We start from the raw sequence: 72,089 nt of genomic DNA, 5'->3' as shown, positions 1-72,089 counted from the left end.
CATGTTAATTGATGTTAATTTAGGGTAAGTGTGATGTGATCACTCGTATGTGTGATTAAACGTGTATAAAATATCACGTGGAAAAGTAGGTATATGATCTATATGTGTGTGTTTCGGAGTATTATTAATGTGTGTCTGGCAAGAACAACCCCCTACCTCTTCGTTGGTGCCAGACGGCAACGCTTTGGTGGGTAGTGCCATGGGGGGAGGGCCTTTTTAGATTGTCCAATCCCCTCATGGCGGTTGTCACCAACTACAGCGGCCAATAGGGGGCTCTGGACGGGTGCGAGGGGCTGGTAACTTCTCCACCTTCAATTCATTACCCCAAAACAACGACTGAAATTTTTAATTAAAAAGCTTATGCCGGAGGCCCCGGGGGGACAGGCGTCTATGACGTCTCCTGACCAAACCCCATTTGGCAGAGCCAGGAGACTGAATCCTTACCCTCGGGCCTCCTCCAGAAACAACAAAAAACCACTACGTGTGGCCACGTGGAATGTTCAAACTCCCACTGCGGAGGAGAAGCTGCAACTCCTCTGTTGGGAGCTGGTCTGGTACCGCCTGGATCTCTGTGGTATTCTGGCGGTCCGGTGGGGCAGGAAACTGCCAACAAACAGGGATTGGCTCTTCTTCTGAACAAAATAATGAAGGGAGCGTGCCGGTGAGGTGTGCGAAGCTGTAAGCCCCAGGCTACATTGGGCTCGCCTTCCCATCAACCAGAAGTGAGGAGTGTTGGTCGTGGTTACTTATGCCCCCACCGAAGACGAACATCCGTGGAGGGATGCAGGCAAGGCCGATGAGTCAGATGCCTTCTATGACCTCCTGTAAAAGGTGCAAGCTAAAGTTGCCCCTTGGAAAAGAGTCATCTTGTTGGGTGACTTCAATGCCCGAGTTGGTCATGATGCTAGCACCTGGTCTGGAGTGATTAGAAGGCATGGGCCAGATCAGCTCGATAACAACGGCAGAAGGTGGCTAGATTTTTGTGCAGCCCAGGGGCTTGTAATTACCAACATGCTGTTCCGGCTTCGGCGTATCCACACAACATCATGGATGCATGCCAGGTCTAAGCAAGAACATCTGCTGGACTACATAGTCATGGAAAAGCGGATGTGGGCCCATGTCCTTGACACCAGGACTTACCGTGGAGCTGATCTGCCCACTAACCATCGGCTTGTCATCTGTAAGATGACAAGTCGATGGTCAGCCAGCCCTGTGAGTGGCTGGCTGAGGTGCCATCTGTTGAGAAATTACCAAAGGCGATCCGGAGTCTGAGACCAAGAAAGGCACGGGGCAGAGCTGATCTCCCAAGCGAAATGCTGAGGGAGGGTGGCGTTTGTGCACATGGCACATGCCATATTTTCTGTCCGTCTGCTACAGCAAAGACGTAGGGAATTCCAACAAGACCTACATCTCTGCATTATTGCCCTGGTCAAGGTCTATGATACCATCAGGCCTGGGCTCTGGGTTGTTCTTCATGATTTCAGAGTTCCTGACCCTCTGCTCACGATCATTAAGGACCTTCATGATGGTGAGCGGGCCCGGGTAAAACTACATGGCCGAGAGTCGGAGCCTTTCCCTGTACACCTTGGGGTGTGACAGGGATGTCCTCTGGCTCTTTCATTTTTTAGCATCTATTTCAACCACGTAGTTCGTGAAGCCTTCAACAACTGTACCGGAGGAACTTCCATCTGGTACAGATACAATGGGAGGCTGATCGATGCCCGGGTGTGGTCAAGGGATGGCTCCCTATTGGTCAACCATGTTAGGTATGCTGCTGAACTGGAGCGTGCCACTAAGCAGTGGGGCCTTACCATCAGCTCCACCAAAACGAAGCACCTGTCTGGGTATTTTGTAGCATCGGACACTCCTCCCCCACAACTCTCAATTGGTGATGAGGCAGTTGTGGAGAGAGTGGAGAGTTTCCCATGTCTGGGCAGTGTGCTCATGACCGGCTCTGGTTTGACAGCAGAGGTCTCATTTCGAATCAGTCGAGCGGCATTATCTTTTCATCAGTTACTGTACATAACGCTGTGCGGAAGCTACCTGGTCTGTCGTCAATCCCCCTAATGGAACATCTTCGCTGGTTAGAAACATGTAGGCTGGCCTGCCTACGACCCATCCCCGGTTTATCCAGGCTGGCTTGTGAGGAGCTCACAAATCCTTGAAAGATCTGGACAAAGTCCATTGGTGAGCTCCTCTGGCAGGCAAGGCTGCGTTGGCTAGGTCATGTAGCCCGCCTGCCCAGCCACTGCGTGCCTAAACAGCTTTTGCTTGGCCGGATTAAGGGGGCTAAATGGGCGTGGCACGGGCTAGAGAAGAGATGAAGTGATGTGGTATAGGAGGATGTGGAGCTGAGTGGACTTGCCGATGACTGGATCCATCGGTGTCAAGATCGGGCTCTTTGGAGGAGGCTCGTGAAGGATGCTACTGGGCAATTGGAGGCAGTCGCCATCCAACAACAACGGAGGGCAGAGGAGCGACGCTCGCAACAAGGAGCTGAGCGCCGGGTGGCTAAAGCACAGCAATTTGGCACAGTAGTGGGCACAGATGGTGCATCAGCCAGTCTTTTTTAGAATGAAACATCAGCCAGTCATCTCAGTCAGTCGACCCCTGGCACCTGGGTCTGCCCCGCAACCTCCTGCCAGCAGGTGTTCGACACTTCACGTGGCCTCAACGTGTACATAGCCTGGCAAAGGTGTCGTGGTGACGTCACCGCCACTTAGTGGCGAATGGCGGTGTGTTAGTTTGTATTACGATCAATAGGTGTGTGTAGTTACATGTATTATTATTGGCTCTTTCGTTGTCTTGGGGGTGTATTATGTGTGTCGTTATTTGTAATTGATGTGTGATTGTGAGGGTGGGGCTAGGCTTCATTGTCTAGGGGCGTATTGTGTGTGTGTGATTAACCTGTGTATCTATGTGTAATGCTTACCATCGTTGTTTAGGGGTGTATTCACAATTTTGATAATACAATACTTTTCATTTTAACTTTTACTGATTATGATTCTCGCTTAAACATTTACTGATCATGATTTTGTGTATTTATGTCTGGTCTCAGGACTGAGATCTCGCCACAGGATCTTATAATTAAGATAATTACGCATGAACTTAGGAAGGAAGCACTCACGATCTTCTGTGTAAGCAACTTTTATATCCAGGAACACTCTAATGTTAACACACTTATGTAGGTGGTGATACAATCTTGATTTGAAGCTTTTGTGACTGCGGGAATCTATACTCTTTGATTATTTCGGTAAAGTCACGTAGGTAGAAATAAAATAAAACAAATCATGATGTTTCGATCGCAACAGAAGCAATCTTCATGAGGTGGAACAACCACAGCAAGAAAAATGCTGAAGTAGGCGAGAGAGCTGCCGTGGCAAGAGGTTTTATCAGTAAGAAAGGCGGGAAGGGCAAGGGGAGATAGAGAGAGGGGGGAGGGGGTGTGGAGCAGGGGAAGGGGGGCTGTGTGAGCGCTAGGGGGAGAAGCAGTGACGCTGGGGGGGAAGTAGGCGGGGCTAGAAGTGGGAAGCTGAGTGTGGGACACGGGGGGAAAGTAACTCGGAAAAATTATGCTAGTGTAGAGTAGGAGTTAGTGACGTCATGTCACGCTCGCCCTCTGGCACGATGACGTCACGGATGGTGACGTCATGCACAGGGGGCGGGACGGTGACGTCATGTCCCCCTCGGTGATTTAAGCCGGAACCCGTCACGGGTTCAGGGTCGTCTGGAGAGTCCGGGAACGTCTACTGCACAGTCGGGACCCAGGGGGGGGGGGGGGGGGGGAATTGGCACCAGGCTAGGGTAGCCTGCGGGTGTGCTAGGGACCTCCCCAGTACCTTTCCCCTGGGGTGTGGAGTGTAGGCACTAAGTGTGCAGTACACGGAGTCGTGTGCGGAGAAGTCTTTAATAAAACAACTGGCGTAAGCCCTTAATAAAACTGGCGTGAGCCCCTACACGAAGATCTGCCTCGGAGTCATCATTTACGCCTCACCAACTGACGTCAGGAGTGGACTTTTTCAAGGCGATGCTCTTGAAAAAGCGGAACCCACTTGTTGCGTCTTCCAACGACGCAGAGGCGGCAACCCGGGACCGGACGATCCCGGGCTCCGTGGCCCCGGTTATTGCGGCCACGGCTGGTGTGTCTACAGCACCAGTGAAGGACATCGGGCGCGCTGGGGAGACGCCATTACAGGTCCTCTAACGACCACGTGGCAGGCCGCCGCCATCTTGACCATCGCGGTGGAGAAGCGGGCGGGACCGGCCATTTTGGAGGTGTCACGTGGTGCGCAGCCTGCTGCTGAAGCAGCTGTGGCACGGGAAGGAGCCGCGAGGAGAGGACGCCGTCGTCGCTTCGGAGGGCTGGTCGGCGTGCAAGATTCTTCCCAGCGCTCCACCCTGCCGTCCTCCGCTCGTCACAGCTTGTCAGGCGAGGTGTGACATGACACACACCGGCCCCTGTTGACACCTCATCCATCTTGCGTGCGCCTGGTTGTGAGTTAATGTTATTTTTTATTGTTTTCCCGCCGGGATGCCGGGTGTCCAATCGCTTTTAATAATTTGCGTCTGTCCGTGGCGTTCATGTCGGGTGTCCGCATATACCATTTTTGTTCATTACGGCGTCGGGATTGTTATGTTAAGGAGCCAGTTAATGATTAATTTGGCTAGGTGGGGGGTCTCGGGCTCCGTTAAGATCCAGTGGATTGCCGGGTTTATGATTTGTTGACACTTGTTGGTTGCCGTTGCGTAGTCGCGATTGTTTTGGGTATACAGTATGGAGCTTCGCTTGTGAGTGTTGTCAACGTGTGACTGTGGAAAACTCTTTTCATCATTGTTAATGTATAGCTGTGCTGTGATTGTTAACAGTTTATAGACTGTATGAAGCATTGCTCGAGATGGTTAGCTGTATGCAGACTGCATAGACTGCATATACTGTATTACCCCATTCGGCGATTATTAGGCATTTTGTGTATTAAAAAAAATTTTGCTCAAATTGGAATGCCTGAGTCCCATGGTAAATGTTGAGGGGGGTTTTGAAATGCAAGGTTCAAATTGTACGTGTTTGTGAGGGTGTGAGATTGCGATTGTGCGGGGGATGATTGCCTTGGTTTGTGGCTCTGCCGTCATTGGGATGGAGCATTTAAATTGAGATGGTGACATGCTGCCGGTGGTTGGAATTGTTGTGCTGGCTGTCAAATTTCTTGGGGCGCAGATCCTGACCAGGAAGGTCCAGGGGGTGTTGCGTGCCTAACATGTCAGTTGTGGTCCCGTCATGCTACGGCTGACGGCTTGACCTGGCGGCCCGGAGGTTGAGACCCTCCGTGGTGCATCTGGAGCTGGAGGCTCGCCCTTCCAGCCTGGAGATCGAGACACTCCGAGGCGCGTTGCAACAGAGGGCTGGTGATTCGTGGTGTTCGGGCGTTGTTGTCCAGTTGCGTTGAGACTGTATCCCTCCGTTGTTAGGGTGCATGTCGTGCAGTAAGTGAGCGCTAGACGATTCTTCCATCTTCGCTCTATCACAATCTGGTGGATGGAACGGGGGCTGGGGGTCGGGGAACCCTGCCACCCGTGTTGTGTGGGTGAAGGTGAACGTACAGTTGTACCCCGGAGATCAAACTTGATTCGTTCCAACACCGATTTGTTCCAACACCAATTAGTTCGGGTTCTGGTGCATTCCATCTCCGAGGTTCTACTGTATTTGGGTTCATCGCGGCGTTGGTTGTGCATCCAAGGCGTCTGAATTTGTGTTATTTTGTTCTTCTCCTCTCTCGCGCCGGCCGGAATCTTCTCATCTCAACTACACAGGGGGCCGGGTGTCTGTTGTGTCCGCTGAGCCGGGCCGCACGAGTTGTGATGGCGCGAGCGATGCCGTGCCTTTGTGTGCGCCTGCAGAAGCCCCGCCAGTAATTCCACCAGCGACGCCTCACCTGGCGGATTGGCCGGCAGACTGGACACCTGCCAGCACACCGCCGATTCTGACGCCGACGCAGCACGGAAGAGCCGGCCAGCGTCACGCACATGCTCGCGGGGCAAGCGGATACGGTGATGGACAGTGGGGCCGTTTCTTCGTCCCCTGCCTTCGTCGGACACGTTCCGGTGTCCCCTGTGGGGAGTTGTCTTCCCATTCGGGTTGCCGGGCTCTGCTCTCGTAATGGTTGCAGCCGGGTCGGCTGATTTTTTTCACGGGGCGGGGGGGTGATGTAGAGTAGGAGTTAGTGACGTCATGTCACGCTCGCCCTCTGGTACGATGATGTCACGGATGGTGACGTCATGCACAGGGTGCGGGACGGTGACATCATGTCCCCCTGGGGGATTTAAGCCGGAACCCGTCACGGGTTCAGGGTCGTCTGGAAAGTCCGGGAACGTGTACTGCACAGTCGGGACCTGGGGTAGGGGGAAATTGGCACCAGGCTAGGGTAGCCGTGGGTGTGCTAGGGACCTAACCAGGACCCTTCCCCTGGGAGAGCGATGGGACCCCGGGATAGGGGGAAATTGGCACCAGGCTAGGGTAGCCGCGGGTGTGCTAGGGACCTCCCCAGTACCTTTCCCCTGGGGTGTGGAGTGTCGGAGAGGTCTTTAATAAAACAACTGGCGTAAGCCCTTAATAAAACTGGCGTGAGCCCCTACACGAAGATCTGCCTCGGAGTCATCATTTACGCCTCAACACTAGTACCCGGCAGGTATGATGGAAACAACCACAACCAGTTAAAGCTTTATCTGGTTAATAGGATTCTTCCAATGATTGCTCAATTTGTATCCATCTTCTCGGTTCAAGTTATGTCTATGTGTATTTATCTGGATGGCTTCATGAACAAACCTCTGATAGTTGCCAGAAGGTTTGCAGATCACCTTAGTCTCGGAAAAAACAATATCATGTGAGCCCATAGCATTATAAAAATGGTCAGCCACGGCAGAGGTATTGGTTCTGCCGTGTTTCAGATCTGCCTTGTGTTCGCAAACATGGTCCGAGACATGTCGTTTCATTTCCCCAATGTATCTGCTACCGCAGGTACAACTCAGTTTGTAGACTCCAGGATATTGCATGTCAGGGATTACCTCCTTCACAAATGGGATTAGATCACGGATTTTGTATACTGTATTGAATCGGACATGGATCTTGTGTTTGTATCAGATTTTAGAAATATTTTTGGTAACACCTGTTATGTATGGTAAAGTGATGGTTTTGATTGGCTTCTAACGGGATTGATTCTCTATGATTGGAGAAACAGCTTTGCGAATAATGCCTGGTGTACGTGTTCCAGTTCAATGGCTAGGTGGTGTTGGTCGGAAATGCAGTGGACCCTATGGTGTAGTGTTTTGATGAGGGAATTCTTCTGTGCCGAGTGGTGGTGTGAATCAGGTTTCAGATAGGAATGTGTGGGTGGCTTTCCTGTGGACAGAGTGTCCCAACGAGCCATCAGGTCTCTTCTCAAACAAAACATCCAGGAATGGTAGCTTACCATCCTTCTCCACTTCCATGGTGAATTTTTTGTCCATGAAAACATTCGCTATCACTGGTGTTGAGGGGGAACCCATGGGGGTACCTTCATTTTGTTTGTAGAAAGTACCATTCCAGGTGAAGAAAGTGTTGGTAAGGCAGTGTCTAACCACAGTTGGTACATCAGGATTCAGTCCATCTTGGACCAAGTTTTCAATTAATGCTCAAGTGTCAGGTACAAGAGCCTTGGTGAACAGACTACATCAAAGCTTATTCTTAGCTCTTTCGGTAAAGTCACGTTGAAGGGAAACAATAAAATAATAAAAAATATATAAAATATATATAAAATAATAAAAATTCTCACGATGTTTCGACCATAACACAAACGGTCATCATCAGGTGTTATGGTCGAAACTTCGTGAGAATTTTTATTGTTTTATATATATTTTATTATTGTATTGTTTCCCTTCAATGTGACTTTACCGAAAGAGCTAAGAATATGAATTACTGCAGTCACGAAAGCTTTAAATAAAAAAAAATACATCAAAGCTGACAAGCAAATCATCTGGAAATAGTGAAATGCCCTTGATTAGAGAAACCAAGCGAGCTGAGTTACGTACTGCTGAGGTAATCTTGCCCGTGAATGGAAGCAAGGTCTCGTACAAGTAGGTGAGTTGATAGTGGAAACGATGGGCCGAAGTAGAGTACCTTCTTTATGGATTTTTGGAAGACCATAGAATCTGGGTGGTCTAGTAGGAGAACGTTTTAGGGAGAGCCGCTTGAATGGTTAGATTACATAAGTCGAATTGGTAATTATGTTGGTTTTGTAGCCAGGTGGTTGATAGGGTCTTTGTTGTTTTTGGTGTAACTGCCATCATTATGAAGGTCCTGGATTTTCTTCTTGTACGTGGTTTTATCCATGATGACAGTAGCATTGCACTAGTCGGCTGCGAGGATGACTATGTCCTCTCTCTTTTTCAATTTGGCGAGTTCAGAACGCTCGTCTTTGCTGATGTTATTAATGGGGTTCTTAGCATTTTTAAGGATGGTGGCATTTCATATCTTACCATGTCTGTTGTGATGTGTCCCAAGCCTTTGAGGGCTACATCTACGTTGTTCAATTATATCATCCACTGGGATGTGTTTGGGGGTGAGAGCAAAATTCAGCCCTCGAGCTTGTACCGATTTTTTGGCTATCGGAGATTGTGCTGTTACACTGACTGATAACAGTCTTGTTAACATCTAGCTTTTTAATGTGTGGATCTGGTTTATTTTTTGACAAGTTATTGAATATAGGAATAAGGTTAACCTTATATTTGGAAAACTGTTGCGGCAGAAGCAGTCATGTTATCTACAAGGTTCCAATCAGATGTGGACATTTTATCTGTCAATGTTAAGTGTGATTGTAAGAGACATTTGTCTAAATTATCAAGTTCAAGACTGAATAGTCGTATCCTCTCTGAGATTAGAGAAATGCTAGCTCTGAATAAGATCCGGTTAAAGTTAGGAGAAGTAACAGAAGGAGATGTGGGTGTAAATGTGGTCGGTATTACCTTGTTGTCGTGGCATTTCTTCAGAAAGGTGAGAGACTCGATCATGTGAGCCTTCTTGTCTCACAGTCTGTTAAAGGCTCTAACAGACGTGTGGAAAACCTCTCCGTAGAGGTGGTTCAATCTTGATTTGAAGCTTTTATGACTGCAGGAATCCATACTCTTTGGTTTTTCGGTAAAGTCACGTAGGTAGAAATAAAATAAAATAAATCACGACGTTTCGATCGCAACAGAAGCAATCTTCATGAGGTGGAACAACCACATCAAGAAAAATGCTAAAATAGGCGAGAGAGCTGCCGTGGCAAGAGGTTATATAGGTAAGAAAGGGGGGAAGGGCAAGGGGAGAGAGAGAGGGGGGGGGGGTGGAGCAGGGGAAGGGGGGCTGCATGAGCGCTAGGGGGAGAAGCAGTGAGGCTGGGGGGGGGAAGTAGGCGGGGCTAGAAGTGGGAAGCTGAGTGTGAGACACGTGGGGAAAGTAACTCAGAAAAATCTACTAGTACCCAGCAGGTTTGATGGAAACAACCACAACCAGTTAAGGCTTTAACTGGTTAATAACATCCTTCCAATGATTGCTCAATTTGTATCCATCTTCTCGGTTGAAGTTATGTCTATGTTTATATATCTGGATGGCTTCATGAACAAACCTTTGATAGTAGCCAGAAGGTTTGCAGAGTACCTTGGTCTCAGAAAAAAACAACATCATGAGAGCCCACAGCGTTATAACAATGGTCAGCCATGGCAGAGGTATTGGTTTTGCCTTGTTTCAGATCTGCCTTGTGTTCACGAACACTGTCCGAGATATGTAGTTTCGTTTCCCCAATGTAACAGCCACCACAGGTCCAACTCAGTTTGTAGACTCCAGGATATTGCATGTCAGGAATGACCTCCTTCACATATGGGATTAGATCACGGATTTTTAGTACGGTTTTGAATCTGACCTGGATCTTGTGTTTGTTTAAGTTTTTAGAAATCTTTTTGGTAACTCTTGCGATGTATGGTAGAGTTGATGGTTTTAAATGGCTTCTCAAGGGATTGTTTCTCCATGGTTGGAGAAACAGCTTTGCGAATAATGCGGTCCGAGTACCCATTCATTTTGAGGGCCTGGTGTACGTGTTCCAGTTCACTGGCTAGTTGGTGTTGGTCGGAAATGCAGTGGGCCCTATGGTGTAGTGTTTTGATGAGGGAATTCTTCTGTGCTTGATGGTGGTGAGAATCAGGTTTCAGATAGGATTCTGTGTGGGTGGTGATGTTGATGGTGTTAATGGTGGTGTTGGTGGTCGAGTTGGTGGTGGTGTTAGTGGTGTTGATAGTGGTGTTGGTGGTGTTGATGTTGCTCGTCGAGCTGGTGGTGATGTTACTGGTGTTCGTGGTGGTGTTGGTGTTGATGGTGATGTTGTTGGCGGTGGTGTTGGTGGTGGCATTGTTGGTGGTGGCGTTGTTGGTGCTGGTGTTGCTGGTGGTAGTGATGTTGGTGGTAGTGTTGGTAGCGGTGGTGTTGTGGGTGGTGTTATTGGTGGTGTTGGTGGTGGTTCCTACGATCCATCCTGGGTTTAACCTAGCTGGATTGTGTGAGGAGGTCACAGATCCTTGAAAGATCTGGACACATTTCCACCAGTAAGCTCCTCCGGCAGGCAAGGCTGTGTTGGCTGGGTCTTGTAGCCCGCATACCCAAGCAGTTTTTTTTTTGGGCCGCATAAAGAGGGCTAAACGGGTATGACATGGGCTGTAGAGTAGATGGACTCATGAAGTACGGGAGGTTGTGGAGCTGAGTGGACTTGCAGAAGACTGGTACCAGCGGTGTAAATATCGGTATCTGTAGAGGAAGCTCGTGAAGGATGCTACTGGGCAGTTGGAGGCAGTCGCCATCCAACAAAAACTGAGGGCAGAGGAGCGACATTCACAATGAGTGGAGCACCGGGTGGATAAAATTCAGCAAGTAGGCACCGTTAGGGGTGCAGCTGGTGTATCTACCAGTCATCTCAGTTGGCCAACCTTTGAAACCCTGGGTCTGTCCTGTGATGTCTTGTTAGCGAGCCTTCGACACTTCACGTGGTCACAAAGTGCACCTGGCCTAGCACAGGCGCCGTGGTAACATCCCCGCTAATTAGTGGCGAATGTCGGTTGTTGTTTTTTTGTTTAGTGTTTTGGGTAAGTGGTGATGATGTGAGTCTGTGTTGATGATGTAGGTTCATGGTGTGAATGTGAATCCGCGTTGTGACTTGACTCGTGTTGAGACGCGGTGCTGTCACGCCCCCTCGACTCTGTGTGATCCTCGCCTTCGTCTCCTGCTCCGCATGCAGAGACGCTTGAAGTTCTGTGCAACCTGCTCTGCAAGTTGCCACAATGGAGGTACGTGTGGCTCCTCCACTCGTGTGGTGAATTATGGATGGACGTGTGCTCTCCACTTTCCGTTTACCTACCTGTCATCTATCCATATACCTGAGTGTGCATTTGCTTGCCCGCCAGAGTGTGTGTGCATCTATCAGAGCATCTCCCCGAGATCCTGTCGGTGTACCTGCCTGTCTACACGTGAATGTTCTACAGTACTTTTATTTATCCACCACTGAATGAGGGCCTCCATCCCTGAGACCCTGCTACCCCGCACAATCCTGTGATGTAATAATCCACCAAGCACTGATTTCGTCGCTCCATTTTTCTGGCAGCTGTCCTCTCAGGCGTGTTCCGATACTTGGCTGCATCTCCGTTATTGTTCTTAACCATTGGCCATCGTTGTTCCTCCTGGCCGTGGCACGTCCTGGCCCAGCCCCACTCCTCTTAACAGTTTGAAGGATCCAATAACCTGCGTGTGTCCTCTAAATCCACACGTGTCTCATTGTAAACCAAGTGTGACATCTGATATTGGCCAAATATCCCAACGCTGAGAACTGACGAAATCTCGGAAGAACCATCCTGGAAGTCGAGCCCAGGATCTCAGAGATCCTGGCTCAGTGCCAGCCTCCTGCACTTTCCCCAACATATTGCTAAAGCCTATGTGGTGGACCTTTGTCTTTGTGTGTGTGTAGATTAGCCGAGCTGGAGAGGCGAGGAGTAAGGGCGAATCTTGCACCACGTGGAGTGCGCTGTCCTCAGAGGGCACCGCCTCCATCTGCATCAAATTGCAGCAAGGTAAGAACAGTCATGTGGGATATCACAGAGGGCCATGGTGAATGGTGGAACATCACGATGGCCATGTTACATGGGGAAGTCACAGTGGCCAAGTTGCATGGGGGACTTAATGTTAACCATGTTGCATGAGGGACTGCATCATGGTGGCCATGTTGTATGGGGATCATTATCTGTGCTCTTGCCTTAGGACATCATGCTTTCAGATGCACTTCAGATATTAGGATTATTGTCCTTTCCCCACATATCCATTTAGCACAATTGGCTATGTACGGTGCAAAAGAAGTTCAACATATATACAGACATAACTGGGATTGGCCAAAACATCCCAATCCTGAAATATTTTGCCTACAAATTGCTTCAATTTTGGATCAAACAGCTGTTATTCTCATGTCTGCACAAATCCTGGCTCTCTTTGGCCCTCAACCAACTGTGAGAAGCGGGAACTTGCAGCCATGCAGCAAGTGTGGTACTTTGCACTCTACTACAAATCCGAGGGTGTCAACAATGATAGATATGACGACTACGGACAAAATTCCACTCTGGTGAAGCTTGCCACAAAACACCGGCTGTGGGCGTGGTCACAGGGCCCATCGGTAGCAGGGCTTGTGGCCTCTTATTATTGCACCTGAAGTACCAACCAGGGCTATCACACACGCACACACCAACGCACTTCAGAATCCCCTGCAATACTGCACATGACGTGCTGAAAACGATTGGAGGTCAAGGCCAGGTGATCCAGTGCCTTTATCACAAAAGGAACACCCTTTGAGGCCGACGTTTGTGTTAAGTCCGTTTCCACGGGCGGCCGTGCAATGCAGTGGTGACACTCATGCCTCGCAGCGAGGAGGGGGGCCTGGGTTCGACTCCTGATTCAGGTGCCGTCTTGTATGGAGTTTGCATGTTCTACCTCTGTTCTGCATCAGTTCCTTCTGTGTTTTCATACTTTTTCCTCCCTAAAGCTTAAAATACACAAAGACAGTGTAAACTGGTATTGGGGCAAAACATCCCATTGCTGAAAGATTACCTGCACATTACGGTAGTTCCTCATTTAATGCTATAGATACATTACTGAAAAGTTCCGCGTTCAACAAAAAAGTATTGAGCGAAAATAATTTCCTCATAAATAATATAATAATAATGTTTGGCGAGATACAATGTACACATACAATTTAAGATGGCGAGACCAATAACTGAGGGTATGCCGTCACGTTACTTTATCATTGCGAGTAATGTATCATTGTAGCTCAAGAAAGTAGTTCGTTGTCGGCTCCTCAAAAATCGCGTTATAACGGGCAGGTTCCGCGCTTTAACAGCCGTGTTCCACATTATAACAAGTGCGTTTCGTTTTAAAACGAGAAGCGTTCTGTGTTGCAATGGGCGCGTTCGTGTTATTGCGGGCACATTCCGCGTTGTGCGAAAAGTGTGTCCTAATGGAAGAGCCATGTTAAAGCGAAAACAAATGTTAACATGTGATTGCATTTAGATTTCTCAAATGACCAATCCGATTTGAATATCTTCAAATCCTATTGGGTGCCCTACGTCGGCTCCTGCTTCTTCTGTGGTAGCTCCTCACCAATGAGAGTGAAGTGTACTACTGGAACTCACGGTGCTATTAGACCTGGTGAAATGATATTTAATTATTTCATTATGAACATGATTTATCTCTGGATATTCCTGAAACATGTGTAGGCTCCTCACTTTTTGCGATTTCCTTTGTGCAGCTCCAAGCAGGAAACATTCCCAAGATGGAGCTGCAGATAGCTCTGGAACTTCAGGGTGAGGGCAGTGATGAAGATTTCAACATCATAAAAGTCCTGAACAGATTTTATTTCAGAGAACACCGCTGTATCGTTCTGAAGCTGAAGTATGTACTGTGTGCTGCTGCCGCCGCCCCCCCCCACCCGCCTATAACGTGGTTAACTAACTTAACAAACTTTCATAATATTTTTAAAGTGACCTGGCCACAAATTAAAGCTTAACAAAGTAGCATGTTGATTTTAAATGTGGAGGGGAAAACCAGTGGACCCACAGAAAAATCCAAGTGACCACGGAGAGAACATGCCACTCGCACCAGCATTTCGGCGAGCGGCCCGATGGTGACGGCCGACACCAGCATAGCGGCTATGGGTGTGAAGCGAGGGCGATTCGGCTTGGGTCCCAGGAACGGGATCCGCTCCCCGCTGCCCTCCACGATGGCGCATCGCTGGCGGGGCTGCACGTTGAGCCCCAGCTTTTCCAGGAGGTCCGTACCTGCAATACACTCGTGGCATAACACACTCGAGACGTAGAATTCCTGGGTGCACACCTGGTGTCCGAGACGGACCTCGAGGGAGATCCTTCCCAGCAACCCCATCCCGGCTCCGCTCGCTGTGTGCAGCGTGCGATCCGGGGCCTGCAGGCGGCTCACGTCAACCCCGAGCACGCTGCAGTGTGCGGCGCTCACGAGTGAGGCTATGGCTCCCGTGTCCAGTAGGATTCGGGTGCGCTGCCCGTTCACCTGTCTTTCCACCAGCGATGTGGCCCCCGTGATTCCTGCCACCAGCTCCCGTAGCCAGTCGCCCGTCCTCACCGCATCCTTGGGTGTTGGGGTCGGAATCTGCGTGGGGGTCACTCGCTCACCATTAATATTATCGTCGTTTTGTTTCGGGACCTCATTGATTGCACCCCTAGGTGGTCCACTCTCTAGGGGGCGTTGGCGTTTAACCCTGGCGCGTTTCTAGCGCGGGCGATCTGAGGACAGTCTCTCACTAGATGTCCCCGGTGGTTGCACAGGTAACATGCCCGGGGGGCGGTTCCGTAGGAGGTCCCCTGTCCACCCCCTCTCCCCCTTCCCGTACGTAGCTGCCCAAGGTCGGCTGCTAACTGGGTCACCCGTCCGGCCAGTCCCCCCACTGTGGGGCATAGCTCACCCATTTCGGATTGAATGGTCTTTACATTTTTGTTTGCTTTGTCCCGTATATCTTTTATACCCGTCTGTATCCCCACTACCCAGCCCGGGGTTGTCTCGCGGGGCCCCGTAGACTCTCTTGCTCGACCCTTTATCGTGCGGGTGAGTCCCTCTTCCTCCTCCTCTTCCTCATCCTCTTGGCCCAGGCTCGCGATGGCTCGCTCTCGTCCCGGGCCCCGGAGCTGCGCGCGTTGGCTGGAAAGTCTTTCACACTTACGCGCGCGCTCAACAAGGGCGTTAAAGGAAAGGCGGGTGCAGCTTAGATCGGGGTGCCACCATGAGGTACGAGTCAAGTATCGTAGGATTTTCTCGGAGGCGAGGTCCTCAACTGCCTCCGCCGTGTACCCTGGGCGTGCAAGCTGCGTTAGCGTACGCACGTCCTCGACATAGTCACACAAATACTCGTTGGGTTGGCGGCGGCGTGCCTCTAAGGCGATCTTTGCCTCCTCCTCATTACTCACGCCGAACCCAAGTCAAGTTGGCGCATTAGCTCTGCTAGCTGGGTTTGTGTGCTCGCGGGTAGGGCTTTTATGAAGTCAGCCGCCCGTCCATCTAAGTGTATGGTTAGTTGCTCTAACGCCTGTGCGTCTATCCACCCATTATTTTTTTTAGCCCCTTAAACGTTGTGGGCAAATACATTCCATGACGGGGTCCCCTGGCCGGTAAATATATTCCTTATTTTTACGTGGGGTCACTGTGACACCGAAGCGCAGGGCCCCCCAAAGCATGGGGCCCGGTGTAGTCGCCCCCATACACCGTACCTGGGGAACGACTCTGCTCCTGTATGTGTGTTTAGTATCGATTTCTTTTTATTACTACGACTACGCTTATTTAGCCAGCACGAGCCTCACTCAGTCTCAAGACTCTTTTTCAGAGGGTCCTGCCAAGTTGTTTGCAGTACAGAACAAATTTACTGCTACTGCTGCTGTGTGATCCGAATTGAGTGATTTGAAGATTAAATTTCCAACACTGGCGGGCATGTCCATCCAACACTTGTTGCACAGCGTGTGTGTGAGGCTTCCATTGCCAAACCCAAAGGAATGGAAGTGAAATTTTAATGTGCAATTTTATTGATGGACTTTGTGTTGTCTTGGTGTGGTCTGGGGCAGTTTTTTATTCAGTTTTTTTTTTGCCTTGCCCAAGCTTGCTTTGAGTATTGAAAAACTGACAGGATTTGATTTATACAATTTGTATTTATATGCTTTATTTTTTTGTGTGACTTCCTTACACTTTGCACTCCTTTTGGTTTTGTTTTGTTGTTGTAATCTGCTCAACACCCACTCACCAATCACTCTCACGCCTGCCTACCCACCCACTGACTCTCCCACCCACCCACCCACCACTCACTCTCACACGCATATACCCACTCTCACACACACCACTCACACCGACCCACCCACCATTCACTCTCACGCCCACCCACCACTCTCACGAATCACTCACGCACACCCGCCCACTCACTCACTCACTCACACCCACTCACCACTAATTCACGACTCTCATGCCACCCACTAACCCTCACACTCACCCACACCCACCCACCACTCACTCTAACACTCTCCCACCCACCCACTCACTCTCACGCCCACCCACCACTCACTCTCACAACCCACCCACCACTCACTCTCACACCCACCCACTCTCACGCCCGCCTACTCGCTCACCACTCACTCACCACTCACACCCAGCCACCAAACACTCACCACTCACTCTCACACCCAGCCACCAAACACTCATCACTCATTCTCACACCCACCCACTCTCACGCCCGCTCACCCACCCGCCACTCATCCTCACACACACTCAACACTCATTCTCACACCCACCCGGTGTTTGCGGTCGCGTGCGTATTTACCGAGCGCGTTTTACGCAGGGGGTTTACGTGGCGGCGATCGCATTAAGGGTTCGGCGTGGTGCGTAATTCTGGCGTGTGTGCAAGTAAGGCTGCGCTGCGCACTAACTCATTACCTGCGCCAGCGCTCGCGCAGCAGCCGCGCTATTTTTAGCGCGTGCACGTGGTGGGCAGCAGGTCCGGTTGTGCGCGCGCCCGCAGCCCCCGCAGCGTGAGTGGTGGTTTACGTGGGGGGTGGGAGGCAGAATAACGTGAGGCGGTGGAGAGCCAGCAACGAGCCATGTCCCACAGAGAGGATGCTGGTGCGGGGAGGCCGATGACTCGATCGGCGGCAGCCCGGCATGAAGGAGAGGAGGTCCAAAGGGGAGAGGAGGAGGGGGGCATCAGCCCTCACACACCATCTAGCCATTTCTAGCGTATATACGGTGCTCAGCCGCCATCTTGTGTGGGGAAGGCGCCCAACCACCAGGCGGCCACCCACCATTATTTCACGTGGAAGGCGTACAACCGCCATCTTACGTAGGAAAGGCGCACAAACGCCCTCTTAGGTAAGGAAGATGGCAAACCGCCATTGTGCGTGGGGAAGGTGCCCAACCGCCATTTATGTTGGGAAGATGGCCAACCGCCATCTTAGGTAGGGACTTTGCCCAACCACCATCTTCTGTGGGGAAGCCGCACAACCGCCATTTTACGTGGGGAAGGCGCCCAACCGCCATTATGCCCACCCTAGCTGGGCATTATGAACCCACCCTTCCTGACCATTATAACCCACCTTACCTGGCCATTATAACCCCACTCTACCTGGCTATTATGAACCCACCCTGGCTGGGCATTATGACCCCACCCTACCTGGCCATTATAACCCCACCCTTCCTGATCATTAAAACCCACCTTACCTGGCCATTATAACCCCACCCTACCTGGACATTATGAACCCAGACCCCCACACGGCACTGACGATCGAAGGCACCAAACCCCACGAAAAAAATCGTCTGCAACGTTTTTCACATACTGGTGACTTCATATATAATTATAACAATCATATTTACAATAATATACAAAACTACACACGTACAATGCTATTTTAACACACACCACGTGTTAGGGTTGTAGCCTGAGATAAGGGGGGCCCTGGGTAAGCTACTGGTGAGTGTGTGGTGGGGTGAGCGTGTGGTGAGTGCAGTGAGTGGCTGTGTCCAGTCCATGTCTGGCGGCCACTCTTCAGTCGTCTTCCACAACTGGTCTCCACGATAGTGAGTGTGGTGAGTGGGTGTGTGTGTGTGGGGTGAGTGAGTGTGGGTGGCTGGGTGTGTGTGGGGTGACTGTGTGTGGGTGGGTGGGTGGTGCGGTGCTGCTGCTCGTGGTGGTGGTGGTTGGCACCGACTCCACCACCACCCCCCCGCTACTCTGCCGTGGGCTGCCCACCACACAGCAGCAGGCGGCGGAAGATCGAGGAGAGTGCCCTGCCCATATGGGCCAGACCCCTTTGCTTCTTTTTCTTCTTCTTCTCCTGCTGCTGTTGCACCTCCTCCTCCTCTTCCATCTGCTCATCCTCTTCTGTCTTCTCATCCACTTCCATCTGCTCCTCCTCTTCTGTCTTCTCCTCCACTTCCATCTTCTCCTCTTCCTCTGTCTCATCCTCCTCCTCCGTCTGATCCTCGTTCTCCTCCTCCACCTCCTCTGTCTCATCCTCATCCAGCGATGATGACAAGGATGATGATGATGGGGGCTTTTTCTCCGACTCAGCTCTGTGGAGAGAGAGGCAGCAGCACCACAGCAGCGCATCATCATAATCATCGTCATGCTGGTACTACAGCCAGAGGTCGCGATCGGTCTCCACGGCCAGAAGTGGACCTGGCCAGAAGTGGACCTGGCCATCACAAATGAAAGCAGCTCAACCAAGTGGCTGATGTCATCATCATCATCGTCACATGGGGATTCATAGCGGCAGCCCAAATACTAAATTCATATAGATGCATCGAGACCCATACTCATAGAGACCCATACAGACTCACAACGACCCATACTCAGAGACCCTGCACTGAGCATACAGAGGGAGTCTCACCGTAGATCCGCAGCTCCAAAGGCCTCGCTGGTGATGGTGGTGGCCTCGATGGTGGTGGGGGTGGCCTCGCTGGTGGTGGGGGTGGCCTCGCTGGTGGCGGTTGCGGCCTCGCTGGTGGCGGTTGTGGCCTCGCTGGTGGCGGTTGTGGCCTCGCTGGTGATGGGGGTGGCCTCGCTGGTGATGGGGGTGGCCTCGCTGGTGGTGGGGGTGGCCTCGATGGTGGTGGGGGTGGCCTCGACGGTGGTGGGGGTGGCCTCGACGGTGGTGGGGGTGGCCTCGACGGTGGTGGGGGTGGCCTCGACGGTGGTGGGGGTGGCCTCGACGGTGGTGGGGGTGGCCTCGACGGTGGTGGGGGTGGCCTCGACGGTGGTGGGGGTGGCCTCGATGGTGGTGGGGGTGGCCTCGATGGTGGTGGGGGTGGCCTCGATGGTGATGGGGGTGGCCTCGATGGTGGTGGGGGTGGCCTCGATGGTGGTGGGGGTGGCCTCGATGGTGGTGGGGGTGGCCTCGATGGTGGTGGGGGTGGCCTCGATGGTGGTGGGGGTGGCCTCGATGGTGGTGGGGGTGGCCTCGATGGTGGTGGGGGTGGCCTCGATGGTGGTGGGGGTGGCCTCGATGGTGGTGGGGGTGGCCTCGATGGTGGTGGGGGTGACCTCGATGGTGGTGGGGGTGGCCTCGATGGTGGTGGGGGTGGCCTCGATGGTGGTGGGGGTGGCCTCGATGGTGGTGGGGGTGGCCTCGATGGTGGTGGGGGTGGCCTCGATGGTGGTGGGGGTGGCCTCGATGGTGGTGGTGGCCTCGATGGTGGTGGGGGTGGCCTCGATGGTGGTGGGGGTGGCCTCCATGGTGGTGGGGGTGGCCTTCATGGTGGTGGGGGTGGCCTCCATGGTGGTGGAGGTGGCCTCGATGGTGGTGGCCTCGATGGTGGTGGGGGTGGCCTCCATGGTGGTGGGGGTGGCCTCCATGGTGGTTGGGGTGGCCTCCATGGTGGTGGGGGTGGCCTCCATGGTGGTTGGGGTGGCCTCAATGGTGGTTGGGGTGGCCTCAATGGTGGTGGGGGTGGCCTCCATGGTGGTGGGGGTGGCCTCCATGGTGGTTGGGGTGGCCTCCATGGTGGTGGGGGTGGCCTCCATGGTGGTGGGGGTGGCCTCCATGGTAGTGGGGGTGGCCTCAATGGTAGTGGGGGTGGCCTCAATGGTGGTGGGGGTGGCCTCCATGGTGGTTGGGGTGGCCTCCATGGTGGTGGGGGTGGCCTCCATGGTGGTGGGGGTGGCCTCCATGGTAGTGGGGGTGGCCTCCATGGTAGTGGGGGTGGCCTCCATGGTAGTGGGGGTGGCCTCAATGGTAGTGGGGGTGGCCTCAATGGTAGTGGGGGTGGCCTCCATGGTAGTGGGGGTGGCCTCCATGGTGGTTGGGGTGGCCTCCATGGTGGTTGGGGTGGCCTCGATGGTGGTGGGAGTGGCCTCGATGGTGGTGGGGGTGGCCTCGATGGTGGTGGGGGTGGCCTCGATGGTGGTGGTCTCGTTCTGGAGCCAGCCGTGACTCAGCGCCTGCTCCGGTGTCATGCGGAGTTCTGGATCCCACCTGGGGGGGCGGGGGGGATGGAGACAGGGGAGGTGAGGATTTGACGTTCCCATCTGTACGTGTGTGTGTACGTGTGTGTGTGTAATGGACAGCGGTGGTGTTATGAACCCGGCAGAAACCCGAGTTAGATTCCTGCACACGGCCAACACCAGTGACAGCAATTATATTATCTGAACTGGTCCTAGGCCTCCCCTAGGTCGACTCAGCCTCAAATGAGTACCTAGTGTAAACATCGCCACTGGGGAGACAAAGGTGGCCGGACGTGGTGGTGCTAGCCACCCACCTCCTCTGTGTGTGCCACAGTGCCGGAGGCCTTCATAGGCGGTGCTGCTACTCGCTACTACTAACAGCACTTGCCCCTACAGTCGGCTTGAGGCTACACGGGCGGTATGTGTCTGTGTTCTTACTGCAGGCAGCTGCTAATGAAGGCCACAAGCTGAGCTCCACATCTCCGCAGCACCAAATGCAGGGGGACACTTGCCGGGAGTCGTTCCCTGGCCGGGCAGTGAGGCTGTCCGGCCTCGTCTGTAGGACAGAGACAGAGAGAGATATACATACACACAGAGAGGGAGATAGAGACAGAGAGATACACAGAGAGACAAAGAAAGAGGAAGAGAGACAGAGAGAGAGACACATACACAGATAGAGACAGAGAGATGGAAAGAGAGACACACAGAGAGAGGCATGCACAGTGTCACCAACCACCCACCCACCTACCCACCCACTCACCACCACACCGCTACCCCTACAACACTACCACCTCACCACCACCTCACCACCACACCACCTCCACTACCACCTCCACTACCACCTCTACGCCACCACCAAAGCACGACCACCACCTCACCACCACACCACCACCACCTGACCACACCACCACTACCACCATACCACCACACCGCTACCCCTAGAACACCACACCACCACCATCGCCACCACCAACGCCTCACCACCACTACCTCACCACTACCTCACCACAACCACACCACAACCACACCACCACCTCACCACCACACCACCACCACCTCACCACCACACCGCTACCCCTACAACACCACCTCACCACCACCACCACACCACCACTATCCATTGCCATACCACCACCTCACCAACACCACCACACCACCTCCACTACCCCATCTACACCACCATACCACCACCACCTCACCACCACCACCACCACCACACCATCACCACCTCACCACCACACCGCTAGCCCTATACCACCACCACATGACCACTACTTCACCACCATTATTGCCACCTCTACACCACCACACCACCACTACCACCATACCACCACACTGCCAACACCACACCACCACTATCGCCACCACTAACACCTCACCACCACTACACCTCACCACCACCACACCACCACCTCACCACTATCCACTGCCACACAACCACCACACCACCACCTCACCACCACCTCACCACCACACCACCTCCACTACCACCTCTACACCACCACCACCACCTCACCACCACCACCTCACCACCACCACCTCACCACCACCACCACATCATCACCACCTCACCACCACACCGCTAGCGTTACACCACCACCACCTCACCACCACCACCTCACCACTACCTCACCAGCACTTCACCACCACCACACCACCATCACACCACCCTTCAACTCACCAAAGTATGCCGCTCTTTTGCGAGCTTTCTCCACCATTTCTTTTGGAGGCATGCCCAGGATCTGCGCAACCAATTCAAGACAGACACACAGAGGGACACACGCATGTTACACGAATGTTACACGCGTGTTACACACGGGGACCCATACAGAGACCCATAGAGATCCAGAGACTTATATAAAACCATAGGGACTCACAGAGACCCATATGGATCCACAGAGACCCATAGAGAGACCCATACGGACCGACAGAGACCCATACATAGACCCATAGAGGTCCAGAGACTCATATAAAACCATTGAGACTCAGAGGCCCACACTAAAACTGAATATTTCACCAGGGAAGGCCCCACTGAGCTACGTGGCTGTTTTTCATTGGCTGTACGACGAAAGACCTGAACGTGACATTATCGTCGTTGCTCAGCGCATCTAGCATCATGGGTGAGTAGGTGGGTGGGGGGAGGGTGAGTGGGTGGGTTAGTGGATAGGTAGGTGGGTGGGTGAGTGGGTAGGTAGGTGAGTGGGTGAATGGGTGGGTAGGTTGGTGGGTAAGTGGGTGGGTGAGTGGGTGAATGGGTGAGTGGATGGGTGAGTGGGTGAGTGGATGGGTGGATAGGTCGGTGGGTGTGTAGGTGGGTGGGTTACTGGGTGGGTAGATGGGTGAGTCAGTGAGTAGGTGGGTGGGTGAGGGGGTAGGTGGGTGGGTGAGGGGGTGGGCGAGTGGGTGGGTAGGTGGATAAGTGAGTGGGTGGGTAGGTGGGTAGGTGGGTGAGTGGGTGGTTACGTGGGTGTGTAGGTAGGTGGGTGGCTGGGTAAGTAGGTGGGTGAGTGGGCAGGTAAGTAGGTAGATGGGTGGGTGGGTAAATGTGTAGGTGAGTGAGAGGATGCGTAGGTAGGTGGGTGGGTAGGTGAGTGGGTGGGTGGTTGGGTGGCTGGTTGGGTGACTGGCTGACAGGGTTGGGTGACTGAGTGACTGGCTGGGTGACTGGCTGGCTGTGGGCCAGGTTGTTGCTCGAGGCCCCCCAGGGAGGCTCCCCAGTCACCTCGATGCAGCATGCCAGGTGGTCGTCACGGCTGAACGAGAGGAAGAGTTCCCTGTCGGTGGCCAGCTTGGCGACGGTGCAGCCCAGCGACCATGTGTCCACAGCGCAGGTCGCCGGGTAGCCGAGAAGCACCTCGGGGGCCACGTAGGCGAGGGTTCCTCCCACGTGCGAGGCTGTGCAGACGACAACAGCAGCGATGATGATGAAGATTGTAGACTAGGTACGTGTGTGTAGGTGGGTGGGTGGGTTGGGTGGCTGGGTTGGGTGGCTGGGTTGGGTGGCTGGGTTTGGTGGCTGGGGCGGTGGCTGGGTGGGTGGGGGGTGGATGGTTGGGCGGGTGAGTGGGTAGATGGCTGGCTGGGTGGATGGGTGAGTGGGTGGATGGCTGGGTGGGTAGATGGATAGATGGATGGGTGAGTGGGTGGGCAGGTGGGTGAGTGGGTGGGTGGGTGGATTCATGGGTGGGTGACTGGATGGGCAGGTCAGTGGGTGAGTGGGTAGGTGGCTGGATGGGTCGGTGGCTGGATGGGTCGGTGGGTGGGTGGGTGCATAGATGGATGGGTGGGTGGGTCAGTGGCTGGGCGGGTGGGTGGATGGCTGGGTGGGTGAGTGGGTGAGTGGGTGGGTGAGTGGGTGGGTGAGTGGGTGGATATCCGGCTGGGTGGGTGGATGGGTGGGTGGGTGGCTTGATGGCTGGGTGGGTAAATGGCTGGGTGGGTGGGTATATAGATGGATGGGTGGTTGAGTGGGTGTATGGGTGGATGGGTGTATGGGTGGATGGGTGTGTGGGTGGGTCGCTGGATGGGGGGGGACGGTGGGTGGGTGGGTGGGTGGGTGGATGGGCGGGTGGGTGAGTGGGTGGGTGGGTAATTGGGTGGATGGCTGGCTGGCTGGCTGGGTGAGAGGGTGGGTGGGTGAGTGGGTGGATGGCTGGCTGGCTGGATGGGTGAGTAGGTCGCTGGATGGCTGAGTGGGTGGGTGGATGGCCGGGTGGGTGGTTGGGTGAGTGGGTGGCTAGATGGCTGGGTGGAGGGGTGGATGGGTGGGTAGATGGATGGCTGGGTGGGTGGATGGCTGGGTGGGTGGATGTATGGATAGATGGATGGGTGGGTGGGTGAGTGGGTGGGTGGGTGAGTGGGCGGGTGGGTGAGTGGGTGGGTGGGTGAGTGGGTGGCTGGGTAGCTGAATCAGTGGGTGGGTGGGTGAGTGGGTGGATGGCTCTCTGGGTGGGTGCGTGGATCGCTCGGTGAGTGGGCAGGTGAGTTGGTGGCTGGATGGCTGGGTGGGTGGGTGTCTGGATGACTGGGTGGGTGGATGGGTGGGTGAATGGCTGTGTGGGTGGGTGCATGGATGGATAGATGGATGGATAGATGGATGGGTGGGTGGGTGGGAGAGTGGGTGGGTGGGTGGGTGGATGGGTCGGTGGGTTGATGGGTTGATGGGTTGATGGGTGGATGGGTGAATGGATGTGTGGGTGGGTGGGTGAGCGGGTGGGTGGGTGGGTGAGTGGGTGGGTGGATGGGCTAGTGGGTGGATGGGTGGGTGGGTGGGTGGATGGGTGGTGGGTGAGTGGGTGGCTGGATGGCTGGGTGGGTAGATGGATGGGTGGATGGCTGGGTGGGTGGGTAGGTGCATGGATGGATATATGGATGGGTGGGTGAGTGGGTGGGTGGATGGGTCAGTGGCTGGGTGGATGAATGGGTAGGTGGGTGGATGGGTGGGTGGATGGGTGGGTGGATGGATGGGTGGGTGGGTGGATGGGTCAGTGGGTGGGTGGATGGGTGGGTGGATTGATGGGGGGGTCGGTGGGTGGCTTGATGGGTGGGGGAATGGATGGGTTGATGGCGAATGGATGTGTAGGTCGGTGGATGGGTGGGTAGATGGGTGTGTGGGGGTGTCAGTGGGTGGATAGGTGGGTGTGTGTGGGTGTCTCCACTCACTTTTGCCATCCACAAAGAAGCTTGAGGCGAAGTTCCTGACCCTGACGATGCCATCCGCGATGTTCGCCAACAGAACGTTGCTCTGGACGGGGAGTGAGCCGCAGGGAGGGAATTCACACCCAGCATGGTCAAGGCGGTGAGCGTCGTTTACGACCGAGCGTCTGTGCAGGGGGACTGCCTCCGCTCACAGACGTTCAACTTACGAAGTTTCAGAGATATGTGCAAAAAAACCAGTGACATCTACATCTGCAGAACGTGAAGAACCTGTGGCATCTACATCAACAGAACATGAACAACCTGTGGCACCTACAGAACGGGAAGAACCAGTGGGATCTACAGAGCATGAAGAACCAGTGACATCTTCATCTACATAACGTGACGGAACAGTGGCATCTATATTTACAGAACGTGAGGAACCAGTGGCATCTACATCTACAGAACGTGAAGAACCAGTGGTATCTACATCTGCAGAACGTGAAGAGCCAGTGGCATCTACATCTGCAGAACGTGAAGAACCAGTGGCATCTACATCCGCAGAACATGAGGAACTATTTGCATCTACATCTACATCTGCAGAACATGAAGAACGAGTGGCATCTACATCTGCAGAACGTGAAGAACGAGTGACATCTGCATCTGCAGAACGTAAAAACCAGTGGCATCTACATCTACAGGACGTGAAATACCAGTGCCATCTACATCTACAGGACGTTAAGACATAGTGGCATCTACATTTGCAGAACGTGAAGAACCAGTGGTATCTACATCTGCAGAACATGAAGAACACCAGTGACATCTACATCTGCAGAACATGAATAATCAGTGGCATCTACATCTGCAGAGCGAGCACCAGCGCCCCAGCGTGTACAACAACCGCCATTCGCCACTAAGTGGCGGTGACGTCACCACGACGCTTGTGCCAGGCCATGTGCACCTTGAGGCTACGTGAAGTGTCGAACGCCCGCTGGCAGGAGGTCATGGGGCAGACCCAAGTGCCACGGGTCGACTGACTCAGATGACTGGCTGATGCACCACCTGTGCCCCCTACTGTGCCAACCTTCTGTGCTTTAGCCACCCGGTGCTCAGCTCGTTGTTGTGAGCGTCGCCCCTCCATCCTCCGTTGTTGTTGGAGGGCAACTGCCTCCAACTGCCCAGCAGCGTCCTTCACGAGCCTCCTCCACAGAGGCCGATCTTGACACCACTGGTACCAGTCATCGGCAAGTCCACTTAGCTCCACGTCCTTCTGTGCCACATCACTCCATCTCTTCTCTAGCCCGTGCCGTGCCCATTTAGCTCCCTCGATCCGGCCGAACAAAAGCTGTTTCGGCATGCGGTGGCTGGGCATGCAGGCTACATGACCCAGCCAACGCAGCCTTGCCTGCCGGAGGAGCTCACCGATGGAACCGTGCCCAGATCTTTCAAAGATTTGTGAGCTCCTCACACAATCCAGCAGGTTAAACCCAGGATGGATCGTAGGCAGGCTAGCCTATATGTTTCTAACCCGCAAAGATGTTCCATTAGGGGGGTCCACGTTTCGCAAGCATAGAGAAGGGAGGGAATAACCGTGGCCGAGAAGACCTGAAGCTTAGTGCGGAGCGACAGACCAGGTAGCTTCCACACAGCGTTACGCAACCGATGAAAAGATATTGCCACTCGACTGATTCGGAGTGAGACCTCTGCTGTTAAACTGGAGCCGGTCATAAGCACACTGCCCAGGTATGGGAAACTCTCCACTCTCTCCACAACTGCCCAATCACCGATTGAGAGTTGTGGGGGTGGAGTGTCCAATGGTACAAAATACCCAGGCAGGTGCTTAGTTTTGGTGGGGCTGATGGTAAGGCCCCATCTCTTAGTGGCACGCTCCAGTCTCAGCAGCAGCGTCTCCAACTCCTCCTCTGAATGAGCAGCTAATACCAAATCATCGGCATACATAATGTGGTTGAGCAATAGGGAGCCATCCCTTGACCGCACCCGGGCATCGATCAGCCCCTCATTATATCTGTACCAAATGGAGATTCCCCCGGTACAGCTATTGAAGGCTTAACGAACTACGTAGTCAAAATTGATGTTAAATAATGTGGGAGCCAGAGGACATCCCTGTCGCACCCCAAGGTGTACAGGTAATGGCTCTGACGCCCGGCCACGTAGTTTTACCCGGGCCGGCTCACCATCATGAAGGTCCTTAATGATCGTGAGCAGAGGGTCAGGGACTCCAAAAGCACGAAGAACAAGGTCAATAAAGCAGAGATGTAGGTCTTGTTGGAATTCCCTACACCTCTGCTGTAGCAGACGGACAGAAAATATGGCATCTGTGCAGGACCGCCCTTTCCTGAAACCACATTGGGGCTCCGCAAGCCTCTCCTCAGCGTGCCTGGCAAGGCGATGTTGAATAATCCTTGCCAGGACCTTTCCCGGCACACTGAGGAGTGAGATGCTCCTGTAGTTGTTACAGTTTTTGCGGTCCCTCTTCTGCCAATCCTGCAGAACCCATCCAGTGGTCCAGACTGTTGTTATGATGTCATATAGGGCAGTCTGTGCACAAACGCCACCCTCCCTCAGCATTTCGCTTGGGAGATCATCTCTACCCGGTGCCTTTCCTGGTCTCAGACTCAGGATCACCTTCAGTACTTCCTCAACAGATGGCACCTCAGCCAGCCACTCACAGGGGGTGACTTCTTCCAATATTTGAGGCACTGCAGCCTCAGCAGGATCATCCCCACTTCGTGCCACGATGTTTTCCTGGCTGATGGATTTCCCCTCCCCCAGGACCTCACAGAAATGCTCAGCAAATCTGCAAACCTGTTCCTGGGGGTCAGAGATTGGATCACCGTTTTTTCCCCTAATGATGGTAATAGGTGTGGCGCTGCAGGTTACTTTTTTGATGGAGTTAAATAGAGATTTGTGATCGCGGGCCACTGAGGCAGACTCCATCTCCTCAGCAACCTGCGACCACTACCCATCATTGCAGCGCCTCACGGCTCTCCGAACCTCCGAGCGAAGGCTGTGGTAAGCCTCCTCATTCTCTGACATGGGATTCTGTATCCGATGACAGTGGGCCTGTCGCTTTTTCTCAACCAACCTCAACACCTCCTCTGTCAGCCAGGGTCTCTGGGGAGGTCTGGACCACGTACCCAAAGCAGCCATTGCAGCTGCATGAGTCACAGTCCTAAACCTCGCCCATTTACCCTCGACATCAGGAGGAGTGGGGGACAATGCCAACCCCAGCCGCAAGCAATGATGAAATTCTCACTTGCAACTTTCATCAGATAACTGAGACCAGGCCACTTTAGGTTGGAATGGGGTCCTGGGTGTACACCCACCACCGGAGTGGAAGAATGGCAGGTGCATCTCACAGATGACTAGTCGATGGTCAGAGGGCAGATCAGCTCCACGGTAGGTCCTGGTGTCAAGGACATGGGCTCGCATCCGCTGGTCCGTCACTATGTAGTCCAGCAGATGTTCTTGCTTGGACCCGGCATGCATCCATGATGTTGTGTGGATGCGCCGATGCCGGAACAGCGTGTTTGTAATTACAAGCCCATGGGCTGCACAAAAATCTAGCAGCCTCCTACCGTTGTTATTGAGCTGATCTGGCCCATGCCCTCCAATCACTCCAGACCAGGTGCCAGCATCATGACCAACTCGGGTATTGAAGTCACCCAACAAGATGACTCTATCCTGAGGGGCCACTTTAGCCAGCACCTGTGGCACGAGGTCATAGAAGGCATCTGACTCATCGGCTTTGCTGCATCCCTCCACGGATGTTCGTCTTCGGAGGGGGCATAAATAACCACGAACACCACTCCTCTCCTCCGGTTGATGGGAAGGCGAGCCCAAAGTAGCCTGGGGCTTACAGCTTCCCACACCTCACCGCCACGCTCCCACGCCCCCTTCATTCTTTTGTTCAAAAGAAGAGCCACATCCTGTTGTTTGGCAGTCTGTTGCCCCGAGTAGAGGACTGTCCACCCCTCATGGTGGCAGGAGCCAGAACCGGTCCACCGGACCTCCTGAATGCCACAGAGATCCAGGCGGTACCGGTCCAGCTCCCGACAGAGGAGTGGCAGCCTCTCCTCCGCAGTGAGCGTTCGAACATTCCACGTGGCCACACGAAGTGGCTTTTCGTTGTTTCTGGAGGAGCCCCGAGTGTAAAGATTCAATCTCCTGGCTCCGCCAATTGGAGTTTGGCCAGGAGACGTCATAAATGCCTGTCCCCCCGGGGCCTCCGGCACAAGCTTATTAGTTACATATTTCAGTCGTGGTTTAGTGGTAAAATTTTGAAGGTGGAGGGGTTACCAGCCCCTCGCACCCATCCAGAGCCCCCCGTTTAGCCACTGTGGTGGTCACAGACGCCATGAGGGGAGTAGCCAATCGGAATTGGCCCTCCCCCCACAGCACTGTCCACGACAGAGTTGCCCATCCGGCACTGCGAGGAGTTAGCGGGTTGTTTTGCCGTGTACTCACCCACACACACAGACACACCCACACACAGACACCCACACACTCACACACAGACACCCACACACAGACACCCACACACATATACACCCACACACACAGACACCCACACACACAGACACCATTACACAGCATGCACTCCACTCACGGGCTTGATGTCACCGTGTACGATGCCCCGGGACTTGGTGTGGGCCAGGAAGTGGAGGATGGCCCTAGTGTACGACCTCACCGCATCCTCGTGACTTTGCCACAGCGTCATCTGTCTGAGCACGCAATGGAGTTTCGCCCTGCCACGTGGAGAGACAGCGACCATGTCAGTCACGTCAGCGACGACGTCAGCGACGACGTCAGTGACATCAGCGGTTAGCGTGCTGCGCTGTGAACCTGGCGAACTGGGCTCGGTTCCCGCTCATGGCCAACACCCAGTGACGATTATCTGAACCGGTCCTGGGTCTACCCTAGGTCGACTCAGCCTCAAATGAGTACCTGGTGCGATGTGTAAACATCGCCACTGGGGAGACAAAGGCGGCCGCGCGTGGTGTTGGCCACCCACCCCCTCGTGTGCCGTGCCGGCCTTTAAAGGTGCTCGCTAACAGCACTTGCCACTACAGTCTGTTAAGGCTATATGGGGGATCTTTGATCTTTGTGTGCGTATGTTGAAATTCATTCACACCGTACGTAGCCAAGCATGCTAATGTGTGGGTCTCTATGGGTGTCTGTGTGGGTGTCTCTGTGGGTCTCTATGGGTCTCTGTGGGTCTGGGGGTCTGTGGGTCTCTGTGTGTGAATGTATGCAGAACTTCTTTTGCACCATACATAGCCAACCGTACTAATGTATGGGTATGGGTGTCTCTATGGGTCTGTATGGGTGGTGGTGTTGTGGTGGTGGTGTTTGGTGGTGGTGGTGTTTGGTGGTGGTGGGTGCTGGTGGGTGATGGTGGATGGGTGGTGGGTGGGTGGTTATGGTGGGTGGTTGGGTGAGGGGTTGTGCTGGTGATGGTGGGTGGTTGAGTGGGTGGTGTGGTGGTGATGGTGGGTGGGTGGTAGAGGGTGAGTGGGTGAGTGGTGTGGTGGTGAGTGAGTGAGTGGGTAAGTGGTGGTGGTGAGTGAGTGAGTGAGTGGGTGAGTGGTGGTGGGTGAGTGGTGGTGGTGGTGGTGATGGTGAGTTAGTCGGTGGTGGTGGTGAGTGAGTGGGTGGTGGGTGAGTGAGTGAACGAGTGAGTGGGTGAGTGAATGTTGGTGGTGAGTTAATGAGTGAGTGAGTGGTGGTAGTGGTGCTGGTGGTGTGCGTACTTCAACAGCTCCATGACAAGGCATTTGTGGCCTCGAAAGTAGAAAGTCTCCAGGACCCTGACTACGTTGTAGTCCATGTTGCTACGGTCGCTCTGGAGCTCCATGGACATTAGCAGCTCCGTTCTCTGGTGCTTTTCTTCCCTGGAGCTGCGAGCGAGTGAGCAAGTTCACAGAACGAGAGAGAGAAAGAAAGAGAGACAGATAGAGAGAAAGAGACATAAAGAAACAGAGATCAAGACAGAGACAGACAGAGAGAGACAGACAGAGACAGAGAGTTTAGACTTTAATATACAGTGGGTCTGTGTGTGGAACACTGAGTAGTAGTAGTGGGTCTGTGTGTGGAACACTGAGTAGTAATAGTGGGTCTGTGTGTGGAACACTGAGTAGTAGTAGTGGGTCTGTGTGTGTAACACAGAGTAGTAGTAGTGGGTCTGTGTGTGTAACACTGAGTAGAAGTCGTATTGGATCTGTGTGTGTAACACTGTGTAGTAGTAGTGGGTCTGTGTGTGTAACACTGAATAGTAGTAGTGGGTCTGTGTGTGTAACACTGAGTAGAAGTCGTATTGGATCTGTGTGTGTAACACTGTGTAGTAGTAGTGGGTCTATGTGTGTAACACTGAGTAGTAGTAGTGGCTCTGTGTGTGTAACACTGAGTAGTAGTGGGTCTGTGTGTGTAACACTGAGTAGTAGTAATGGGTCTGTGTGTGTAACACTGAGTAGTAGTAGTGGGTCTGTGTGTGTAACACTGAGTAGTAGTAGTGGGTCTGTGTGTGTAACAGTGAGTAGTAGTAATGTGTCTGTGTGTGTAACACTGAGTAGTAGTAGTGGGTCTATGTGTGTAACACTGATTAGTAGTAGTGGGTCTGTGTGTGTAACACTGAGTAGTAGTAATGGGTAATGCATAGTTGGTCTGTCGCTATCAATATTATCCACAATAGAGGTGAGTTTGGGTTATATGACGTAAATATAAATGTTGTGTCATTAAATCCGCCACACTGACACACGCCCAATTGGTTGACGTGGTTTGTCACCTAAACACAAAACGCTTGGCCAGCTCGTTACTTGCTCAGCACTTAACCGGTTGTTGTGTTGGAAAGTGTCAAAGTCAATTGACAGTGTTGTGGTGGGGTTCGTCTCCAACACACAACCAGTGGTGGCGGTGGTGGTGAGGGTGGTGGGGAGGTGGTGGTGGGGTGGGAGTGTCGCTGTGGAGGTGGTGGTGAGGAGGTGGTGGTTGAGCGATGGAGATTCAAGTAAAGGATGTTCAGTCATTGTTTGTTGTTGTGGTTCACAGCCAGCAGCAGTCCCATAGTGTGTGTTTGTTTATTGTTCTTGTTATTGGTGGTGTTATTGTTGTTGTTGACTGCACTGCTGCGCCAGGGCCCACTCACGTGGAGGGCGAGGCGAGGATCTTGAGAGCCACCATCGTCCGAGTCTTGTGGTCCAGACACCTCACCACCACGCTCTGCCCACCCTGCCCAATCTTCCTGTCCAGCTGGAAGCGGTAGTAGAAGTGCTCGTTCTGGACCTGCAGGGGTCACGGGAGGTCAGGGTGGGGGTCACGAGGAGGTCACATGTAGCCAACAGTGCTAATCTGTGGGTCACTGTGGGTGTCTGTGGGTGTCTCTGTGCGTCTCTATGTGTCTGGGTGCCTCTGTATGTGTGTATGTTGAACTTCTTTCGCACTGTACGTAGCCAACCGTGCTAATCTGTGGTGCTTTATGGGTATCAGTGTCTCTGTGTGGGCCTTCATGATAGTGAACAGGCCCGGGTAAAACTACGTGGCCGGGAGTCAGAGCCATTCCCTGTACACCTTGGGGTGTGACAGGGATGTCCTCTGGCTCCCACATTATTTAACATCTATTTTGACCACATAGTTCGTGAAGCCTTCAATAGCTGTACCGGGGGAATCTCCATTTGGTACAGATATAATGGGAGGCTGATCGATGCCCGGGTGCGGTCAACGGATGGCTCCCTATTGCTCAACCACGTTATGTATGCCGATGATTTGGTAATAGCTGCTCATTCAGAGGAGGAGTTGGAGACGCTGCTGCTGAGACTGGAGTGTGCCACTAAGAGATGGGGCCTTACCATCAGCCCCACCAAAACTAAGCACCTGCCTGGGTATTTTGTACCATCGGATACTCCACCCCCACAACTCCCAATCGGTGATGGGGCAATTGTGGAGAGAGTGGAGAGTTTCCCATACCTGGGCAGTGTGCTTATGACCGGCTACAGTTTAACAGCAGAGGTCTCACTCAGAATCAGTCGGGCGGCAATATATTTTCATCGGTTGTGTAACGCTGTGTGGAAGCTACCTGGTCTGTCGCTCCGCACTAAGCTTCAGGTCTTCTCGGCCACGGTCATTCCCTCCCTTCTCTACACTTGCGAAACGTGGACCCCCCAAATGGAACATCTTCGCCGGTTAGAAACATTTAGGCTAGCCTGCCTACGATCCATCATGGGTTTAACCAGGCTGGATTGTGTGAGGAGCTCACAAATCATTGAAAGATCTGGGCAAGGTCCCATCGGTGAGCTCCTCCGGCAGGCAAGGCTGCGTTGGATGGGTCATGTAGCCCGCATGCCCAGCCAACGCATGCCGAAACAGATTTTATTCGGCCGGATCAAGGGGGCTAAACGGGCGCAGCACGGGCTAGAGAAGAGATGGAGTGATGTGGTACAGGAGGATGCGGTGTCAAGATCAGCCTCTGTGGAGGAGGCTCGTGAAGGACGCTACTGGGAAGTTGGAGGCAGCCGCCCTCCAACAACAACGGAGGGCGGAGGAGCGACGGTCACAACAATGAGCGGAGCGCCAGGTGGCTAAAGCACAGCAGGATGGCACAGTAGGGGGCACAGGTGGTGCATCAGCCAGTCATCTCAGACAGTCGTCCCGTGGAACCTGGGTCTACCCCGTGACCTCCTGGCAGCGGGCGTTCAACACTTCACGTGGCCTCAAGGTGCACCTGGCCTGGCACAAGCGTTGTGGTGACGTCACCGCCACTTAGTGGCGAATGGCGGTTGTTGTTGTTGTGTCTGTGTCTTTGTGTGTGTCTGTGAGTCTCACAAGGATGTAGTTGTTGTCGTCGTCGTCAAATTCTCCGTTCTTCACTCCCCCTCGTGAGCTTCCTTCCCCGTCCAGAGTGAAGAACCAAACTTCCTGCATGGTGGCCAGCTCCAGCTTCTGGCGCTCAGTCAAGTGAGGCTTGAAGAGACTCAGGATCGCTGCACACGTGACAACAATAACAACTTAAACTATAAACTAATTTTATTTACGCACACACCGGGTTAAGCCCCCCACCGAAGTGACTGGTATCATCATCCTAATCGTCGTCATCATCGTCATCATCATTATCATCATTGTCATCATCGTCGTCGTCATCATTATCATTGTCATCATCGTCGTCATCGTCATCATCGTCGTCATCATCGTCATCATCATCGTCGTCATCTTCATTATCATCATCGTCATCATCATCGTTGTCATCGTCGTCATCATCGTCATCATCATCGTCGTCATCGTCGTCATCATCATCATCGTCAACATCGTCATCAACGTCATCGTCGTCGTCATCATCACCATCATCATCATCGTCACCATCGTCGTCATCACCATGTGGGAGCAATTTGCTCTAAGTGCACGTTGATACAGACTTATAGAGACTCCTAGAGAACCACAGAGATCCTCAGAGACCCACAAAGAACCATACTCATATAGAACCATAGAGACCCAAGTTGACCCATAGAGCCCCACAGAGATGCACAGAGACCCTCATAGACCCACAGAGACCCATACTCATATAGAACCAGAGACCCACAGAGACCCACTCATATAGACCATAGAGCCCCACAGAGATGCATAGAGACCCTCATAGACCCATACTCATATAGAACCAGAGACCCACAGAGACCCATATTCATATAGAACCATGGAGACCCACAGAGACCCACACAGAACCATACTCATATAGAACCATAGAGACCCAAGGATACCCATAGAGCTCCACAGAGACGCAGAGACCCTCAGAGACCCACTGAGACCCATATTCATATAGAACCAGAGACCCACAGAGACCCATACTTATATAGAACCATAGAGCCCCACAGAGACGCACAGAGACACTCATAGACCCACAGAGACCCATACTCATATAGAACCATAGAGACCCACAGAGACTGCCACTCATATAGAACCAGAGACCCACAAAGACCTATACTCATATAGAACCATATAGACCCACAGAGACCGATACTCAGAGACCCACGGAGCGGTACAGGGTGCGTGTACGGATGATGAACTTCGTTCGCACTGCACGTAGCTAACCGTGCTAAGGTATGGGTCTCTGTGGGTGTCTATGGGTGTCTCTGTGGATCTATGGTTCTTTGTGGGGTGTATCTGTGTGTTTATGGGTCTCTATGGGTGTCTCTATGTGTCTTTGGAGTCTCTTTGGGTATCTCTGTGTGTCTATGGGTCTCTATGGGTGTCTCTATGTGTCTATGGGTATATCTGTGAGTCTCTATGTGTCTATAGGTGTCTCTGTGGGTCTAAGGGTCTCTATGGGTGTCTCTGTGGGTGGCTGGGTGTCTGTGGGTCTCTATGTGTGTCTCTGTGGGTCTCCGTGGTGGTCACTGCGTGGATTTGTTCCCCTTCACATTTTGAGGAATCACCATCGTCACGCTTTTATCAAAGTGTTTTTTCGCTGCTGCTGTGCATTTCCAGGCGATGACAATGATGATGATTTGATGATATCAGGCCACTTGGTTGAGCTGCTGCTATTTGAGCTGCTATCATTCTTAGACTTTGATGATTTTCCTGCTCATCTCTCTCTCTCTCTAACCTTTGGGTGATTTGCTGCGGATTAATCCGGTGCCGGAGGTGAACGCGCTCCACGTGGTGATAGACGGAGGCTGCCTCCCACTCGGTCCAGCTCGACTTGTCTACACACACACATAAACACACACACACGTACAAAGACAAAGATCCCCCGTATAGCTTGTAACAGACTGTTGGGGAAAGTGCTTATAGCGAGCCCCTATGAAGCCCAGCATGGCACACGAGGGGGTAGGTGGGCAGCACCATGCCCGGCCGCCTTTGTCTCCACAGTGGCGATGTCTACACACCACACCAGGTACTCATTTGAGGCTGAGTCGACCTACGGGAGGCCCAGGACCGGTTCAAATAATCGTCAGTGGTGTTGGCCATAAGCGGGAATCGAACCCGGGTTGCCAGGTTCGTGGCAGTGCGCAAACTGCTACACTACCGCTCCCCACATACACATAAATAAAAAATAAAGATCCCCCATATAGCCTTAACAGACTGTAGGGGGCAAGTGCTGTTAGCGAGCACCTATGAAGGCCGGAACGGTACACGAGGGGGTGGGTGGCCAGCACCACGCCCGACCGCCTTTTTCTCCCTAGTGGCGATGTTTACACACCGCACCAGGTACTCATTTGAGGCTGAGTCGACCTAGGGGAGGCCCGGGACCGGTTCAGATAATCGTCACTGGTGTTGGCCGTGAGCGGGAATCGAACCCGGGTCGCCAGGTTCATAGCGCAGCGCGCTAACCGCTACACTATCGCTACACACATACACACACACATAGACAAAGGTGCAGTAGACTCGTCAACACACACACACAAAGACAACGGTCCCCTTGAGGCTGTAACAAAACTGTGTTCAAAGGTGTGGGTGTTTGTAAGTGTGGGTGTTCATAAGTGTGGGTGGTGTTCGTAATTGTGGGTGTTGGTAGGTGGGTAGTGTTCGTAAGTGTGGATCTTTGTAAGTGTGGGTGGTGTTCGTAAGTGTGGGTGTTCGTAGGTGGGTAGTGTTCGCAAGTGTGGATCTTTGTAAGTGTGGGTGGTGTTCGTAAGTGTGGGTGTTCATAGGTGTGGGTGGTGTTCGTAAGTGAGGATGTTCGTCAGTGAGGGTGTTCGTCGGTGTGGTGTTCGTCAGTGAGGGTGTTGGTGTGGTGTTTGTAAGTGAGGGTGTTCATCAGTGTGGGTGGTGTTTTGTAAGTCCTGGTGTGGTTCATATGTCGAGCAAAAGGGGTCACGCATACCATGGCGCTAATTCTGAGAGTAGCGTTGTTGTACTCCGTAAATATCTCGGTTTCTCTGCGTGGAGAGTGGAGGGGGGGGACGGAGGAGAGAGTCAGTGGAGGGCGAGGTCACCGCGATCACAAGTGGACTCACATCGTCAACACGGACTCACACATTCATCACAAACTCACATCCTCACCACGAACCCGCATCCTCACTAAGGACTCACACCCTCACCAATAACCCACAATACAAACCCCATTCACCAAGAACCCACAACACGGACCCACACACTCACCACGAACCCACAACACGGACCCACACACTCACCACGAACCCACAACACGGACCCACACACTCACCCCGAACCCACAACATGGACTCACACACTCACCACGAACCCACAACACGGACCCACACACTCACCACGAACCCACAACACGGACCCACACACTCACCACGAATCCACAACACGGACCCACACACTCACCACGAACCCACAACACGGACCCACACACCACGAACCCACAACATGGACCCACACACTCACCACGAACCCAGAACACGGACCCACACACTCACCACGAACCCACAACACGGACCCACACACTCACCACGAACCCACAACACGGACCCACATACTCACCACGAACCCACAACACGGACCCACACTCTCACCACGAACCCACAACACGGACCCACACGCTCACCACGAACCCACAACACGGACCCACACACTTACCACGAACCCACAACACGGACCCACACACTCACCACGAACCCCCAACACGGACCCACACACTCTTACCACAACACGGACCCACACACTCACCACGAACCCACAACACGGACCCACACACTCACCACGAACCCACAACACGGACCCACACACTCACCACGAACCCACAACACGGACCCACACACTAGACCACGAACCCACAACACGGACCCACACACTCTTAGCACGAACCCACAACACGGACCCACACACTCACCACGAACCCACAACACGGACCCACACACTCACCACGAACCCACAACACGGACCCACACACTCACCCCGAACCCACAACATGGACTCACACACTCACCACGAACCCACAACACAGACCCACACACTCACCACGAACCCACAACACGGACCCACACACTCACCACGAACCCACAACACGGACCCACACACTCACCACGAACCCACAACACGGACCCACACACTCACCACGAACCCACAACATGGACCCACACACTCACCACGAACCCCCAACACGGACCCACACACTCAACACGAACCCACAACACGGACCCACACACTCACCACGAACCCACAACACGGACCCACATACTCACCACGAACCCACAACACGGACCCACACTCTCACCACGAACCCACAACATGGACCCACACGCTCACCACGAACCCACAACACGGACCCACACACTTACCACGAACCCACAACACGGACCCACACACTCACCACGAACCCCCAACACGGACCCACACACTCAACACGAACCCACAACACGGACCCACACACTCACCACGAACCCACAACACAGACCAACACACTCACCACGAACCCACAACACGGACCCACACACTCAACACGAACCCACAACACGGACCCACACTCTTCCCACGAACCCACAACACGGACCCACACACCACGAACCCACAACACGGACCAACATACTCACCACGAACCTGCAACATGGGCCCACACACTCACCACGAACCCACAACACGGACTCATACACTCACCACGAACCCACAACATGGACCCACACACTCACCACGAACCCACAATACAAACCCACACTCACCAGAACCCACAACACGGATCCACCCACTCATCAAGAACCCACAACACAGACCAATACATTCACCACGAACCCACAACACGGACCCACACACTCACCACGAACCCACAACACGGACCCACACACTCACCACGGACCCACACACTCACCACGAACCCACAACATGGATCCACACACTCACCACGAACCCACAACACGGACCCACACACTCTTACCACAACACGGACGCACACACTCACCACGAACCCACAACACGGACCCACACACTCACCACGAACCCACAACACGGACCCACCCACTCACCACGAACCCACAACACGGACCCATACACTCACCACGAACCCACAACACGGATCCACACACTCACCACGAACCCACAACACGGACCCACACACTCTTACCACAACACGGACCCACACACTCACCACGAACCCACAACACGGACCTACACACTCACCACGAACCCACAACACGGACCCACACACTCACCACGAACCCACAACACGGACCCACACACTAGACCACGAACCCACAACACGGACCCACACACTCTTACCACGAACCCACAACACGGACCCACACACTCACCACGAACCCACAACACGGACCCACACACTCACCACGAACCCACAACACGGACCCACACACTCACCCCGAACCCACAACATGGACTCACACACTCACCACGAACCCACAACACGGACCCACACACTCACCACGAACCAACAACACGGACCCACACACTCACCACGAACCCACAACACGGACCCACACACTCACCACGAACCCACAACACGGACCCACACTCTCACCACGAACCCACAACACGGACCCACACGCTCACCACGAACCCACAACACGGACCCACACACTTACCACGAACCCACAACACGGACCCACACACTCACCACGAACCCACAACACGGACCCACACACTCAACACGAACCCACAACACGGACCCACACACTCACCACGAACCCACAACACAGACCAACACACTCACCACGAACCCACAACACGGACCCACACACTCAACACGAACCCACAACACGGACCCACACTCTTCCCACTAACCCACAACACGGACCCACACACTCACCACGAACCCACAACACGGACCCACACACTCACCACGAACCTGCAACATGGGCCCACACACTCACCACGAACCCACAACACGGACTCATACACTCACCACGAACCCACAACGTGGACCCACACACTCACCACGAACCCACAATACAAACCCACACTCACCAGAACCCACAACACGGATCCACCCACTCATCAAGAACCCACAACACAGACGAATACATTCACCACGAACCCACAACACGGACCCACACACTCACCACGAACCCACAACACGGACCCACACACTCAACACGAACCCACAACACGGACCCACACTCTTCCCACGAACCCACAACACGGACCCACACACCACGAACCCACAACACGGACCAACATACTCACCACGAACCTGCAACATGGGCCCACACACTCACCACGAACCCACAACACGGACTCATACACTCACCACGAACCCACAACATGGACCCACACACTCACCACGAACCCACAATACAAACCCACACTCACCAGAACCCACAACACGGATCCACCCACTCATCAAGAACCCACAACACAGACCAATACATTCACCACGAACCCACAACACGGACCCACACACTCACCACGAACCCACAACACGGACCCACACACTCACCACGGACCCACACACTCACCACGAACCCACAACATGGATCCACACACTCACCACGAACCCACAACACGGACCCACACACTCTTACCACAACACGGACGCACACACTCACCACGAACCCACAACACGGACCCACACACTCACCACGAACCCACAACACGGACCCACACACTCACCACGAACCCACAACACGGACCCACACACTAGACCACGAACCCACAACACGGACCCACACACTCTTACCACGAACCCACAACACGGACCCACACACTCACCACGAACCCACAACACGGACCCACACACTCACCACGAACCCACAACACGGACCCACACACTCACCCCGAATCCACAACATGGACTCACACACTCACCACGAACCCACAACACGGACCCACACACTCACCACGAACCAACAACACGGACCCACACACTCACCACGAACCCACAACACGGACCCACACACTCACCACAAACCCACAACACGGACCCACTCACTCACCACGAACCCACAACACGGACCCACACACTCACCACGAACCCACAACACGGACCCACACTCTCACCACGAACCCACAACACGGACCCACACGCTCACCACGAACCCACAACACGGACCCACACACTTACCACGAACCCACAACACGGACCCACACACTCACCACGAACCCACAACACGGACCCACACACTCAACACGAACCCACAACACGGACCCACACTCACCACGAACCCACAACACAGACCAACACACTCACCACGAACCCACAACACGGACCCACACACTCAACACGAACCCACAACACGGACCCACACTCTTCCCACGAACCCACAACACGGACCCACACACTCACCACGAACCCACAACACGGACCCACACACTCACCACGGACCCACACACTCACCACGAACCCACAACATGGATCCACACACTCACCACGAACCCACAACACGGACCCACACACTCTTACCACAACACGGACGCACACACTCACCACGAACCCACAACACGGACCCACACACTCACCACGAACCCACAACACGGACCCACCCACTCACCACGAACCCACAACACGGACCCATACACTCACCACGAACCCACAACACGGATCCACACACTCACCACGAACCCACAACACGGACCCACACACTCTTACCACAACACGGACCCACACACTCACCACGAACCCACAACACGGACCTACACACTCACCACGAACCCACAACACGGACCCACACACTCACCACGAACCCACAACACGGACCCACACACTAGACCACGAACCCACAACACGGACCCACACACTCTTACCACGAACCCACAACACGGACCCACACACTCACCACGAACCCACAACACGGACCCACACACTCACCACGAACCCACAACACGGACCCACACACTCACCCCGAACCCACAACATGGACTCACACACTCACCACGAACCCACAACACGGACCCACACACTCACCACGAACCAACAACACGGACCCACACACTCACCACGAACCCACAACACGGACCCACACACTCACCACGAACCCACAACACAGACCAACACACTCACCACGAACCCACAACACGGACCCACACACTCAACACGAACCCACAACACGGACCCACACTCTTCCCACGAACCCACAACACGGACCCACACACCACGAACCCACAACACGGACCAACATACTCACCACGAACCTGCAACATGGGCCCACACACTCACCACGAACCCACAACACGGACTCATACACTCACCACGAACCCACAACATGGACCCACACACTCACCACGAACCCACAATACAAACCCACACTCACCAGAACCCACAACACGGATCCACCCACTCATCAAGAACCCACAACACAGACCAATACATTCACCACGAACCCACAACACGGACCCACACACTCACCACGAACCCACAACACGGACCCACACACTCACCACGGACCCACACACTCACCACGAACCCACAACATGGATCCACACACTCACCACGAACCCACAACACGGACCCACACACTCTTACCACAACACGGACGCACACACTCACCACGAACCCACAACACGGACCCACACACTCACCACGAACCCACAACACGGACCCACCCACTCACCACGAACCCACAACACGGACCCATACACTCACCACGAACCCACAACACGGATCCACACACTCACCACGAACCCACAACACGGACCCACACACTCTTACCACAACACGGACCCACACACTCACCACGAACCCACAACACGGACCTACACACTCACCACGAACCCACAACACGGACCCACACACTCACCACGAACCCACAACACGGACCCACACACTAGACCACGAACCCACAACACGGACCCACACACTCTTACCACGAACCCACAACACGGACCCACACACTCACCACGAACCCACAACACGGACCCACACACTCACCACGAACCCACAACACGGACCCACACACTCACCCCGAACCCACAACATGGACTCACACACTCACCACGAACCCACAACACGGACCCACACACTCACCACGAACCAACAACACGGACCCACACACTCACCACGAACCCACAACACGGACCCACACACTCACCACGAACCCACAACACGGACCCACACTCTCACCACGAACCCACAACACGGACCCACACGCTCACCACGAACCCACAACACGGACCCACACACTTACCACGAACCCACAACACGGACCCACACACTCACCACGAACCCACAACACGGACCCACACACTCAACACGAACCCACAACACGGACCCACACACTCACCACGAACCCACAACACAGACCAACACACTCACCACGAACCCACAACACGGACCCACACACTCAACACGAACCCACAACACGGACCCACACTCTTCCCACTAACCCACAACACGGACCCACACACTCACCACGAACCCACAACACGGACCCACACACTCACCACGAACCTGCAACATGGGCCCACACACTCACCACGAACCCACAACACGGACTCATACACTCACCACGAACCCACAACGTGGACCCACACACTCACCACGAACCCACAATACAAACCCACACTCACCAGAACCCACAACACGGATCCACCCACTCATCAAGAACCCACAACACAGACGAATACATTCACCACGAACCCACAACACGGACCCACACACTCACCACGAACCCACAACACGGACCCACACACTCAACACGAACCCACAACACGGACCCACACTCTTCCCACGAACCCACAACACGGACCCACACACCACGAACCCACAACACGGACCAACATACTCACCACGAACCTGCAACATGGGCCCACACACTCACCACGAACCCACAACACGGACTCATACACTCACCACGAACCCACAACATGGACCCACACACTCACCACGAACCCACAATACAAACCCACACTCACCAGAACCCACAACACGGATCCACCCACTCATCAAGAACCCACAACACAGACCAATACATTCACCACGAACCCACAACACGGACCCACACACTCACCACGAACCCACAACACGGACCCACACACTCACCACGGACCCACACACTCACCACGAACCCACAACATGGATCCACACACTCACCACGAACCCACAACACGGACCCACACACTCTTACCACAACACGGACGCACACACTCACCACGAACCCACAACACGGACCCACACACTCACCACGAACCCACAACACGGACCCACACACTCACCACGAACCCACAACACGGACCCACACACTAGACCACGAACCCACAACACGGACCCACACACTCTTACCACGAACCCACAACACGGACCCACACACTCACCACGAACCCACAACACGGACCCACACACTCACCACGAACCCACAACACGGACCCACACACTCACCCCGAATCCACAACATGGACTCACACACTCACCACGAACCCACAACACGGACCCACACACTCACCACGAACCAACAACACGGACCCACACACTCACCACGAACCCACAACACGGACCCACACACTCACCACAAACCCACAACACGGACCCACTCACTCACCACGAACCCACAACACGGACCCACACACTCACCACGAACCCACAACACGGACCCACACTCTCACCACGAACCCACAACACGGACCCACACGCTCACCACGAACCCACAACACGGACCCACACACTTACCACGAACCCACAACACGGACCCACACACTCACCACGAACCCACAACACGGACCCACACACTCAACACGAACCCACAACACGGACCCACACTCACCACGAACCCACAACACAGACCAACACACTCACCACGAACCCACAACACGGACCCACACACTCAACACGAACCCACAACACGGACCCACACTCTTCCCACGAACCCACAACACGGACCCACACACTCACCACGAACCCACAACACGGACCCACACACTCAACACGAACCTGCAACATGGGCCCACACACTCACCACGAACCCACAACACGGACTCATACACTCACCACGAACCCACAACATGGACCCACACACTCACCACGAACCCACAATACAAACCCACACTCACCAGAACCCACAACACGGATCCACCCACTCATCAAGAACCCACAACACAGACCAATACATTCACCACGAACCCACAACACGGACCCACACACTCACCACGAACCCACAACACGGACCCACACACTCACCACGGACCCACACACTCACCACGAACCCACAACATGGATCCACACACTCACCACGAACCCACAACACGGACCCACACACTCTTACCACAACACGGACCCACACACTCACCACGAACCCACAACACGGACCCACACACTCACCACGAACCCACAACACGGACCCACACACTCACCACGAACCCACAACACGGACCCATACACTCACCACGAACCCACAACACGGACCCACACACTCACCACGAATCCACAACACGGACACACACAGCTCACCTCGTAAAGATTTTCGAGTGGATGGCTTCGACAGAACCTGCTCGAAAGTCGATGATGAAAATGAAGCAGCCGTAGATCCAGCAGCAGCCGCCTCCTTCACATCCGTCTAAAATTCTGAAGAGACGTTATAGCAGCCACGCCCCGTCGAGTGACGTCTTACAACGCGACCACGCCCACCGACAGCTCCTCCCCTGGGCACCACCCACCACCCCCGCGTCTACTTCCGGGTTATGGAGATTGGAGGCGGCGGCGGGAAAATCTGAACCCTATCTGGGCCTCCTCTAGGTCGACGCAGCCTGAAGGTGCCTACACGGGACTCAGTGTGATGAGTCTGTGGGTCTCTGTGTGGTGAGTTTATGGGTCTCTATGGTGAGTCTGTGGGTCTATGTGATGAGTTTGTGGGTCTCAGTGTGGTGAGTCTCTGTGTGGCGAGTCTGTGGGTTTCTGTGTGGTTTGTGGATCTGTGTGGTGAGTGTAGGTTTTTGTGTGTAGTGAGTCTGTGGAACTTTGTGTGGTGAGTCTCTGTGTGGTGAGGCTGTGGGTCTCTGTGGTGAGTTTGTGGGTCTCTGTGTGGTGAGTCTCTGTGTGGTGAGTCTGTGTGGTGAGTCTGTGTGTCTCTGTGGTGAGTCTGTGGGTCTCTGTGTGGTGGTGCAGTGGTTAGTGTGCTGTGTGTGTGGGAGAGGTGGTGCAGTGGTTAGTGCGCTGTGTGTGTGGGGAGCGGTAGTGCAGTGGTTATCGCACTGTGTGTGGGGAGCGGTGGTGCAGTGGTTAGCGTGCTGTGTGGGTGTGTGTGTGGGGAGCAGTAGTGGAGTGGTTAGTGCGCTGTGTGTTGGGAGTGGTGGTGCAGTGGTTAGCGTGCTGTGTGTGTGGGGAACGGTGGTGTAGTGGTTAGCGCACTGTGTGTGTGGGGAGCGGTGGTGCAGTGGTTTGCGCACTGTGTGTGTGGGGAGCGGTGATGCAGTGGTTAGCGCACTGTGTGTGTGGGGAGCGGTAGTGCAGTGGTTAGCGCACTGTGTGTGTGGGGAGCGGTGGTGTAGTGGTTTGCGCACTGTGTGTGTGGGGAGCGGTGATGCAGTGGTTAGCGCACTGTGTGTGTGGGGAGCGGTAGTGGAGTGGTTAGTGCGCTGTGTGTGTGCGGAGCGGTGGTGCAGTGGTTAGCGTGCTGTGTGTGGGGAACGGTGGTGCAGTGGTTAGCGCACTGTTTGTGGGGAGCGGTAGAGTCGCGTCGATAGAAAAATAATAATAAAGGTAAGGTTAAATCTTCATTTGAAGCTTTCGTGACTGCAGGAATCCATACTCTTTGGTTAGCGCACTGTGTGTGTGTCTGTTGGGGGAGCGGTGGTGCAGTGGTTAGCGCCGATGCAGCTCCCTATCGATGTGCCTGTTACAGAGACAGATTGCCGGAGCCTGCCACTTGCAGAACTGAATTGTGTGTGTTGTGTCTCTGCTTATATCTGAAATTCCCTCCCCTCGGCTCGCCTTCTCAGAAAGGACCGGAATTCCTTTGATTTCGCTCTCAGCTTGTGGGGGCAGTTGTTTGTCCGGTGTACGTGTGTGTGTCTGTTTTAATTTATTGAAGTAACTGTTAAGTCTCATCAAGGCCTGGTTCCCGTCCCCCTCCGCAAGCCACCCCGCGATCAATGGAAACAGATGCTCCAAATTGCCCCTAAGTGTGTTTTTCTAGTTTTTCAACTTTCTGCAATAATTAATCTGGAAGGAGGAGGGGTTCCTTTTGTCAGGCTGCGTTCTACCTCCTCCTCTTCCCTCCCGGTTGGAGGTGTTACATTTTCTTGTCTCTCACGAAGAGGGGCGCCGTCTCTTGAAGTTTGACCTCCCGTTACCATGTTTTCCGTTCACTCTGATGGGTTGTGAGTTGCGAGAACAATAAACATGATTTTCCACCCCTTATCTTAGAATGTGTCCCTTTTTGCGGTGTTGACTCTTTAAGTGACTCAAGGTATGTTTTGAGCAGTGTTTACAGTGCGTCCGTCGTGGTTTGGAAGACAAAGGCGTTTGGGAGACTGATTCTATGGAATACATATTATCTTGGTTGTGTGTGATTGACCTGTTTTGCATTGTATTTCTTCTAGATGGCCCTCGGTCTAATGCTTACTAAGTATTATTTGGTCTATGTTTAACCAAGGTTTTGTGATGACATAGTTGTTACCACATGTATTCCTAGGGTTTTATTAATCTTTGTTCCCCGTCTGTATCCAGTGATCCGTGCTTTTTATTCACGAGTTGTATTTTGATATCTTGAGGTTTGAAGATCTGGCTAAGTTTTGACTTAGACTTTCGTGACTGCCGGAAATAATTATTTGGTTATTTTGGTAGAGTCGCGTCGATAGAAAAATAATAAAGGTAAGGTTAAATCTTCATTTAAAGCTTTCGTGACTGCAGGAATCCATACTCTTTGGTTCTTTCAGTAAAGTCACGTAGTTAGAAATAAAATCAAATAAAACAAATCGCGACGTTTCGATTGCAACACAAGCAATCATCATCAGGTGGGAAAAACCACAGCAAGAATTTTTTTTGCTGAAGTGGGAGAGAGATGCCGTGGTAAGAGGTTATATAGGTAAGAGACTGGGGAGGGGCAAGGGGAGAGAGAGGGGGGGGTAGGGGGGGGCGTTGCGTGGACGCTCGGAGAGGGACGTGAAGCTGGACAGGGAGGAAATAGGTGGGGCTGGCAGTGGGAGGCCGAGAGAGCTGGGGATGCGGGGGGGAAGTTAACTGGGACACACGAGCGGTGTAGTGCAGCAACAATGCCAATGCAGCAGCAACGCCAATGCAGCAACAACGCCAATGCAGCAACAATGCCAATGCAGCAACAACGCCAATGCAGCAACAATGCCAATGCAGCAACAACGCCAATGCAGCAACAACGCCAATGCAGCAACAATGCCAATGCAGCAACAACGCCAATGCAGCAACAACGCCAATGCAGCAACAACGGCAATACAGCAACAATGCCAATGCAGCAACAACGCCAATGCAGCAACAATGCCAATGCAGCAACAATGCCAATGCAGCAACAACGCCAATGCAGCAACAACGCCAATGCAGCAACAATGCCAATGCAGCAACAATGCCAATGCAGCAACAACGCCAATGCAGCAACAACGCCAATGCAGCAACAATTCCAATGCAGCAGCAATGCCAATGCAGCAACACTGCCAATGCAGCAACAATGCCAATGCAGCAACAATGCCAAACGCTGGGGATCCGGGGGGAAATGAACTCGGAAAAATAGACTAGTACCCGGCAGATATGATGGAATAACCATTAAACAGTTAAGTTTTTACCTGGTTGTTTAATCTTTGGCGTTAAAGGATTGGTATTTCAGGGTTGGCGTTCAAGGGATGCTATTTAAAGGTTCGCGTTTCAGGGTTGGTGTTTAATGGTTGGCGTTTACGGGTTGATGTTTATCGGATGGTGTTTAAGGGTTGGGCTTTAAGGGTTGGCGTTTTAGAGTTTGCGTTTAAGGGTTGGTGTTTTTTGGGTTGACCGTTTAAGCTTCGGCGTTTAAGTGTTGGTGTTTAAGGGTTGGTGTTTATTGGTTGGTGTTTATGGGATGATGTTTAAGTGTTGGGGTTTAAGGGTTGGCGTTTAAGGGTTGGTGTTTAAGGGTTGGTGTTTATGGGATGATGTTTAAGTGTTGGGGTTTAAGGGTTGGCGTTTAAGGGTTGGCGTTTAAGGGTTGGCGTTTAAGGGTTGGTGTTTAAGGGTTGATGTTTAGGGGTTGGGGTTTAAGGGTTGGCTTTTTAGAGTTGGCGTTTAATAAGGGTTGGCGTTTATGGGTTGGTGTGTAAGGGTTGGCGTTTAATGAAGGTTGACGTTTAAGGGTTGGCTTTTAACGGTTAGTGTTTAAGGTTGGCGTTCATGGGTTGGTGTGTAAGGGTTGGCGTTTAATGAAGGTTGACGTTTAAGGGTTGGCTTTTAACGGTTAGTGTTTAAGGTTGGCGTTTATGGGTTGGTGTTTAAGGTTGGCGTTTATGGGTTGGTGTTTAAGGTTGGCGTTTAAGGGTTGGTGTTTAAGGGTTGGCGTTTATGGGTTGGGGGGGGGGACGAGGTACGTTGATGGGTTAGGAGGGAGACGAGGTGAGGTGATGGGTGATGTGGGAGAAGAAATAATGGGTGAGGAGAGACTAGGTAAGGTGATGGGTGAGGAGGGAGACGAGGTGAGGTGGTGGCTGTGGAGAGACGAGGTGAGGTGATGGGTGAGAAGGCAGATGAGCTGAGGTGATGGGTGAGGAAGGGGACGAGGTGAGGTGATGAGTTGATAGGCGAGGAGATACAAGGTGAGTTGATGGGAGGGAGACGAGGTGAAGTGAGGGGTGAGGAGGCAGATGAGGTGAGTTGGTGGGTGAAGAAGGGGACGAGGTGAGGTGATGAGTGAGGTAGAGGAGGTGAGGTGATGGGTGAGGAGAGTCGAGGAGTGGCGATGGGTGATTAGGAGGCAGAAGAGGTGAGTTCATAGGTGAGGAGAGACGAGGTGAGGTGATGGGTGAGGAGAGACAAGGTGAGTTGATGGGAGGGAGAAGAGGTGAAGTGAGGGGTGAGGAGGCATACGAGGTGAGTTGATGGGTGAGGAGAGACGAGGTGAGGTTATGGGTGATTAGGAGGCAGAAGAGGTGAGGTGATAGGTGAGGAGAGACGAGGTCAGGTGATGGGTGAGAAGGCAGACGAGGTGAGGTGATGGTTGAGGAGAGACGAGATGAGCTGATGGGTGAGGAGAGACGAAGTGAGGTGATGGGTGAGAAGGCAGACGAGGTGAGGTGATGGGTGAGGAGGCAGGTGAGGTGATGGGTGGGGAGAGACAAGGTGACGTAATGAGTAAGCAGAAACGAGGTGAGGTGATGGGTGAGAAGGCAGATGAGAAGAAGTGATGGGTGGGGAAGGGGACGAGGAGAGGTACACGAGATGAGGTGATGGGTGAGGAGTGTTGAGGTGAGATGGGAGGGAAACGAGGTGAAGTGAGGGGTGAGGAGGCAGACGAGGTGAGTCGATGGGTGAGGAAGGGGACGAGGGGAGGTGATGGGTGAGGTAAACGAGGTGAGGTGATTGGTGAGGATTTCGACGTGAGGAGATGGGTGATTATGAGGCAGACGAGGTGAGTTGATAGGTGAGGAGAGATGAGGTGAGGTGATGGGTGAGGAGAGACAAGGTGAGGTGAAGGGTGAGGAGGGAGAAGAAGTGAGGTGAATGGGTGAGGCCGACGAGGTGAGGTGATGGGTGAGGAGAGACAAGGTGAGGTGAAGGGTGAGGAGGCAGACGAGGTGAGGTGATGGGTGAGGAAGGGGACGAGGTGAGTTGATGAGTTGATAGGTGAGGAGATACAAGGTGAGTTGATGGGAGGGAGACGAGGTGAAGTGAGGGGTGAGGAGGCAGACGAGGTTAGTTGGTGGGTGAGGAAGGGGACGAGTTGAGGTGATGGGTGAGGTAGACGAGGTGAGGTGATGGGTGAGGAGAGTCGAGGAGAGGCGATGGGTGATTAGGAGGCAGAAGAGGTGAGTTGATAGGTGAGGAGAAAGGAGGTGAGGTGATGGGAGGGAGACGTGGTGAAGTGAGGGGTGAGGAGGTCGACGAGATGAGGTGATGGGTGAAGAGAGACATGGTGAGGTGATGGGGGGGGAGACGTGATGAGGTGATGGGTGAGGAGAGACAAGGTTAGGTGATGTGCAAGCAGAGACGAGGTGAGGTGATGGGTGAGGAACGGGACGAGGTGAGGTGATGAGATGATAGGTGAGGAGAGACAAGGTGAGTTGATGGGAGGGAGACGAGGTGAGGTGATGGGAGGGAAACGAGGTGAAGTGAGGGGTGAGGAGGCAGACGAGGTGAGTTGATGGGGGAGGAAGGGGACGAGGTGAAGTGAGGGGTGAGGAGGCATATGACGTGAGTTGATGGGTGAGGAGAGACGAGGTGAGGTTATAAGTGATTAGGAGGCAGAAGAGGTGTTAAGTGTGGATCGACAAGCTGACGTGATGGGTGAGGAGAGACAAGGTGAGGTGATGCGTGAGGAGAGACGAGTTGAGGGAATGGGTGATGAAGGGGACGAGTTGAGGGGATGGGTGAGGAGATACGAGGTGAGGTAACGTTTGAGAAGGGAGATGAGGTGATGGGTGAGGTAGACGAGATGAGTTGATCGGTGAGGATTAGACGAGGTGAGGTTTTGGGTGATTACGAGGCAGAAGATGTGAGGAGATAGGTGAGGAGTGACGAGGTGAGGTGATGGGTGAGGAGAAACAAGGTGAGGTGATGGGTGAGGGCTACGAGGTGAATGATGGGTGAGGAGAGACAAAGTGAGGTGATGGGTTTGGAGGGAGACGAGGTGAGGTGATGAGTAAGCAGTAAAGAGGTGAGGTGATGGGTGAGGAAGGGGACGAGGTGAAGTAGAAGAGATGTGGTGATGGGTGAGGAGAGACGAGGTGAGATGATGGGTGAGGAGAGACAAGGTGTGGTGATGGGAGGGAGACGAGGTGAAGTGATGGGTGAGGAGGCAGACGAGGGGAGTTGATGGGTGAGGAAGGAGACGATTTGAGGTGATAGGTGAGAAAAGACGAGGTGATGTGATGGGTGAGTAGGAGGCAGACGAGGTGAGATGATAGGTGAGGAGAGATGAGGTTAGGTCATGGGTGAGGAGGGAGGCGAGGTGAGGAGATGAGTGATTAGGAGTTAGAAGAGTTGAGGTGACAGTTGCCGAAAGATGTGGCGAGGTGATGGGTGAGGAGAGACGAGGTGAGGTGATGGCAGGGAGACAAGTTGAGGTGATGAGCAAGCAGAGAGGAGGTGACGTGATGGGTGAGAACCCAGACGAGGTGAGTTGATGGGCGAGGAAGGCGACGAGGCGAGGTGATGAGTTGATAGGTGAGGAGAGACAAGGTGAGTTGATGGGAGGGAGACGAGACGAGGTGAGGTGATGGGAGGGAAACAAAGTGAAGTGAGGGGTGAGGAGGCAGACGAGGTGAGTCGATGGGTGAGGAAGGGGACGAGGTGAGGTGATGGGTGAGGTAGACGAGGTGAGGTGATGGGTGACGAGAGTCGAGGTGAGTAGATAGGTGATTAAGAGGCAGAAGAGCTGAGTCAATAGGTGAGGAGAAACGAGGTGAGGTGATGTGTGAGTCAAGACGTTCACCTCCCACTAACCCTCCCACTCACCCTCCCACTCTCTCGTTCACCCTCCCACACACTCGTTCAGCCAAACGCTCACCCTCCCACTCACTCGTTCACCCTCCCACTCACGCTCCCACTCACCCTTCCACCCATTCGTTCCCCAACCCACTCACTAGTTCACCTTACCACTCACCCTCCGACTCAGTCGTTCACACTCCCACACCGTCCCACTCACTCGTTCACCCACCCTCTTATTCTCCCACTTACACGTTCACCTCCCACTCACGCTCCCACTCACTCGTTCACCCTCACACTAACCCTCCCACTCACCCTCCCACTCATTAACCTACCCACCCACTCATCCTGCCACCCAATCACCCTCCCACTCACTCGTTCACCCAGCCACTCACCCTCCCACTCACCCTTCCATCCATTCGTTCCCCAATCCACTCATACGTTCACCCTCCCACTCACCCTCCTACTCACTCGTCCACTCAGCCTCATACTCACTCGTCCACCCACCCACTCACTCGTTCACCAACCCATTCACCATCCCACTCAATTGTTCACCCACCCACTCACCTTCCCATTCACCCTTCCATCCATTCGTTCTCCAACCCACTCACACGTTCACCCTCCCACTCACTCTCCCACTCACCCTCCCACTCACTCGTTCACCCTCCCACTCACGCTCCCACTCACCATTCCATCCATTCGTTCCCAACCCCCTCACTCGTTCACCCTCCCACTCACCCTCCTACTCATTCGTCCACCCACCCACTCACTCGTTCACCCTCCCACTCACCCTCCCAATCACTTGTTCACCCTCCCATTCACTCCTCCACCCAACGACTTACTCGTTCACCCTCCCACTCACCCTCCCACTCACCCTTCCATCCATTCATTCCCCAACCCACTCACTCGTTCACCCTCCCACTCACCCTCCTACTCACTCGTCCACCCCTCCACCCACCCACTCGCTCGTTCACGAATCCACTCACTCACCCTCCCACTCACTCATTCACCCTTCCACACACTCGTTCACCCTCCCACACCGTCCCACTAACTCGTTCACCCACCCACTTACTAGTTCACCCACCCACTCAACCTCCCACTCACTCGTTTATCCTCCCACACACTCGTTCAGCCAAACACGCACCCTCCCACTCACACGTTCACCCTTACACTCACTCGTTCACCCTCCCACTCACGCTCCCACTCACTCGTCCACTCACCCTCCTACTAACTCCATCCACCCTCCCACTCACTTGTTCACCCTCGCACACACTCGTTCACCCTCCCATTTACTCACTCCTACACCATCCAACTCAATCATTCACGAATCCACTCACTCACCCTCCCACTCACTCGTTCACCATCCCACACACTCGTTCAGCCAAACGCTCACCATCCAAATCACTCGTTCACACTTCCACACCGTCCCACTCAGTCGTTCACTCTCCCAGTCACGCTCCCACTCACCGTCTTACTCAGTCGTTCACCCACCCATTCATCATCCCACTCACTCGTTCGCCCTTCCACTCACCCTTCCATCCATTCGTTCCTCCACCCACTTACTCGTCCACCCACCCACCCACTCACTCGTTCACCCTCCCACTCACCCTCCCACTCACCCTCCCACTCACACGTTCACCCACCCACTCACCCTCCCCTTCACTCTTTCACCCTCGCACACACTCGTTCCCCCAAACACTCACCCTTCAAATATCTCGTTCTCCATCCCACTCACCCTTGCACTCATTCGTTCACCCTCCCACTCACCCTCCTACTCACTCGTCCACCCACCCACTCACTCGTTCACCCTCCCAATCAAACTCCCACTCACAGGTTCACCCTCCCACTCACCCTCCCACTCACTCGTTCACCCTCCCATTCACGCTCCCACTCACCCTTCCATCCATTCGTTCCCCAACCCACTCACTCGTTCACCCTCCCACTCACCCTCTTACTTACTCGTCCACTCAGCCTCCAACGCACTCGTCCACCCACCCACTCGCTCACCCTCGCTCTCCCTCGTTCACCCACCCATTCACCCTCACACTCACTCGTTCACCATCCGACTCGCGCTCCCACTCACCCTTCCATCCATTCGTTCCTCCACCCACTCACTCGTTCACCTACCCACTCACCCTCCTACTCACTCGTACACCCTCGCACACACTCGTTCACCCTCGCACACACTCGTTCACCCTCGCACACACTCGTTCACCAATACACTCACCCTTCAAATAACTCGTTCACCATCCCACTCACCCTCCCACTCACTCGTTCACCCTCCCACTCGCCCTCCTACTCACTCGTCCACCCACCCACTCACTCGTTCACCCTCCCACTCACTCGTTCACCCTAGCATACACTCGTTCACCCAAACACTCACCATTCAAATAACTCGTTCACCCACCCACTCACCCTCCCACACACTCGTTCACCCTCCCAATCCCACCTACTCACTCGTACACCATCAAACTCACTCGTTCAAGAATCCACTCCCTCACCAACCCACTCACTCGTTCACTCTCCCAATCACCCTTACATCCATTAGTTCCCCAACCCACTCACTCGTTCACCCATCCACTCACCCTCCTACTCACTTGTACACCATCCAACTCACTCGTTCACGAATCCACTCACTCTTCCTCCCACTAACTCGTTCACGCTCCCACACACTCGTTCATCCAAACACTCACCCTCCTCTCACACGTTCACCTCCCACTCACCCTCCCACTCACCTTCCCACTCACTCGTTCACCCACCCACTCACTCGTTCACCCTCCCACTCACCCTTCCACTCACCTTCCCACTCACTCGTTCACTCACCCACTCACCCTCCCAATCACTTGTTCACCCTCCCATTCACTCCTCCACCCAACGACTTACTCGTTCACCCTTCCACTCACCCTCCCACTCACCATTCCATCTATTCATTCCCGAACCCACTCACTCGTTCACCCTCCCACTCACCCTCCTACTCACTCGTCCACCCCTCCACCCACCCACTCGCTCGTTCACGAATCCACTCACTCACCCTCCCACTCACTCATTCACCCTTCCACACACTCGTTCACCCTCCCACACTGTCCCACTCACTCGTTCACCCACCCACTTACTAGTTCACCCACCCACTCACCCTCCCACTCACTCGTTTACCCTCCCACACACTCGTTCAGCCAAACACGCACCCTCCCACTCACACGTTCACCCACACACTCACTCGTTCACCCTCCCACTCACGCTCCCACTCACTCGTCCACTCACCCTCCTACTAACTCTTCCATCCACCCTCCCACTCACTCATTCACCCTCGCACACACTCGTTCACCCTCCCATTTACTCACTCCTACACCATCCAACTCACTCATTCACGAATCCACTCACTCACCCTCCCACTCACTCGTTCACCATCCCACACACTCGTTCAGCCAAACGCTCACCATCCAAATCACTCGTTCACCCTTCCACACCGTCCCACTCAGTCGTTCACCTCCCACTCACCCTCCCACTCACCCTCCCACTCACTCGTTCACCCTCCCACTCACCCTTCCACTCACCTTCCCACTCACTCGTTCACCCACCCACTCACTCGTTCACCCTCCCACTCACCCTTCCACTCACCTTCCCACTCACTCGTTCACCCACCCACTCACCCTCCCAATCACTTGTTCACCCTCCCATTCACTCCTCCACCCAAACGACTTACTCGTTCACCCTCCCACTCACCCTCCCACTCACCCTTCCATCCATTCGTTCCTCCACCCACTCACTCGTTCACCTACCCACTCACCCTCCTACTCACTCGTTCACCCTCCCACACACTCGTTCACCCTCCCATTTACTCACTCGTACACCATCCAACTCACTCGTTCACGAATCCACTCACTCACCCTCCCACTCTCGTTCACCCCCGCACATACTCGTTCACCCTCGCACACACTCGTTCACCCTCGCACACACTCGTTCACCAATACACTCATCCTTCAAATAACTCGTTCACCATCCCACTCACCCTCCCACTCACTCGTTCACCCTCCCACTCGCCCTCCTACTCACTCGTCCACCCACCCACTCACTCGTTCACCCTCCCACTCACTCGTTCACCCTAGCATACACTCGTTCACCCAAACACTCACCATTCAAATAACTCGTTCACCCACCCACTCACCCTCCCACACACTCGTTCACCCTCCCAATCCCACCTACTCACTCGTACACCATCTAACTCACTCGTTCAAGAATCCACTCCCTCACCCACCCACTCACTCGTTCACACTCCCACTCACCCTTCCATCCATTAGTTCCCCAACCCACTCACTCGTTCACCCATCCACTCACCTTCCTACTCACTTGTACACCATGCAACTCACTTGTTCACGAATCCACTCAGTCTTCCTCCCACTAACTCGTTCACCCTCCCACACACTCGTTCACCCAAACACTCACCCTCCTCTCACACGTTCACCTCCCACTCACCCTCCCACTCACCCTCCCACTCACTCGTTCACCCACTCACTCGTTCACCCTAACACTCACCCTTCCACTCACCTTCCCACTCACTCGTTCACCCACCCACTCACCCTCCCAATCAATTGTTCACCCTCCCATTCACTCCTCCACCCAACGACTTACTCGTTCACCCTCCCACTCACCCTCCCACTCACCCTTCCATCCATTCGTTCCTCCACCCACTCACTCGTTCACCTACCCACTCACCCTCCTACTCACTCGTTCACCCTCCCACACACTCGTTCACCCTCCCATTTACTCACTCGTACACCATCCAACTCACTCGTTCACGAATCCACTCACTCACCCTCGCACTCTCGTTCACCCTCGCACACACTCGTTCACCCTCGCACACACTCGTTCACCAATACACTCACCCTTCAAATAACTCGGTCACCATCCAACTCACCCTCCCACTCACTCGTTCACCCTCCCACTCGCCCTCCTACTCACTCGTCCACCCACCCACTCACTCGTTCACCCTCGCATACACTCGTTCACCCAAACACTCACCATTCAAATAACTCGTTCACCCACCCACTCACCCTCCCACACACTCGTTCACCCTCCCAATCCCACCTACTCACTCGTACACCATCTAACTCACTCGTTCAAGAATCCACTCCCTCACCCACCCACTCACTCGTTCACTCTCCCACTCACCCTTCCATCCATTAGTTCCCCAACCCACTCACTCGTTCACCCTCCCACACACTCGTTCACCCTCCCATTTACTCACTCGTACACCATCCAACTCACTCGTTCACGAATCCACTCACTCACCCTCCCACTCTCGTTCACCCTCGCACACACTCGTTCACCCTCGCACACACTCGTTCACCAATACACTCACCCTTCAAATAACTCGTTCACCATCCCACTCACCCTCCCACTCACTTGTTCACCCTCCCACTCGCCCTCCTACTCACTCGTCCACCCACCCACTCACTCGTTCACCCTCCCACTCACTCGTTCACCCTAGCATACACTCGTTCACCCAAACACTCACCATTCAAATAACTCGTTCACCCACCCACTTACCCTCCCACACACTCGTTCACCCTCCCAATCCCACCTACTCACTCGTACACCATCTAACTCACTCGTTCAAGAATCCACTCCCTCACCCACCCACTCACTCGTTCACCATCCCACTCACCCTCCCACTCACTCGTTCACCCTCCCATTCACGCTCGTACTCACCCTTCCATCCATTCGTTCCCCAACCCACTCACTCGTTCACCCTCCCACTCACCCTCTTACTCACTCGTCCACTCAGCCTCCAACGCACTCGTCCACCCACCCACTCACCCTCCCTCTCCCTCGTTCACCCACCCATTCACCCTCCCACTCACTCGTTCACCATCCGACTCGCGCTCCCACTCACCCTTCCATCCATTCGTTCCTCAACCCACTCACTCGTTCACCTACCCACTCACCCTCCTACTCACTCGTTTACCCTCAAACACACACTCGTTCACCCTCCCATTTACTCACTCGTACACCATCCAACTCACTCGTTCACGAATCCACTCACTCACCCTCCCACTCTCGTTCACCCTCGCACACACTCGTTCACCCTCGCACACACTCGTTCACCAATACACTCACCCTTCAAATAACTCGTTCACCCTCCCACTCGCCCTCCTACTCACTCGTCCACCCACCCACTCACTCGTTCACCCTCCCAGTCACTCGTTCACCCTAGCATACACTCGTTCACCCAAACACTCACCATTCAAATAACTCGTTCACCCACCCACTCACCCTCCCACACACTCGTTCACCCTCCCAATCCCACCTACTCACTCGTACACCATCTAACTCACTCGTTCAAGAATCCACTCCCTCACCCACCCATTCACTCGTTCACTTTCTCACTCACCCTTCAATCCATTAGTTCCCCAACCCACTCACTCGTTCACCCATCCACTCACCCTCCTACTCACTTGTACACCATCCAACTCACTCGTTCACGAATCCACTCACTCTTCCTTCCACTAACTCGTTCACCCTCCCACACACTCGTTCACCCAAACACTCACCCTCCTCTCACACGTTCACCTCCCACTCACCCTCCCACTCACCCTCCCACTCACTCGTTCACCCTCCCACTCACCCTTCCACTCACCTTCCCACTCACTCGTTCACCCACCCACTCACTCGTTCACCCTCCCACTCACCCTTCCACTCACCTTCCCACTCACTCGTTCACCCACCCACTCACCCTCCCAATCACTTGTTCACCCTCCCATTCACTCCTCCACCCAAACGACTTACTCGTTCACCCTCCCACTCGCCCTCCTACTCACTCGTCCACCCACCCACTCACTCGTTCACCCTCCCACTCACTCGTTCACCCTAGCATACACTCGTTCACCCAAACACTCACCATTCAAATAACTCGTTCACCCACCCACTCACCCTCCCACACACTCGTTCACCCTCCCAATCCCACCTACTCACTCGTACACCATCTAACTCACTCGTTCAAGAATCCACTCCCTCACCCACCCACTCACTCGTTCACACTCCCACTCACCCTTCCATCCATTAGTTCCCCAACCCACTCACTCGTTCACCCATCCACTCACCTTCCTACTCACTTGTACACCATGCAACTCACTTGTTCACGAATCCACTCAGTCTTCCTCCCACTAACTCGTTCACCCTCCCACACACTCGTTCACCCAAACACTCACCCTCCTCTCACACGTTCACCTCCCACTCACCCTCCCACTCACCCTCCCACTCACTCGTTCACCCACTCACTCGTTCACCCTAACACTCACCCTTCCACTCACCTTCCCACTCACTCGTTCACCCACCCACTCACCCTCCCAATCAATTGTTCACCCTCCCATTCACTCCTCCACCCAACGACTTACTCGTTCACCCTCCCACTCACCCTCCCACTCACCCTTCCATCCATTCGTTCCTCCACCCACTCACTCGTTCACCTACCCACTCACCCTCCTACTCACTCGTTCACCCTCCCACACACTCGTTCACCCTCCCATTTACTCACTAGTACACCATCCAACTCACTCGTTCACGAATCCACTCACTCACCCTCGCACTCTCGTTCACCCTCGCACACACTCGTTCACCCTCGCACACACTCGTTCACCAATACACTCACCCTTCAAATAACTCGGTCACCATCCAACTCACCCTCCCACTCACTCGTTCACCCTCCCACTCGCCCTCCTACTCACTCGTCCACCCACCCACTCACTCGTTCACCCTCGCATACACTCGTTCACCCAAACACTCACCATTCAAATAACTCGTTCACCCACCCACTCACCCTCCCACACACTCGTTCACCCTCCCAATCCCACCTACTCACTCGTACACCATCTAACTCACTCGTTCAAGAATCCACTCCCTCACCCACCCACTCACTCGTTCACTCTCCCACTCACCCTTCCATCCATTAGTTCCCCAACCCACTCACTCGTTCACCCTCCCACACACTCGTTCACCCTCCCATTTACTCACTCGTACACCATCCAACTCACTCGTTCACGAATCCACTCACTCACCCTCCCACTCTCGTTCACCCTCGCACACACTCGTTCACCCTCGCACACACTCGTTCACCAATACACTCACCCTTCAAATAACTCGTTCACCATCCCACTCACCCTCCCACTCACTTGTTCACCCTCCCACTCGCCCTCCTACTCACTCGTCCACCCACCCACTCACTCGTTCACCCTCCCACTCACTCGTTCACCCTAGCATACACTCGTTCACCCAAACACTCACCATTCAAATAACTCGTTCACCCACCCACTTACCCTCCCACACACTCGTTCACCCTCCCAATCCCACCTACTCACTCGTACACCATCTAACTCACTCGTTCAAGAATCCACTCCCTCACCCACCCACTCACTCGTTCACCATCCCACTCACCCTCCCACTCACTCGTTCACCCTCCCATTCACGCTCGTACTCACCCTTCCATCCATTCGTTCCCCAACCCACTCACTCGTTCACCCTCCCACTCACCCTCTTACTCACTCGTCCACTCAGCCTCCAACGCACTCGTCCACCCACCCACTCACCCTCCCTCTCCCTCGTTCACCCACCCATTCACCCTCCCACTCACTCGTTCACCATCCGACTCGCGCTCCCACTCACCCTTCCATCCATTCGTTCCTCAACCCACTCACTCGTTCACCTACCCACTCACCCTCCTACTCACTCGTTTACCCTCAAACACACACTCGTTCACCCTCCCATTTACTCACTCGTACACCATCCAACTCACTCGTTCACGAATCCACTCACTCACCCTCCCACTCTCGTTCACCCTCGCACACACTCGTTCACCCTCGCACACACTCGTTCACCAATACACTCACCCTTCAAATAACTCGTTCACCCTCCCACTCGCCCTCCTACTCACTCGTCCACCCACCCACTCACTCGTTCACCCTCCCAGTCACTCGTTCACCCTAGCATACACTCGTTCACCCAAACACTCACCATTCAAATAACTCGTTCACCCACCCACTCACCCTCCCACACACTCGTTCACCCTCCCAATCCCACCTACTCACTCGTACACCATCTAACTCACTCGTTCAAGAATCCACTCCCTCACCCACCCACTCACTCGTTCACTTTCTCACTCACCCTTCAATCCATTAGTTCCCCAACCCACTCACTCGTTCACCCATCCACTCACCCTCCTACTCACTTGTACACCATCCAACTCACTCGTTCACGAATCCACTCACTCTTCCTTCCACTAACTCGTTCACCCTCCCACACACTCGTTCACCCAAACACTCACCCTCCTCTCACACGTTCACCTCCCACTCACCCTCCCACTCACCCTCCCACTCACTCGTTCACCCTCCCACTCACCCTTCCACTCACCTTCCCACTCACTCGTTCACCCACCCACTCACTCGTTCACCCTCCCACTCACCCTTCCACTCACCTTCCCACTCACTCGTTCACCCACCCACTCACCCTCCCAATCACTTGTTCACCCTCCCATTCACTCCTCCACCCAAACGACTTACTCGTTCACCCTCCCACTCACCCTCCCACTCACCCTTCCATCCATTCGTTCCTCCACCCACTCACTCGTTCAGCTACCCACTCACCCTCCTACTCACTCGTTCACCCTCCAACACACTCGTTCACCCTCCCATTTACTCACTCGTACACCATCCAACTCACTCGTTCACGAATCCACTCACTCACCCTCCCACTCTCGTTCACCCTCGCACACACTCGTTCACCCTCGCACACACTCGTTCACCAATACACTCACCCTTCAAATAACTCGTTCACCATCCCACTCACCCTCCCACTCACTTGTTCACCCTCCCACTCGCCCTCCTACTCACTCGTCCACCCACCCACTCACTCGTTCACCCTCCCACTCACTCGTTCACCCTAGCATACACTCGTTCACCCAAACACTCACCATTCAAATAACTCGTTCACCCACCCACTTACCCTCCCACACACTCGTTCACCCTCCCAATCCCACCTACTCACTCGTACACCATCTAACTCACTCGTTCAAGAATCCACTCCCTCACCCACCCACTCACTCGTTCACCATCCCACTCACCCTCCCACTCACTCGTTCACCCTCCCATTCACGCTCGTACTCACCCTTCCATCCATTCGTTCCCCAACCCACTCACTCGTTCACCCTCCCACTCACCCTCTTACTCACTCGTCCACTCAGCCTCCAACGCACTCGTCCACCCACCCACTCACCCTCCCTCTCCCTCGTTCACCCACCCATTCACCCTCCCACTCACTCGTTCACCATCCGACTCGCGCTCCCACTCACCCTTCCATCCATTCGTTCCTCAACCCACTCACTCGTTCACCTACCCACTCACCCTCCTACTCACTCGTTTACCCTCAAACACACACTCGTTCACCCTCCCATTTACTCACTCGTACACCATCCAACTCACTCGTTCACGAATCCACTCACTCACCCTCCCACTCTCGTTCACCCTCGCACACACTCGTTCACCCTAGCACACACTCGTTCACCAATACACTCACCCTTCAAATAACTCGTTCACCCTCCCACTCGCCCTCCTACTCACTCGTCCACCCACCCACTCACTCGTTCACCCTCCCAGTCACTCGTTCACCCTAGCATACACTCGTTCACCCAAACACTCACCATTCAAATAACTCGTTCACCCACCCACTCACCCTCCCACACACTCGTTCACCCTCCCAATCCCACCTACTCACTCGTACACCATCTAACTCACTCGTTCAAGAATCCACTCCCTCACCCACCCACTCACTCGTTCACTCTCTCACTCACCCTTCAATCCATTAGTTCCCCAACCCACTCACTCGTTCACCCATCCACTCACCCTCCTACTCACTTGTACACCATCCAACTCACTCGTTCACGAATCCACTCACTCTTCCTTCCACTAACTCGTTCACCCTCCCACACACTCGTTCACCCAAACACTCACCCTCCTCTCACACGTTCACCTCCCACTCACCCTCCCACTCACCCTCCCACTCACTCGTTCACCCTCCCACTCACCCTTCCACTCACCTTCCCACTCACTCGTTCAACCACCCACTCACTCGTTCACCCTCCCACTCACCCTTCCACTCACCTTCCCACTCACTCGTTCACCCACCCACTCACCCTCCCAATCACTTGTTCACCCTCCCATTCACTCCTCCACCCAAACGACTTACTCGTTCACCCTCCCACTCACCCTCCCACTCACCCTTCCATCCATTCGTTCCTCCACCCACTCACTCGTTCACCTACCCACTCACCCTCCTACTCACTCGTTCACCCTCCAACACACTCGTTCACCCTCCCATTTACTCACTCGTACACCATCCAACTCACTCGTTCACGAATCCACTCACTCTTCCTTCGACTAACTCGTTCACCCTCCCACACACTCGTTCACCCAAACACTCACTCTCCTCTCACACGTTCCCCTCCCACTCACCCTCCAACTCACCCTCCCACTCACTCGTTCACCCTCCCACTCACCCTTCCACTCACCTTCCCACTCACTCGTTCACCCACCCACTCACCCTCCCAATCACTTGTTCACCCTCCCATTCACTCCTCCACCCAACGACTTACTCGTTCACCCTCCCACTCACCCTCCCACTCACCCTTCCATCCATTCGTTCCTCCATCCACTCACTCGTTCACCTACCCACTCACCCTCCTACTCACTCGTTCACCCTCCAACACACTCGTTCACCCTCCCATTTACTCACTCGTACACCATCCAACTCACTCGTTCAGGAATCCACTCACTCACCCTCCCTCTGTCGTTCACCCTCGCACACACTCGTTCACCCTCGCACACACTCGTTCACCAATACACTCACCCTTCAAATAACCCGTTCACCATCCCACTCACCCTCCCACTCACTCGTTCACCCTCCCACTCGCCCTCCTACTCACTCGTCCACCCACCCACTCACTCGTTCACCCTCCCACTCACTCGTTCACCCTAGCATACACTCGTTCACCCAAACACTCACCATTCAAATAACTCGTTCACCCACCCACTCACCCTCCCACACACTCGTTCACCCTCCCAATCCCACCTACTCACTCGTACACCATCTAACTCACTCGTTCAAGAATCCACTCCCTCACCCACCCACACACTCGTTCACCCTCCCGCTCACCCTTCCACTCACCTTCCCACTCACTCGTTCACCCACCCACTCACCCTCCCAATCACTTGTTCACCCTCCCATTCACTCCTCCACCCAACGACTTACTCGTTCACCCTCCCACTTACCCTCCCACTCACCCTTCCATCCATTCATTCCCCAAACCACTCACTCGTTCACCCTCCCACTCACCCTCCTACTCACTCGTCCACCCCTCCACCCACCCACTCGCTCGTTCACGAATCCACTCACTCACCCTCCCACTCACTCATTCACCTTTCCACACACTCGTTCACCCTCCCACACCGTCCCACTCACTCGTTCACCCACCCACTTACTAGTTCACCCACCCACTCACCCTCCCACTCACTCGTTTACCCTCCCACACACTCGTTCAGCCAAACACGCACCCTCCCACTCACACGTTCACCCACACACTCACTGGTTCACCCTCCCACTCACGCTCCCACTCACTCGTCCACTCACCCTCCTACTAACTCTTCCATCCACCCTCCCACTCACTCGTTTACCCTCGCACTCACCCTTCCACTCACCTTCCCACTCACACGTTCACCCACCCACTCACCCTCCCAATCACTTGTTCACCCTCCCATTCACTCACTCCTACACCATCCAACTCACTCATTTACGAATCCACTCACTCACCCTCCCACTCACTCGTTCACCATCCCACACACTCGTTCAGCCAAACGCTCACCATCAAAATCACTCGTTCACCCTTCCACACACTCGTTCACCCAAACACTCACCCTCCTCTCACACGTTCACCTCCCACTCACCCTCCCACTCACCCTCCCACTCACTCGTTCACCCTCCCACTCACCCTTCCACTCACTTTACCACTCACTCGTTCACCCACCCACTCACTCGTTCACCCTCCCACTCACCCTTCCACTCACCTTCCCACTCACTCGTTCAACCACCCACTCACCCTCCCAATCACTTGTTCACCCTCCCATTCACTCCTCCACCCAAACGACTTACTCGTTCACTCTCCCACTCACCCTCCCACTCACCCTTCCATCCATTCGTTCCTCCACCCACTCACTCGTTCACCTACCCACTCACCCTCCTACTCACTCGTTCACCCTCCCACACACTCGTTCACCCTCCCATTTACTCACTCGTACACCATCCAACTCACTCGCTCACGAATCCACTCACTCACCCTCCCACTCTCGTTCACCCTCGCACACACTCGTTCACCCTCGCACACACTCGTTCACCAATACACTCACCCTTCAAATAACTCGTTCACCATCCCACTCACCCTCCCACTCACTCGTTCACCCTCCCACTCGCCCTCCTACTCACTCGTCCACCCACCCACTCACTTGTTCACCCTCCCACTCACTCGTTCACCCTAGCATACACTCGTTCACCCAAACACTCACCATTCACATAACTCGTTCACCCACCCACTCACCCTCCCACACACTCGTTCACCCTCCCAATCCCACCTACTCACTCGTACACCATCTAACTCACTCGTTCAAGAATCCCATCCCTCACCCACCCACTCACTCGTTCACTCTCCCACTCATCCTTCCATCCATTAGTTCCCCAACCCACTGACTCGTTCACCCATCCACTCACCCTCCTACTCATTCGTCCACCCACCCACTCACTCGTTCACCCACCCACTCACCCTCCCAATCACTTGTTCACCCTCCCATTCACTCCTCCACCCAACGACTTACTCGTTCACCCTCCCACTCACCCTCCCACTCACCCTTCCATCCATTCATTCCCCAACCCACTCACTCGTTCAGCCTCCCACTCACCCTCCTACTCACTCGTCCACCCCTCCACCCACCCACTCGCTCGTTCACGAATCCACTCACTCACCCTCCCACTCACTCATTCACCCTTCCACACACTCGTTCACCCTCCCACACCGTCCCACTCACTCGTTCACCCACCCACTTACTAGTTCACCCACCCACTCACCCTCCCACTCACTCGTTTACCCTCCCACACACTCGTTCAGCCAAACACGCACCCTCCCACTCACACGTTCACCCACACACTCACTGGTTCACCCTCCCACTCACGCTCCCACTCACTCGTCCACTCACCCTCCTACTAACTCTTCCATTCACCCACCCACTCACCCTCCTAATCTCTCGTTCACCCTCCCACTCGCTTATTCACCCTCCCACTCGCTCGTTCATCCTCCCACCCACCCACTCACCCTGCCACTCACTCATTCACCCACCCACCCACTCACCCTCCTACTCACTCATTCACCCTCCCACTCACTCGTTCACCCACCCACTAACCCTCCCACTCACACGATCAACCCCCACTCACTCGTTCAACCACAAACTCACCCTGCTACTCAATTGTTCACCCACCCACTCAGCCTCCCACTCACTCACTCCCACTTACTTACTCTTTAAATAATCTGTTCCCCCACCTACTCACTCGTTCCCTTCCGCTTACTCTCTCACTCAACACCCCACTCACTCGCTCACCCTCCCACACCCTCCCACTCACCCTCCTTCTCACTCTTTCACCCTGCCACCCACTTGTTTGCCCACCTACTCACCCTCCTACTCACCTTCCCACTCACTCGTTCACCGACCCACTAAGCCTCCCACTCACTCGTTAACCCACCCACTCACCCTCACATTCATCTTCCCATCCACTCACCCTCCCGCTCACTCGTTCACACACCCACTCAGCATCCCACTCAATCGTTCACCCTCCCACTCACTTGTTCCCCCTCCCAAACCCTCCAAATCACACTCCTACTCACTCGTACGCCCTCCCACTCACCCTTCAACTCGCTTGTTCACCCTCCAACTCACCTGTTAACCCACCTACTTACCCTCCAACTCACAAGTTCACTTACCCTCCCACGCACTTGTTCACCCTCCCACTTACTCGTTCACCCTGCCACTCACACTCCTACTCGTTCACCCACCTAATCACTCTCCCACTTACTCGTTCACTCACTCTCCCACTCGGTGGTTCACGCTCCCACTCAACCTCCCACTGATCCTCCGACACATTCACCCTCTCACTCCATCACCCACCCACTCACCCTCCCACTCACTTGTTCACCCTCCCACTTACTCGTTCACACAACCACTCACCCTCGTATTTCACGCTTCCACCCACTCGATCACCCTCCCGCTCACTTGTTCACCCACCAACTCACCCTCCCACTCATACGTTCAACCACCCACTCACCCTCCCACTCACTCGTTCAACCACCCAGTCACTCTCACTCGTTCATCCTCCCGCTCACTCGTTCACCCACCCACTCACCCTCCCACTCATACGTTCAACCACCCACTCACCCTCCCACTCACTCGTTCACCCACCCACCCACTCACCCTCCTACTCACTCATTCACCCTCCCACTCACTCGTTCACCCACCCAATAACCCTTCCTCTCACTCGTTCATCCTCCCGCTCACTCGTTCACCCACCCACTCACCCTCCCACTCACACGATCACCCTCCCACTCAATCGTTCAACCACAAACTCACTCTGCTACTCAATTGCTCACCCACCGACTCAGCCTCCAACTCACTCACTCACTCAACCCTACTTCCTTACTCTTTAATTAATTCGTTCCCCCACCTACTCACTCGTTCCCTCCCACTTACTCTCTCACGCAACACCCAACTCACTCGCTCACCCTCCCACTCCCTCCCACTCACCCTCCTACTCACTCTTTCACCCTGCCACCCACTTGTTTGCCCACCTACTCACCCTCCTACTCACCTTCCCACTCACTCGTTCACTGACCCACTAGCCCTCCCACTCACTCGTTAACCCACCCACTCACCCTCACATTCATCTTCTCATCCACTCACCCTCCCACTCACTCGTTCACCCACCCACTAACCCTCCCACTCACACGATCAACCCCCACTCACTCGTTCAACCACAAACTCACCCTGCTACTCAATTGTTCACCCACCCACTCAGCCTCCCACTCACTCACTCCCACTTACTTACTCTTTAAATAATCTGTTCCCCCACCTACTCACTCGTTCCCTTCCGCTTACTCTCTCACTCAACACCCCACTCACTCGCTCACCCTCCCACACCCTCCCACTCACCCTCCTTCTCACTCTTTCACCCTGCCACCCACTTGTTTGCCCACCTACTCACCCTCCTACTCACCTTCCCACTCACTCGTTCACCGACCCACTAAGCCTCCCACTCACTCGTTAACCCACCCACTCACCCTCACATTCATCTTCCCATCCACTCACCCTCCCGCTCACTCGTTCACACACCCACTCAGCATCCCACTCAATCGTTCACCCTCCCACTCACTTGTTCCCCCTCCCAAACCCTCCAAATCACACTCCTACTCACTCGTACGCCCTCCCACTCACCCTTCAACTCGCTTGTTCACCCTCCAACTCACCTGTTAACCCACCTACTTACCCTCCAACTCACAAGTTCACTTACCCTCCCACGCACTTGTTCACCCTCCCACTTACTCGTTCACCCTGCCACTCACACTCCTACTCGTTCACCCACCTAATCACTCTCCCACTTACTCGTTCACTCACTCTCCCACTCGGTGGTTCACGCTCCCACTCAACCTCCCACTGATCCTCCGACACATTCACCCTCTCACTCCATCACCCACCCACTCACCCTCCCACTCACTTGTTCACCCTCCCACTTACTCGTTCACACAACCACTCACCCTCGTATTTCACGCTTCCACCCACTCGATCACCCTCCCGCTCACTTGTTCACCCACCAACTCACCCTCCCACTCATACGTTCAACCACCCACTCACCCTCCCACTCACTCGTTCAACCACCCAGTCACTCTCACTCGTTCATCCTCCCGCTCACTCGTTCACCCACCCACTCACCCTCCCACTCATACGTTCAACCACCCACTCACCCTCCCACTCACTCGTTCACCCACCCACCCACTCACCCTCCTACTCACTCATTCACCCTCCCACTCACTCGTTCACCCACCCAATAACCCTTCCTCTCACTCGTTCATCCTCCCGCTCACTCGTTCACCCACCCACTCACCCTCCCACTCACACGATCACCCTCCCACTCAATCGTTCAACCACAAACTCACTCTGCTACTCAATTGCTCACCCACCGACTCAGCCTCCAACTCACTCACTCACTCAACCCTACTTACTTACTCTTTAATTAATTCGTTCCCCCACCTACTCACTCGTTCCCTCCCACTTACTCTCTCACGCAACACCCAACTCACTCGCTCACCCTCCCACTCCCTCCCACTCACCCTCCTACTCACTCTTTCACCCTGCCACCCACTTGTTTGCCCACCTACTCACCCTCCTACTCACCTTCCCACTCACTCGTTCACCGACCCACTAGCCCTCCCACTCACTCGTTAACCCACCCACTCACCCTCACATTCATCTTCTCATCCACTCACCCTCCCGCTCACTCGTTCACAGACCCACTCACAATCGCACTCAATCGTTCACCCTCCCACTCACTTGTTCACCCTCCCAAACCCTCCATATCACCCTCCCACTCACTCGTTCACACACCCACTCACCATCCCACTCAATCGTTCACCCTTCCACTTGCTTGTTCACCCTCTCACTCCCCTGTTAAATCACATACTCACCCTCCTCCTCACTCCTTCACGCTTCCACTCACTCGCTCACCCAGCCACTCACCCGCCCACTCGTTCACACACCCAATCAATCTCCCACTTACTCGTTCACTCACTTTCCCACTCAGTGGTTCACGCTCCCACTTTTCCTCCCACTCATCCTCCGACACATTCACCCTCCCACTCACTCGATCACCCACCCACTCACCTTCCCACTCACTTGTTCACCCTCCTCCCTTACTCGTTCACCCAACCACTCACCCTCCCTCCCCCTTGTTCACCCACTCACTCACCCTCCCACTCACTCGTTCAATCTCCCACAATCTCCCACTCACTCGTTCACCTATCCACTAACCCACCCACTCACCATCCCACTCAATTCTTCACCCTCGCACTCACTTTTTCACCATCCCAAACCCTCCAAATCACACTCCTACTCACTCGTACGTCCTCCCACTCACCCTTCCACTCGCTTGTTCACCCTCCCACTCACCTGTTAACCCACCTACTTACCCTCCAACTCACAAGTTCACTTACCCTCCCACTCACTTGTTCACCCTCCCACTTACTCGTTCACCCAGCCACTGACGCTCCCACTCGTTCACCCACCTAATCACTCTCCCACTTACTCGTTCACTCACTCTCCCACTCGGTGGTTGACGCTCCCACTCACCCTCCCACTGATCCTCCAACACATTCACCGTACCATTCACTCCATCACCCACCCACTCACCCTCCCACTCACTTGTTCACCCTCCCACTTACTCGTTCACCTAACTACTCACCCTCCTATTTCACGCTTCCACCCACTCAATCACCCTCCCGCTCACTTGTTCAACCACCAACTCACCCTCCCACTCACACGTTCACCCACCCACTCACCCTCCCACTCACTCGTTCAACCACCCAGTCACTCTCCCACTCACTCGTTCACCCACCCACCCACTCACCCTCCTACTCACTCATTCACCCTCCCACTCACTCGTTCACCCACCCAATAACCCTCCCACTCACTCGTTCATCCTCCCGCTCACTCGTTCACCCACCCACTCACCCTCCCACTCACACGATCACCCTTCCTCTCACTCTTTCAACCACAAACTCACTCTGCTACTCAATTGTTCACCCACCGACTCAGCCTCCCACTCACTCACTCACTCCCACTTACTTACTCTTTAATTAATTCGTTCCCCCACCTACTCACCTGTTCCCTCCCACTTACTCTCTCACTCAACACCCCACTCACTCGCTCACCCTCCCACTCCCTCCCACTCACCCTCCTACTCACTCTTTCACCCTGCCACCCACTTGTTTGCCCACCTACTCACCCTCCTACTCACCTTCCCACTCACTCGTTAACCCACCCACTCACCCTCACTTTCATCTTCTCATCCACTCACCCTCCCGCTCACTCGTTCACACACTCACTCACCATCCCACTCAATCGTTCACCCTCCCACTCACTTGTTCACCCTCCCAAACCCTCCAAATCACCCTCCCACTCACTCGTTCACCGACCCACTAACCCTCCCACTCACTCATTAACCCACCCACTCACCCTCACATTCATCTTCCCATCCACTCACCATCCCACTCAATCGTTCACCCTTCCACTCGCTTGTTCACCCTCTCACTCACCTGTTAAATCACATACTCACCCTCCTCCTCACTCCTTCACGCTTCCACTCACTCGTTCAAT

At 54.1% G+C, this 72,089-nt stretch overlaps 2 protein-coding genes across 2 annotated transcripts; both read right to left on the bottom strand.

Annotated features, from left to right (window-relative positions):
* Positions 1-17,922: 17,922 nt before the first annotated feature.
* On the bottom strand, positions 17,923-21,269 carry LOC142924134 (uncharacterized). Its single transcript, XM_076065779.1, has 3 exons — positions 20,970-21,269; positions 18,979-20,562; positions 17,923-18,661 (listed from the first exon to the last, which is right to left on the bottom strand). The coding sequence occupies exons 1-3, from the start codon at positions 21,116-21,118 to the stop codon at positions 18,316-18,318; spliced, it is 2,079 nt and encodes a 692-aa protein (XP_075921894.1). The 5' UTR covers positions 21,119-21,269; the 3' UTR covers positions 17,923-18,315.
* A 939-nt stretch (positions 21,270-22,208) lies between these two features.
* On the bottom strand, positions 22,209-40,869 carry LOC142924133 (dual specificity tyrosine-phosphorylation-regulated kinase 3-like). The gene is made up of 9 exons (XM_076065778.1): positions 36,997-40,869; positions 35,776-35,875; positions 34,005-34,162; positions 32,332-32,468; positions 30,941-31,087; positions 29,797-29,935; positions 25,194-25,275; positions 22,995-23,426; positions 22,209-22,273 (listed from the first exon to the last, which is right to left on the bottom strand). The coding sequence occupies exons 1-9, from the start codon at positions 36,997-36,999 to the stop codon at positions 22,209-22,211; spliced, it is 1,263 nt and encodes a 420-aa protein (XP_075921893.1). The 5' UTR covers positions 37,000-40,869.
* Between the last annotated feature and the right edge of the window lie 31,220 nt (positions 40,870-72,089).

Source organism: Petromyzon marinus, chromosome 9, assembly GCF_048934315.1.
Source record: "Petromyzon marinus isolate PM22_M1 ecotype Great Lakes invasive population chromosome 9, UKy_Petmar_22M1.pri1.0, whole genome shotgun sequence".
NCBI lineage: Eukaryota > Metazoa > Chordata > Hyperoartia > Petromyzontiformes > Petromyzontidae > Petromyzon > Petromyzon marinus.
Note: the sequence above shows the minus strand (reverse complement) of the source record. Positions and strands in the feature narration are given on the sequence as shown.

Coding starts and splice junctions, on each gene's coding strand:
- LOC142924134 (XM_076065779.1), bottom strand. CDS start 21,118: ATGTATATCTCTCTCTGTCTCTGTCCTACAGACGAGGCCGGACAGCCT. Junction 20,563..20,969: donor TTCATTAGCAGCTGCCTGCA/GTAAGAACACAG, acceptor CCGCCCCCCCAG/GTGGGATCCAGAACTCCGCA. Junction 18,662..18,978: donor TTTGGAGCTGCGGATCTACG/GTGAGACTCCCT, acceptor CTCTCTCCACAG/AGCTGAGTCGGAGAAAAAGC.
- LOC142924133 (XM_076065778.1), bottom strand. Junction 34,163..35,775: donor CCGCAGCAAATCACCCAAAG/GTTAGAGAGAGA, acceptor TCACGTGTGCAG/CGATCCTGAGTCTCTTCAAG. Junction 32,469..34,004: donor ACGACAACAACTACATCCTT/GTGAGACTCACA, acceptor TGACCCCTGCAG/GTCCAGAACGAGCACTTCTA.